At 39.8% G+C, this 70,231-nt stretch overlaps 7 protein-coding genes and 1 long non-coding RNA gene across 14 annotated transcripts; 2 read left to right on the top strand and 6 right to left on the bottom strand.

Annotated features, from left to right (window-relative positions):
* Positions 1-890: 890 nt before the first annotated feature.
* Positions 891-1,484, bottom strand: LOC110228745. The gene is made up of 2 exons (XR_002332285.1): positions 1,359-1,484; positions 891-1,272 (listed from the first exon to the last, which is right to left on the bottom strand). It is a non-coding gene; the product is annotated as an uncharacterized LOC110228745 (long non-coding RNA).
* Positions 1,485-8,237: 6,753 nt separating this feature from the next.
* LOC110228498 lies at positions 8,238-8,494 on the top strand. Its single transcript, XM_021026144.1, has 2 exons — positions 8,238-8,420; positions 8,486-8,494. Exons 1-2 carry the CDS (start codon positions 8,238-8,240, stop codon positions 8,492-8,494), a joined length of 192 nt encoding a protein of 63 aa, XP_020881803.1.
* Positions 8,495-13,940: 5,446 nt separating this feature from the next.
* Positions 13,941-15,855, bottom strand: LOC110228499. The gene is made up of 3 exons (XM_021026145.1): positions 15,035-15,855; positions 14,887-14,955; positions 13,941-13,969 (listed from the first exon to the last, which is right to left on the bottom strand). Exons 1-3 carry the CDS (start codon positions 15,690-15,692, stop codon positions 13,941-13,943), a joined length of 756 nt encoding a protein of 251 aa, XP_020881804.1. The 5' UTR covers positions 15,693-15,855.
* Positions 15,856-21,162: 5,307 nt separating this feature from the next.
* LOC9313345 lies at positions 21,163-23,867 on the bottom strand. 5 transcript variants are annotated; one of them, XM_021025676.1, is made up of 9 exons: positions 23,740-23,867; positions 23,218-23,276; positions 22,997-23,123; positions 22,785-22,898; positions 22,375-22,567; positions 22,233-22,278; positions 21,906-22,059; positions 21,486-21,791; positions 21,163-21,404 (listed from the first exon to the last, which is right to left on the bottom strand). In XM_021025676.1, exons 2-8 carry the CDS (start codon positions 23,272-23,274, stop codon positions 21,562-21,564), a joined length of 921 nt encoding a protein of 306 aa, XP_020881335.1. In that variant the 5' UTR covers positions 23,275-23,276; positions 23,740-23,867; the 3' UTR covers positions 21,163-21,404; positions 21,486-21,561. The 5 variants fall into 5 exon arrangements, with proteins under 5 accessions (XP_020881335.1, XP_020881332.1, XP_002877277.1 ...); XM_021025673.1 differs by having other exon boundaries at positions 21,163-21,414; XM_002877231.2 differs by having other exon boundaries at positions 21,163-21,414; positions 21,984-22,059; positions 23,740-23,859.
* A 78-nt stretch (positions 23,868-23,945) lies between these two features.
* Positions 23,946-25,937, top strand: LOC110228374 (cellular nucleic acid-binding protein-like). 2 transcript variants are annotated; one of them, XM_021025671.1, is made up of 7 exons: positions 23,947-24,177; positions 24,360-24,440; positions 24,526-24,687; positions 24,855-25,013; positions 25,091-25,207; positions 25,283-25,558; positions 25,655-25,937. In XM_021025671.1, the coding sequence occupies exons 1-7, from the start codon at positions 24,091-24,093 to the stop codon at positions 25,724-25,726; spliced, it is 954 nt and encodes a 317-aa protein (XP_020881330.1). In that variant the 5' UTR covers positions 23,947-24,090; the 3' UTR covers positions 25,727-25,937. The 2 variants fall into 2 exon arrangements, with proteins under 2 accessions (XP_020881331.1, XP_020881330.1); XM_021025672.1 differs by lacking the exon at positions 25,655-25,937 and having other exon boundaries at positions 23,946-24,177; positions 25,330-25,441.
* A 9,540-nt stretch (positions 25,938-35,477) lies between these two features.
* On the bottom strand, positions 35,478-36,043 carry LOC9313347 (defensin-like protein 122). The gene is made up of 2 exons (XM_002877233.2): positions 35,898-36,043; positions 35,478-35,724 (listed from the first exon to the last, which is right to left on the bottom strand). The coding sequence occupies exons 1-2, from the start codon at positions 35,944-35,946 to the stop codon at positions 35,543-35,545; spliced, it is 231 nt and encodes a 76-aa protein (XP_002877279.1). The 5' UTR covers positions 35,947-36,043; the 3' UTR covers positions 35,478-35,542.
* A 1,203-nt stretch (positions 36,044-37,246) lies between these two features.
* LOC110228706 lies at positions 37,247-43,388 on the bottom strand. 2 transcript variants are annotated; one of them, XM_021026781.1, is made up of 4 exons: positions 43,227-43,388; positions 38,495-38,719; positions 38,323-38,413; positions 37,247-38,234 (listed from the first exon to the last, which is right to left on the bottom strand). In XM_021026781.1, the coding sequence occupies exons 2-4, from the start codon at positions 38,571-38,573 to the stop codon at positions 37,400-37,402; spliced, it is 1,005 nt and encodes a 334-aa protein (XP_020882440.1). In that variant the 5' UTR covers positions 38,574-38,719; positions 43,227-43,388; the 3' UTR covers positions 37,247-37,399. The 2 variants fall into 2 exon arrangements, with proteins under 2 accessions (XP_020882440.1, XP_020882441.1); XM_021026782.1 differs by lacking the exon at positions 43,227-43,388 and having other exon boundaries at positions 38,495-39,019.
* Positions 43,389-63,231: 19,843 nt separating this feature from the next.
* Positions 63,232-66,466, bottom strand: LOC110228500 (uncharacterized protein At3g60930, chloroplastic-like). Its single transcript, XM_021026147.1, has 3 exons — positions 66,337-66,466; positions 63,977-64,437; positions 63,232-63,903 (listed from the first exon to the last, which is right to left on the bottom strand). Exons 1-3 carry the CDS (start codon positions 66,464-66,466, stop codon positions 63,232-63,234), a joined length of 1,263 nt encoding a protein of 420 aa, XP_020881806.1.
* Between the last annotated feature and the right edge of the window lie 3,765 nt (positions 66,467-70,231).

Below are 70,231 nucleotides of genomic sequence, written 5' to 3' on the forward strand. Positions count from 1 at the left end.
TTTTTTAATTTAGAATTAAAATTATATGATTTAAATTTTTGGTGTTTTTTTTTATTTAATCAATGGTATATGTTTAATTTAGTAATTTAGTATTATAGAATTACATATTTATAGGTGTCAACTGTCAAAGAAATTAACAATTCTATATAACTCAATACTTTATCAGACTAAAATTGCTAATTCTAACTAGGGGTGGGCCGGATCCGGATATCCGGCTTTTTTAAGGTATCCGGATCCGTCTTTTCATTATCCGGATCCGGATCCCCTCCACCCGGATATCCGGATTTAGGATATCCGTAAAAATAACCGGATACCCGGCGGATATCCGGATCCGGTTTTTTTTATATAAATTTTTTTTTATTAATATAAAATTAAAGAAAAATATTTAAAAACAAATAATTTAACAGAAATAATTAAAAATATTATTAAAAGTATTATTATTATATAAAAGATAATAAAAATTATTAATAAAATTTAAATAATAGTAATAAAATATTAAAAAATATTAATAAAATTTAAATAATAGTAATAAAATATTAAAAGCAATGCCGGATCCGGCTTTAATCAGATCCGGCTTTAATCAGATCCGGCTTTAATTTTTCTATTATCCGGATCCGGATCCGGATCCGGCCGGATCCGCTTTTTCATTATCCGGATCTGGATCCGCCCCAGCCGGATATCCTGTTTTTCGGAGCGGATCGGAGCGGATCACGGATCGGATCCCGGATCCCGGATAATTGGTCTCACCCCTAATTCTAACTATTAATATGACATAAAAAAAATTAATTTTGTATCTGACATTTTTTTTTGTTGAGCAACTTAATTTTGTGTCTGACACATACATCAATTTCAAAGAATAGAAGAGAAAAAATAAAAAAAGGATTTGTAGAGATAGGAATCGTTATTTTAGAAGAGATAAAAATCTTACATTGTGCGTTTACATTTACAATATTTACTTGAAGAGAGACCAAATCAAAGGAACTTAGTTCCAAATCAAAGAATTTTCTCTTATCTTTAAACCATAAATGCAGAAGCTAAAAACCTTGGATTATTTGACAAATTGACAGAGTGAAAACTTCTTTATCGCTCTCATCTTCCTTCTCTTTGTTTGGTGAGAACTGACCCGCATAGCATTCTTAGAAATTGTTGTACGTGAGTATTAGCTCCTGCTCTAACTGATTCTTGTCGTCTGATCTCAAGATCCATTTCTTTATCTTGATTCTCACCAGAAGAAATTATATTTTCCCAAGGATAACATCTTTTAGGTGATACCTGCACCCAGAGCATACAGAATTAGCTGTTGTTTTACATTTTCCACATAGCTCTATCACAAAATTATGAAAATCAATTTATCTTACTTGCTTTTATTGTACTCAAACTCGATATGCAGTCAGTCCTCGATTCCAACTTCCATTTGTACAATGTGTAAGGGTCCAATGAAATTAATTAATTTATTAGTTTATTAACATTTAAAGCAATTCTCTTGTAAATATGCTCAAAAATGTACTTGGAAAATGTATTTGTAGATTCACTATTTAGTAGGTTCTGAAATGAACATATATATAGATGCACTTCTATTTTAATTATAAAAAGATACTCATAAAACATATATACTAAAATAATTCTCAAATAAATTGGAGTATGATACGTATTGTCTTTTCCCATCCAAATCTGATTTATTATAAACTGGAATAACCAATATATTAGTAATTGAAATATGATAACTATAAATTTTGTTAATTTTTATTAAATAACAATAGACAAAAAAGATTGTATTAAATAAAATATACATGGACATTATAGTGTGCTCGCAATTTTAATAATTAATATAAGAGAGTGAGTAGAATTGGGCATGGGCTTCTAATAAACAAATAAAAAGAAATTTGCGACCATACCAAGTGTTAGAAAAAGAAAATTGAATTTTCATATATCTTATCTTATTATCAATAAAAGATGTCGTTTACGTCAAAAATATATTTATAAAAAAAAAGTACCCTAAATTCTGCCATGGATAAGGAGAGATCTTCCAGGAGCCACAGTGACGATCGTGATCGAGATTCGAGTCCCGACCATTCTCCACAAAGTGAAGGCGGTCGCCGCCGTGACCGCGATGGTGATTCCAAGCGTCGTGATTCAGATCACTACAGTTCATCAAGGCACAAGAGAAGGGAGTAGAGATAGGGAAAAGCATCACCATGAGAGGTCTCTGAGGCTTCTTCTGGGGCTATGAATCCAACCAACGGCTATACCTTACGATTTAGCTATCTTTAACATATATAAAGATTATCAAATTAAACTTGATAATTTAGCTAGAAGAAATAGGGTGAATAAAACTAACCATATGAAAGAATCCAACATGAATTTAAAGCAATGCTCTTGAACACGACAATCATCATTGGTTTGTTTATCTTGTTTAGGATTATCTGCATAAGACATCAAAATCAAATGTTTAATACATTCACAAATCATAAAACATAAAAGTTCCTATAACAAATAATAATTGGAATAGGTTAAAAGAATATATGTTTGATGAGTCTACTATTCGGATTAAAGTTTGGTATTTATAGAGTAAGTAGGCATCTAGGTTTATTTTTGAGGTGGTTTGAGAATATCTTGCAGAGGAAGTTGAAAATCAAAGATATTATAACGAAAAGTGATTTTTAGCTCATTCACAATGAATGATAGTAATATTTAAGGGAAGATTAGGAAATCGTTATATAACAAAAGAGATTTGAAAAAATTTATAAATGATTTGGTTTAGGTATATACCATATGTGGAGAATATGCCATAAATTAATTCCTTGTTATAGTTAACTGAGAATAAATATGATTATTTCCTTATCACATCAAACAATTAATTACGTTAAGATTTTTTTTAGGAAAGTATAAAATAATTAAAGATCCGAATTAATCATTTTTGGGTCAAAAAATTTCTAAATTAATGCTAATTTAGATTTGGTCACGATTTTATTGTTTTAATACTTTCCATTTGCTAGATATTCTCGATATTATTTTTAATAGTATTTAAAATTGAATATTTGACTTCACCAAAAATGTATATATAGATAATACCTTTTGCTTAACTCTATCCATGAATAATAACATTTTCTTTATAAATTCGAATTATATAACATTTTTTCAATGATATATCATTTTTAATTTTCAATAACATTTTCAATTTTCAATAACATTTTCGAATAATGGATTAGTATATAACATTTTTAATAGCATTTCCGAACTATATGATTACTATAATTCAAAATAACATTTTCTTTATAAATTCGATTTATATAAAAAAATTTCAATGATATATCATTTTCAATAACATTTTTAAATAATGGATTAGTATATAACATTTTCAATAACATTTTCGAATAATTTATTAATAACTTAGAACGTTAATATATGATTACTATAATTCAAAATAATATTTTTTTTTACAATTCGAATTATATAACATTTTTTTATAAATTCGGATTATATATAAACAAAATCTCTTTAATATTTTTAAACCTATTTGACCCGTTAATATATATTAGTGACATGGAATAAAATGATTATGATTAGAATTCTCTAATGGCATATATTGTAATTTCTTACAAAATCAATGTTGTGATCCTTAGGATGTACTTCCCAAATATTAGTATAGGATATCACCATAGTCGTGTGGGGATTGGATACGTAGTATTTTGGAAGTAGAGTAGGCTATTTGAGTAGGTTCAGATTTGTTTGGATAATGAGTAATCTCAGCAGACTTAGAGTCTACTAGAATGTACTCATAAAAAGTACGGTTTTTGGTTATGTTATCGGTTTTATATTGACAATCTTCATTTAAATAGTAGCTTAGTGCCTACTACTTTAGTTGTTACCCCTAATTCGGATACTTTAAAAGGATAAATTTGTGTAAAGAAGGGAGTTCCTAAAATTATTTCTTGGGATAAATTCTTTACTAATATAAATTGATTTGTAAAACAGTATCCTTCATTACAAACTTTTGCACAGGGTAATTTGTATTGTACTTTTAAGTTAGTGCCATTGGCTCCACTTAGTTTTTCAGTAGTTTTTTCATAGTATTTTGTTTAAACTAAATGATTCTTGAGTATCGAATCCGTTTTCTCTAGTTATTATGTCTTTTAATTTTATCAGATATTGCTTTTTAATTTCTGGGTCGTCTATTTTATCTATTATATCTAGTAAGAATTGTTTATCACTATCTTTTGTTATTACATTAATTAATTTACAATTGCATATTCCGTTATAAGTATGATTTGATGATTCTTGTGATTCTGAAGAAGAATCACTTAAATCTTCAATATCATTTATTGTATTATTGCTATCGGTTTCTTCTGTTTTTTCTGATTCGGAGGTTAATAATAATTTGGCTAGTTTATCCTGGATATCGGGCTGATCATGAAATATTTCATTTATTTTTTTCTTCATTTTACAATCCGGGGATCTATGTCCAGGTCTTTTCCAATTCCAGCATATTATTTCATTTTTAGTATTTTTAAAGTATTTTTTATTTTTTGAATAAATTTTGTTTTTTGAGTAATTTCTATTTTTAGAGTAAAATTTATTCATTGGTTTATTATAATTTCTATTTCTATAGAATTGCTTATTTCTTTGTCTATGCTTAATTCTTTTTTCTCTAGATGGTGGATTAAGTTGAGGGAAACCGTATTGTTCACAAAACGATCCCATTGAAATTTTAAATTTGAATTTATCATTGCGTTTTTTATCACGTTGTTCTTGACATATTGCTAACCCTTGTTTTTTAGTAAATGCAAATAATTGACCGTAAGTTATTGTATCCCAGGGGATTGGTTGTCCTCCTGAATATTCTCTTAATTTGTTAAATACTCTTTCAGAGAAGAAAGATGGTAGTCCAGAGACAAATCTTTCTTTCCAAAATGCTTGATTACAATCATTTCTTTGAAATATGTTTGTAATAAAAATGTCTTTATACCATTTAAAATCACTTAATGTTGGACATCTTAAATTGGTTAATATTAATTTTTTGCTTTCTAATTCTTCTTCTGGATTACCAATGAAATGCATAGTTATTGTATGGATTAAAACTTCTACGGCATTTCCTTTTTCTATTTCTTCCCAGGAATTATCGGGGTTATAAGTTATCCCACCAAAATTTTAATGCGTCAGTAAAACCAGCTAGTAGCATAATGCAAGTTTGTCTATCAGTTTTTCCCCTAGCTTTGTAGGCTAGAGCAGCCATACCCATTTTTTGTAATAGGCTCATTATTTCGTATTCTGATTTACCATCTATATTCCATTCATATAGACCATCTCCAGTATACATACTTGCATTGTATTTATAATGTTCTTCAAATAGAATATCTGGTGGTGAGTGCCTTGAGTAATATGGTTTATTACTTTTGATATTTCGGTTTTTTATTCTGTTTATTTCTTGTTCTTCAATTTCCGAAGATTGACTATCGTCAGCTTCGTCTATATTGTTAATAGCATTTCTCCCTTTATCTATATTGTCTAATCTGGTAGAGATTGATTTTAATATTTCATTGTCTGCAAATTTTATTTCTCTTTTAAATGGTTTAAACATAGGTGTTGATACCGAACAAAACGGTTTTGGTATTGAATTTTCTTCGTTAATTGTATCCAATTTATTATCTATATTATCAATTTGTTTAGCTATCGTATGTAGTATTTGACTTTGAAAATTATTTTGTTGATAAATATTTTTTATCTCTTTTTTGGTTACAGTATCATTATCATTTTCGTTAGCTCCTGTCTTGAATGGAACCGCTATAATTTGTCTATTACTTGTTTGTATTTTTAAATCGGTTAATGGTGGATGTATGGAATTAGTTTTTTTACCATCTAATTGTTCCCATGTTTGGCTTAGTGAAGAATTTACATTAATTTCTTTAAATGGATAATTTATTTTATTATTTGTTGAATAGTCTTCAAACCATATGAAAAATGGAATATCTATTTCTTTTTCTAGCATAAAATCATACCATTTTGTTCTATAATCTATTGTTTGTTGTTTATTAAAAGTTTTGAAATACCATTCTCTTTTTTCTTTATTTTTTAGTGAGTAAAAATCTTCTTTGATGTATTCTTTGTTTATTTCAAAATCTTTTATAATAACATTTATTGATTGAAAATCAGATTGTGTAGGGGACGTTGGATATATATTAGGTTCAGGTTCTGCTATTGGTGCTTTAAATTTAATTGGTTCATTCTCATTTATATTTTCCGAATCTTTTTTTTTACTAGTTTGACCAGGATAATATTCGGAAAAGGAAGCTCTTGCAGGAGTTCTATATATTGAACTATTTGAATAATATGAACTAATTCTCGGTGGAATAGGTTCTCTAAAAGATCCAAATTTTAATAATATTTTTCCATCATTCTGTTCAAATATTTTTGAAATATCTCTTTGTTCAAAATTTTTTGGAGGTTGTGTAATATCTATTTTCCATTGATCTGGAATAGTAATTTTGTTCCATTTTAATTGTTTAGGTGCATATGTAGATGAAGGAGTATCTTTACTATGCATAGCTAGTATTGTTGTTTCTCCTTTATCATCTTGTAGTAAACATCTTGGATTAAATTCTGAATTGGATTGTTTAAAATAAATTCGGTATAAGAGTAGATAACTGTTGGTGTCGGATCCCGCACCAGAGGTTCGGGACCAACCAAAGATTGCCACGTAGTTAGGTTAACGGCCCATAAGGGATAAAGCCCGTTAGACCCGCAAGTCAAAAGAACAGTCGAAGTGGTTATCACCATAAGGAGAATCCGAAGTGACTGCACCTCGACACCAGTCCGGAGACGAAGTCATGGTCAAATCGGTCCATGGACACTTGGGCCAAAAGGCGAAGCCCATGAAGATCAGGATCAATTCAAATTCGAACGTTAAGCATTAAAATCAAAGATCAAAACGGACGCATTTAAGAGAGAATAATTGTACTTAATTAGCCATTTAAATGTCATTTTTCTATGTATAAATATAAAGGCCAATGGCCATGTAAAGGGGATCTTCCTCTCGAGTAAGAAATACTATAGCAATTTTTGTAGCAATTCATAAGTTTTTTGCATATTTATTTTTGTCCCTCAAGAGTAATCTTTCCTACTTAAATAAAAATACTTGAGTGTGTGAATCCGACATCCACATTTTGGCGCCGTCTGTGGGGAAAAAGAGTTCTTGAGTGGTCATATTTTTCTTTACTACATTTCCGAGATAAGCAACAATGTCCGACGGAGACACCGCTGATTTATCATTGGCCGAAACCCTCAAAGCCATGCAACAGACCATGTCGGAAATGTCGCAGAAGTTCTCGAATGTGGAAAAGGCCGTCGACACGTTACAAACATCCCAGGTATCCCTTAGTCAAAACGTCAGTACTATACAAACTCGTGTTCGCTCTTTAAGTGCAGGAAACCCTGTGGGAATCCGAAGAAGGATACTCAACTCGCCGAGTTCCGTTGCGCGAAATGAAACCAGCGGACAAACAACTCCTGGTGCTACTAATAATGTAGTTCAGCCATTGGAGGGAGAAACACAGCTCGAAGATGAAGTTCAACTTGCAGATCAATACGAGCAGGAAAACCTCGACCAGTTCGAGACTATGAGGAAGGTTAGCCAGGAACTAAAAAAAATGAAGTCAAAGTTCCATCAGGCTACGAGTTCGGAGCCAGACATCAATCTAGTCATTGAAGAAGCTAGGCGAACACCTTTCATCTCGCGAATTGCAAGTTTGAGAATCAAAGATTCCCGGAAGCTCAAGTTGGACCCTTACAGCGGATTGGAGGATCCAAAGAGCTATCTCGCAGCTTTCCTGATCGCTGCCGGAAGAGTCGAATTGGATGAAGCTGATGAGGACGCGGGTTACTGCAAGCTCTTTTCGGAAAATCTATGCGGCCAAGCTCTAATGTGGTTCACCCAATTAGAGCCGGGTTCGATCAGCAATTTCGACAAGCTATCAGCTGTTTTCTTAAAGCAATATTCCATCCTTATGGATAAAAGCGTTTCGGACGCCGATCTTTGGAACCTATCACAAGGATCAAATGAATCACTTCGAGTTTTCATCACCAAGTTCAAAGGAGTGCTGTCAAAGCTCCCAAGAATCTCACAACAATCAGCTTTATCTGCCCTACGGAAAGGATTGCGACATAATTCAAGGTTTAAAGAAGATTTAATACTTCATAAACCGGACACAATTCAGGATGCACTCTTCCGCGCAAACAACTGGATGGAAGTAGAGGACGAAAAAGAAAATTTCGCCAAAAGAAATAAACAAGAGAAGCCGGCAACCACCGTCCCTATCAAGAAGTTCGAGTCTAGGGAAAGTAAAGGACCAAGAAAATTTGGGTCTCAACCCTTCAACGGTATCGTCGGAAAGCAATTCCAAGGAAAAGGAAGGTCAAACACTTGGGTCCGTGATGAAAGTTTATATTGCGATATTCATAGCGTAACCGGACATTTAACCAAGGATTGTAGTGTCCTTAAGAGGCATCTCGCGGAGCTTTGGGCCAGTGGAGATCTTTCCAAATTCGATATAAAAGATTTCGTAAAGGAAAACCACAAATCAAAGGATAACTCCAAAGATCAAAATTCTAAAAGACCAAAGTTATCCAATGAGGAAGAGCCAAGGAGTTTGAAGGGTAAGATCAATGTGATTCTAGGAGGTTCTAAATTTTGCCAAGATTCGATAGTTCCATCAAAAAACATAGGCGAAATGTCTTACTCAAAGCAAGTTTGAGTGAAGAAGTCGATTTTCAAGGTGCATCAATATCATTTGACGAAGAAGAAATGCGGCACCTCGAGAAACCTCATGATGATGCATTAGTCATTACCCTGGACGTTGCCAACTTCGAAGTATCAAAGATTCTTATCGATACGGGCAGTTCGGTCGATCTAATCTTTTTAAGTACTTTAGAAAGAATGAGAATTAGTCGGGCAGACATAATAGGGCCTCCATCTCCGTTAGTGGCATTCACAAGTGAATCAGCCATGTCCCTCGGAACAATCAAGCTACCAATCCTTGCCAAACGGGTGTCAAAGATCGTGGATTTTGTTGTCTTCGATAAGCCCGCGGCTTACAACATCATCCTCGGGACTCCCTGGATTTATCAAATGAAAGCAGTCCCCTCTACATATCATCAGTGTATCAAATTTCCAACATTAAGTGGAGTGGAAACAATTCGGGGAGATCAAGAAGCTTCACGGACGTGTTATCTAGCTAGCCACCGTATGAAGATTCAATAGCAATTAACGAAGCCCGCAAAAGAGGGACTAAGACCAAAATTTCCTAGCGGGCAGAAAAAAGATGATGTAGTAATCGAAGTGGTGTTGGAAGAAGACAAACCGGACCGGAAAATTCGAATTGGGGCAACTTTGACTAGCCAAATAAAAGAAGCTTTGATCGAACTCTTGAGAAAAAACATAACATCATTTGCATGGTCAGCGGCGGATATGCCCGGCATAGATCCAAGCATAATTTGTCATGAACTAAACGTGGATCCAAGCTTCAAGCCGGTAAAACAAAAAAGAAGAAAGCTCGGAGTAGAACGAGCAAGAATAGTAAATGACGAAGTGGACAAACTCTTAAAGATAGGATCCATATGGGAAGTGCAATATCCGGAATGGGTAGCAAACACTGTCGTTGTCAAAAAGAAGAATGGAAAAGATAGGGTTTGCAACGACTTCACAGACCTCAATAAAGCATGTCCCAAAGACAGTTTCCCACTCCCGCATATAGATCGACTTGTAGAATCCACCGCTGGCAATGAGCTGTTAACTTTCATGGATGCTTTTTCGGGTTATAACCAAATACTGATGAACCCCGAAGACCAAGAGAAAACGTCATTTGTCACGGATAGAGGTATTTATTGTTACAAAGTAATGCCTTTTGGTTTGAAAAATGCAGGAGCAACTTATCAACGGTTGGTTAACAAAATGTTCCACAATCATCTCGGAAAGACAATGGAAGTCTACATTGATGATATGTTGGTTAAATCGTTAAAGAAAGAGGATCACGTTAAGCATTTAGAGGAATGTTTCGATATTCTCAATAAATATCAAATGAAGCTGAACCCGGCAAAGTGCACATTCGGAGTCCCGTCCAGAGAATTTCTTGGCTATATAGTGACAGAAAGATGGATTGAGGCCAATCCAAATCAAATTAACGCCTTTTTAAACATGCCATCTCCAAGAAACTTCAAGGAAGTACAACGGTTGACTGGACGGATTGCGGCTTTGAATCGTTTTATCTCGAGATCAACAGATAAGTCATTACCTTTCTACCAAATTCTAAAAGGAAACAAAGGATTCCTTTGGGATGAGAAGTGTGAAGAAGCTTTTGGGCAGCTTAAGGCATACTTAACTACCCCGCCTATATTATCCAAACCAGAAGTGGACGAAAAGCTTTATCTATACGTGTCAGTTTCAAACCATGCGGTTAGTGGAGTCCTGGTCCGGGAAAACCGCGGGGAGCAGAAGCCGATTTACTATATAAGTAAATCAATGACGGACCCGGAAACCAGATATACAATGATGGAAAAACTTGCACTCGCGGTGGTGACTTCGGCTCGGAAGCTGCGCCCGTATTTTCAATCCCATCTGGTCAAAGTATTAACCAACCAGCCACTCCGAACAATACTTCATAGTCCAAGTCAGTCCGGACGTCTGGCGAAATGGGCGGTGGAATTGAGTACGACATAGAATTCAAAAGCCGGATCACTATGAAAGCTCAGGTTTTAGCAGATTTCCTGACCGAGCTACCAATATCTGGAACGATAGAACAACCGGAGAACCAAACTTGGAAATTACATGTAGATGGATCTTCATCAAAACAAGGATCCGGAGTGGGAATCAAGTTGGAATCTCCAACGTCAGAAATACTAGAACAATCATTCCGGTTGTTATTTAATGCTTCCAATAATGAGGCAGAATACGAAGCCCTAATTGCCGGACTTCGATTGGCACAAGGAGTTGGAGCTAAGGAAATAGTCGCTTATTGTGATTCGCAATTAGTAGTTAACCAGTTTAATGGAGACTACGAGGCCAAGGACTCAAGAATGGAAGCATACCTCGAAGTGGTGAAGGATCTATCTAAAAATTTCTCGAAATTCGAATTAATTCGCATACCCCAGGGAGAGAATACAACCGCGGACGCACTTGCCGCGTTAGCATCAACATCAGATCCTGACTTGAAAAGAGTTATCCCAGTAGAATGCATTTCGGAACGAAGAATTCAAGATAATAAAGAAACACTCGTCGTTACAAGATCTCGAGCAGCGGCACGTGACCGTGACGAACCGGAGGTCGAATTGCCACCCGTCAAACGGAGGAAATCAAAGGGATCAAACACATCTAATAAGGAACCCGTTGTCTTAGCAGAAGATGTGATTCCAGAAACAGTATTAGAAACCGAGCCATTAATCGAGGAGGATGTTCTTGAACCAAACGAACATCCCGAACCAGAACCACGAGTATTTCACAAGGTTGACCAAATTCCGGCTAAAGACTGGGGGGCTGACTGGAGGGAGCCAATAAAGCACTACATCATGACAGGCGAGCTCCCAAAGAATAAGTGGCATGCCAGGAAAATGAAAATCGTTAGCGCGAAATTTTGTCTATCAAATGATGCATTATATAGACAAGGTGTCAGTGACCCTTACCTATTATGCATTTTTGGGCCCGAAGTCAAAATCGTCATGAGCGAAGTGCATGAAGGATTATGTGGGAGTCATTCATCAGGAAGAGCTATGGCTTTTAAAGTTAAAAGAATGGGATACTATTAGCCCACTATGATCACGGATTGTGTTAAATTCGCCCAAAGATGTAAGCGCTGCCAACTCCATGCACCATTGATCCATCAACCTTCGGAGTTATTCTCTTCCATCTCCGCCCCATACCCGTTTATGAGGTGGTCAATGGACATCATTGGACCATTGCACAGATCAACTCGAGGTGTACAATACCTTTTGGTCTTGACGGAATACTTTTCAAAGTGGATTAAAGCTGAGGCATATGTTGGCATCAAGGATTCGGCGGTGAAGACTTTCATTTGGAAGAATATTATATGTCGACATGGAGTTTCGTACGAAATAGTCACTGATAACGGGCCACAATTCATTTCACAAGAGTTTGATGCCTTTTGTGCGGAATGGGGAATCAAAGTCAGTTACTCTACTCCACGATATCCGCAAGGAAACGGTCAAGCTGAAGCCGCGAACAAGACGATACTGAGCAATCTCAAGAAACGTTTGAATCATCTAAAGGGAGGATGGTATGAAGAACTCCAACCCGTCCTATGGGCATATCGCACAACCCCTAGGCGACCTACCGGAGAAACTCCATTCTCTTTGGTTTATGGCATGGAGGCAGTAGTACCAGCTGAACTCAACGTGCCCGGACTTCGCCGAACAGAAGCACCATTAAATGAGGAAGAAAATTCAGCAATGCTTAATGATTCACTAGATACCATAAATGGAAGGCGTGATCAAGCTTTGATTCGGATTCAGAATTACCAGCAGGCAGCAGCCCGATATTACAACTCTAAAGTCAAAAGTAGGCCGTTCTTCGTGGGAGATTATGTGTTAAGGCGCGGCTTTGACAATAAAAAAGAAGAAGGCGCCGGTAAACTCGGTATTAATTAGGAAGGACCTTACATTGTTACCGAAGTGGTTCGAAACGGTGTCTATAGGCTGAAAGACTTAGAAGACAGGCCAGTCAAGCGACCTTGGAATGTGATTAACCTAAAGAAGTTTTATGTTTAAGCTACATGCGTTTTTTATGTACATGAACTACGGTGTGGCTTGATCCCGAAATGGGTACGTAGGCAGCTCGGAAACGAGTTCAGCTATTAATAAAAATTTGTTTTATTTCTTTATTAAAGGAAAAGGTTCGACTGTGCGAACAAGTGAAACAAATAAAGGTTCGGCTATGCGAACATACAAGAGATTGGAAATAAAACGTTTATTTAAACAACAAGGTCGAGGATTGGCATCATGCAGTCCGGAATTCGAGCAAAGTCAGAGATTCCAAGCTCGATCCACTCTCCGGGGTGAGAGCCAAGGATGTGAAGATCTCTTGATACCGTACGCAAGTGCCTCAATGAATGCCATCGCTGTTCCTTGGTCCCTGATTGGGAGATCCCTGATCAAAGCGCATGGAGCTCGGATCTGAGATTTGAAGAAGCCGCGAGGTGGAAGAGGCTGCCTATTTGGCTCATTTGGAACATCTTCATTTATCATTCCGATCCTGAAGAAGTCGGGCATAGATTCTGAACATCGAAGGTTGAACTCCATACCTGCTAAAATGTAAAAGAGCAATGAGGAGTAAAGGGAATTGAGACTATAATTTATAGGAATGTCATGTCCCTAGTAAACCGCGGATTTTATCCTAGGAATGGAGTGATTCGCGGAGAGATTTACGCTCTTAAACCGATCCTGCATTAAAAGATAAATCTCCGAGAATATTTTGAAGAATAAGGAAAATTGCCAATGTTTCCATAAATAAAAAAAGGGAAGTCGCAAGCCCATTACGAGTTCAAAAAAAAAAAAAAAAAAAGAGGGGAGTAGAGTTAGGGAACATTTAAGGAAGAGGCTCAGGAACAGGCTCCTTCATCGCCGGTTTAACTTTCGAAGTGGACGCCTTGTTCTTGGCATCCACTTCGGGACGATCCCGAACGCGTTTCCGACCGGTGCTGGCCTCCTCCTCGTCTTCTTCCTCGCTATCAAATGGAACAGTATAGACCGGGGCATTCACAGGACCCGGAACTCCTTTAGCACGGAGATACATCCGAAGCATCTTCGGGATCTCAGCAACAGAATCGAAGTTCCGCCATTCCCATTGAAAGGGATCACTTTCCAGAGCCCTTATCTTCCTCTCCACCCGAGTGATGCGAGCCTCGAGTGTCTGCCTTTTGAGACCCAGCCGCTGCCTCTCCTCACACAGGCGACGGTGTTTGTCGGCGACCTAGCATAAAGATGAATGAATAAAATGAAACAGAAAGTTTTTAATCAAGGACGACGGATATTAACCTTGTCGATAAAGTCGCAAGCCTCTTTCTTCTCCTTTGAAGGAAAGTGAAAGACGGCGTGAGGGAAAAGAACGCCGGCCGGATCAAAGCCATCACCGGACAAGAAGAGTGGGCTGCCGGGATCAACGGGGGCTACGTTTTCGTTTTCCATTAATGTGGTGTTTATCGAATGAACTATGAAGTTTTCTTGAGGAAAGATCAAAGGCGAACAAACTCCTATTTATAATAAGGTTAGGGTTTGTCTTGGGAATGAAAATTCAATAATGGTGGCGTGCCCTAATGGTTTAAACCATTTTTGGAAATCGAGAAAAGACAGTTATTGCATTAAAGACGAGCCGCTTTTCCTACTTTCAAGAGATAAGAAGGGAAAAAGCAACCGTCGCATTAACTACAAAAGTTTTTAAGGCCCAAGCCAAATAAATTTACCGAGTTGGCTAAACCCGAAGTGGGGAACTCGCTTTAAGCCGAACTCAGTTCTCGCATTCTAAAGAGAAAGGTCTGATCAGCCTAAAAATCTCGAAAGCATAACCACAAGGCCACAAAAGGTTAAAAGCGGACTTTGCAAACCCGCACATAATTTTAACCAAACCCTCTTGGGATCATAACCTAGAAAGGTTTAAAAGCCTCCTCAGGCGAATATTTTGTTTAAAAAGGTAATTATAAAGCCTCCTTAGGCAAAAACAAGTTCGAAATTAAGTTTTAAATTAAATGGGACAATCCCCAGTTTAAAGTGGGCACAGCCACTACGGATTGGCAGCCACCTCGGACTCCGGCTCGGCTGTCAAAGTTTCATTCGCCTCCTTGACTGGTGCTTGATCAGATGAAGCTCCCTGTCCGCCCTCCACGGTACAACCATCCTCCGGGGTGACCTCCGGTGCCGCAGGAACTTCGGGTGGGACGACATCATCCGTCCCACTTGAGCCTAGGAAAGACAATTCCAGTCGATTAAAAAAAAATATAAGGCAAGAAAAAGGTGGTAAGTGTCAGGAGCCAAAGATCACCTGCCCAATCTAGACCCGATTCACTTAAAGGAGGTGATTCTGTGAAGAATTCCTCGAAATGATGGGGGTTGAAGGTCGAAGTAGGAATAGCTGCCAAGCGACTCCGCTTTTCAGATAGATTAGCCGATAGTTCGGCCCTTTCTTTCACTTCGGAGAAATCTTCATCATGGATTTGATCCAACAGAATCAGGTTGCTCTCGTGCTCCTTGATGTCTGATTCCAGATCTGACCTAGCCTTCTCGGTTTGAATGAAGCGGATAGCCCCTTGAATCAACTCCATTCCGCATCCCTTGACCTCTTTTATGGCCTTCGAAGCCGACCTTGCCAACTCGGAGTCTCGCAGCTTGGTTATCGCCTTGTACTTCGCATCAAGTTCGGCAAGTTGTTTATGCAAGGTGTAAGCAGTTGATTCGGATTCACAGAGCCTACCTTGAACGTCGGTAAATTCATCCTGAAGTTGATTATTCCGGTCATATTGGTCTTGCAACTCGCCTTTCACTTTTGCGAGTTCGGATGTGAGATTGTCAACTCGGTCTTCCAGTTCTTGCCTAGAGCTGGAAGAGGAGTGAAGGTCGGTCTCAAGAGCAGAAAGTTTTTTCTTCCACGTAACAATCTCCTTTTCCCGGTCAATGACCAGCCCCTCGTAGTGTTCGATCATGTCGTTAAGCTCGCCGTTAGCCTGGCATGATGCATAAAACCAGGATGGCCAATTAGTTCGAAGAATGGCAGCACAGTCAGAAAAATAAAGCGGGACTAACCCGAGATGAATGATGAGCGTGAAGCAAGTAGCATTCACGAATCGCAGGGCGCCACTTGTCAAAATCTGGCAAGATCGCACCCGATCGGGTCTTGAAGCATCGGAAAACACTGCCTTCTTTCTCCATAGCTGCGAAGAAAGAAGAGTGGTAGAAATTGGAATCTGAACAAAGACTAAAACTTTTAAGTAAATATAAAACACCAAACCTGAAAGCGATTTGACTTGGGGGACAAGAACAGGCTTTAACTTCGAGGAAGCATCTCGAGACTCAGAATCTCCCTTTTTAGGAGATGCACTCTGGGCAGTCTTCTCGCTGTCAGGCTGGGAAGAGGAAGACATATCAACAGGTCGAGGAGGACCCATTGGTTCAGTGGGAGGGGATGATCGAGGTGAACGGTCAGTCCGGGCCCTTGACTTCTCCCTTCGCGGAGAAGAATCATTACGAGATGACTTGTCTCTCTTCCTGCGAACCAAGTTCTTAAGTGGTTCATTGCTAAAATCATCTCGGGGAGGACGAGGAGAATCATGACGAGGAGATCGGTCCCTCCGAGGAGAACGTTCGTCACGACGTTCGCGACGAGGAGTTAATCTGAAAGCAGCGACGGATCTGGCTCCCTCGGTGCTGTTGTCATCAACCAGCAGGGTCCTGCTGTAGTCTTTTTTGTCAATGGCGGCCGCAAGGAACGCCTTGTTTTCGTCACAAGCCTCTGCTATCGGCTTGGAGAGTTTCTTACGCTGGGCAGTGAGGGCCCGAGCTGACATTCCCTGAGTTGAGGGAGGAGGCGGAAGACGATAAAGTTGATTGGGGGCACTCATCCTGAGTTTTCGATTGGCTTCAACGAACCGATCGAGGGTGAAAGAATTCCAAAGGGTTTCCCCTTTAAGGATTGTTTTGAAGAACTTGACGAATTCTTCGGTCGGAAGAGCCGAAGCGATGACAACTGCGAAGTGAAACAACGAGTTTGGTCAGTAAAAAATAAAACAACCAGGAAAGGAATATACGACCTAGTTTCTACCAGGCTTCGCAGTCCACTTCGATGGGAGTACATCGGAAAGATTTCCAATCGAAGTAGGAGTTTTTTTAATCAGGAACCAAGGATGGTGCCAGTTTTCATCCTTGTTTGGGAGGTGCGAGATGACGTTCCTGTTGGCATTCGGATACGCCGAGAAGTACCCTGTTTTCTTTGACGAACTTCTCACGCTTAGAAGTTCGTTCAGCTCGGGGACCCCAATAATGTAGTCTGCTTCCGCCGCAACGGTTATGATCCCGAGGATGGTTCGGAGAAGATTGGGGGTTAGCTGAGGTAAAGCGATCTCAAGAGCCGCCAAGTATCGATGATTTTCCGGGGACTCCGTAGGGTCGGCTATCTGCGCTTCCGCTATGATTCCAGGGGGAATCTGGCAAAGCCCTTTTAATCGCTCTAGGGATTGAAGGGTACAGGTGGATCTGTAGTGCGGACCAGCTATGTCGTTAGGACGAGTGCATTCGTCATTACTAGAGCCACCTTCAAAGGATGGAGACTCGGGTCTTTCGGAATCAGAAGTCATCGGAGAATATGAGAAATTTAAAATCCGGCAAAGAGAAAATCGGCGAAGAAAGAGAAGAGAGAAGTTTCGATTAAAGCGTAAGAGTAAAAAAGTGATGATGAAAGAAGTTACCTCATGAAAGCTAAGTGATAATGGTGAAACCGCCTTGGGAATCGTGGGGGAAGTGGAAAGGTTTCCCGCTTTAATAGTAAATAATTAAGATACGGTCATAATGGTGACAGATGTCACGCGACTAAACATGGATAGCGCCGAAATTAAAGGACTGACGGGATCTTGGCGGGAAAATCATAAGATTCCTCAGAACGCAATCTTTGGTCATTAAAGCATTTAAAGTCCTCCGAATTGGAATGGCACTTCGAAGAACTTGGGGGGCTAATTGTTGGTGTCGGATCCCGCACCAGAGGTTCGGGACCAACCAAAGATTGCCACGTAGTTGGGTTAACGGCCCATAAGGGATAAAGCCCGTTAGACCCGCAAGTCAAAAGAACAGTCGAAGTGGTTATCACCATAAGGAGAATCCGAAGTGACTGCACCTCGACACCAGTCCGGAGACGAAGTCATGGTCAAATCGGTCCATGGACACTTGGGCCAAAAGGCGAAGCCCATGAAGATCATGATCAATTCAAATTCGAACGTTAAGCATTAAAATCAAAGATCAAAACGGACGCATTTAAGAGAGAATAATTGTACTTAATTAGCCATTTAAATGTCATTTTTCTATGTATAAATATAAAGGCCAATGGCCATGTAAAGGGGATCTTCCTCTCGAGTAAGAAATACTATAGCAATTTTTGTAGCAATTCATAAGCTTTTTGCATATTTATTTTTGTCCCTCAAGAGTAATATTTCCTACTTAAATAAAAATACTTGAGTGTGTGAATCCGACATCCACAATAACCATGCCGTTCATTTTGGAATTTGACTTCTGGTAAATGAACGTTTAGCACTAATGTGTTGAGTATGGTCGGATCATGAAGACTAACTTGAAAATTAGGTGCGCAATTAAAGTAGACTGCCCCATTACATAAATTTGATTGTACTACACCAAGAAGTGAGTCTTCAAATTTTAGAAGGGTTTTATCTCTTAATAACATTAAAATGGGTGAATCAATTCATGTTCTTGATAATGGTTTTATTGCTATTTGAACTAATCCGAAATGAAGATAGTTGAATCCTTTTTGCTTATATTTATCTAGAGCTATTGATGATAATAATTTAATTTCTTCGAATTCATGTTGTAGAGATATTGTTTGTTCATGTTCTTTTATTGAATAAGCTGTTTTAAAATCAAATGTTCCGATTTGATATATATATTCAGCATTAATATGAGGTAAGGAATCCCTTGATATTTCTTTATTAAATGCTGATATTTTTTATATTATTTCTCTTGAATTTATTGTTGATTTAGAAGTTGATGATTGGCCGGATTTTAACAGTTTTCTAAATGAGGATGCCATTTTAAATTTTTTAAATCAAATACATCTTAGCAAGAGACTAACCTGTTTTACTTTGACACGGCTGCGGTTTACCAACGGTCTTACTGCCTTCCTTCTGAGGACTTGCTGCCTAGAACACCTTTGGCTTCAATGTCTCGGTAGAAGAGGTCCGTTTCTTTCTAAAAGTTGATTTTAAAATTTAAAATGAAATCTTTATTTTTGAAAACTGAAAATCGATCGTTTTAGTGACTGATACCATTAATCTTTCTTATTGCTTATACATGCTATTTTTCGTTAAATATTGCGTTAAATATTGCTTGAATTGTAATAATTTTAATTTTTTAGTAATCCTTACAAATATTGATAAAGACTTTAAAACTTAAAACTCGAAAAATAAAGATTTCTAGAGAGAGATTGTAGAGAGAAGGGAGAGCGATTTTGTGAATTCGTGCCCTCTTCGGTTTGGGGTGCTTCTGTATTTATAAGTGGAGTTGAGTAGTTGTTGCGTGGACGCGTGTCATCCATCGGGCGGTGTTGCTACGTGTCGTTGATCCAACGTTGCCGACATCTTTGGATGACTTCATTGCTTACGCCTTGAGTGTTGTCATTGCTTACGTCTTGTGGGGTCCTTTTGTTTCTTTTTCTCTTGAATATTTTATACAGAGTATATACTCCGTATATTATTTAAAACTACTAATAAGTAATAATACTTAGTTTAAGTATAATAACATTTTAATAATATACTGAGTCTACTAGAATGTACATACTTAAAACTTTGCCTTTTCTACCAAAACAATCTTCGTTGACACAATAGTGGCTTGCCATCGGTCTTACTGCCTTCATCAAAGGGGTTGCTGCCTGGAACACCATTTTGTATCGTCGATGAAAGTTAAGATAAAATAAGCAATAAAATTTACATACAATACTTAATGTATACAATATTATTAGGTTTTTTTGTTTTTTTTTTTGTGAACAGTAACTCTTGAATTGTAATAATTTTAATTTTTTTGGTAATCCTTACAAATATTGATAAAGATTTTAAAACTTAAAACTCGAAAACTAAAGATTTCTAGAGAGAGATTGTAGAGAGAAGGGAGAGCGATTTTGTAAATTCGTGCCCTCTTCGGTTTGGGGTGCTTCTGTATTTATAAGTAGAGTTGAGTAGTTGTTGCGTGGACGCGTGTCATCCATCGGGCGGTGTTGCTACGTGTCGTTGATCCAACGTTGCCGACATCTTTGGATGACTTCATTGCTTACGCCTTGAGTGTTGTCATTGCTTACGTCTTGTGGGGTCCTTTTGTTTCTTTTTCTCTTGAATATCTTATACAGAGTATATACTCCGTATATTATTTAAAACTACTAATAAGTAATAATACTTAGTTTAAGTATAATAACATTTTAATAATATACTGAGTCTACTAGAATGTACATACTTAAAACTTTGCCTTTTCTACCAAAACAATCTTCGTTGACACAATAGTGGCTTGCCATCGGTCTTATTGCCTTCATCAAAGGGCTTGCTGCCTGGAACACCATTTTGTATCGTCGATGAAAGTTAAGATAAAATAAGCAATAAAATTTACATACAATACTTAATGTATACAATATTATTAGGTTTTTTTTTTTTTTTTTTTTTTTTTTTTTTTGCTATATAGGATCTTCATATTGATCTTGGGCTAGAGGACCGCCGTAGGGGTCGTCATCTTGTATAGTAGCATCGGTGTTGGATTCTTCGATTTGTTGGAGGAATGCGTCGAACATTTTTTGAAGCTCCTCCTTCTTGGATGATTTTGATGATGTTGTGGAGTGTGCTGGACTAGAGTGTGCTGGACGAGCATATATGCCCTAAGAAAGGGTTTATGGCATGAATTGAGGTTCCGAGAAGAGTTAATAGTTCATAAACCAATGACCATGCAAGATGCTATGTTCCGTTCTAATAATTGGATGGAAGTGGAAGATGAAAATCTTAGTTTCGCAAAGACGTTCCGGCCAACCAAGGTAAATGCTCCGATATTGTTGTTCACTGTTCTCCTTAATCGTCAGAGCAATCGACGATCTAACAGCCACAACGGCGTTTTCGGCCATCACGGACAAAGTCACGAATCCAAACTGCGAGTTTCAAGGTGTGTTTGGGTGCGGCGTTTTCAGTCGTTAATCCTCCATATCCTTAAATGCCAAGAGTGAGATGTCGTCAAACGTCGCTGGATATGTTGGGAGGCTTGAATTCTTCTTCTTATTCATCTTCAATTTGGATAAAATTTTTAATTGTGTGTCATGCTAAGAAGTTGTTTTATTGTATTGAGTATTGATTTGAAAATTAAACAAGATCAAGTCCTTGATAATTTAGCTCAACATCATTTGCTAATCCATATCTTTTGTGTCAACAATTATAATCAATGATTTCTTTGGGTTATATTATAACTCTTGATGGATCGTCTTCCAAATTTCTGAACACCTATACTTGAGAATATGACAAATTACATATTTTCCATTAGTAAGAAAAACGGAATTAAGATTTTTTAATACCCTTGTTAGACACATAATTTACTAACCAATTCTCCTAATCAAACATGTTGATCTCTTGATTTTATGAGACTGTGTGTAGTGCTCTCTCTCCAACAACCTGACTCTGATATTGCCTAATCAAAAATTCATCATCAGAACCAAAAATAAACATTTTCATACAGAGTCCGATTGACGCAAAACCTACCTGTAAATGCCATATCTACATAGAGTTTTCATTTGTGGTCATCCATCAACCTTGAACGGCGATTGCAATGGCAACACTAGCTTTGAGAAAGTAAGCGATCAAGCTCATCAAACCCATCATCTTCATCATGTTCCACATCTTTCAACAGTTTCGGTGTCGTAGTAAGACCATCAAGCTTGGTTTGTTCATAAAATGAAAGTCTTTGTGAATCCCATTCTTCTTTCATTTTCTCCATTCTCTCTCCCATCAACTCTTTCTCTTCTGATATGTGCTTTATATCCTCAATCTCCATTATTTCTCCTGCACCTTAAAGAATATGAAAACAAGTATATAAACATACTGAATCATGATGGTACCACAAAAAACTTTACTAAACACATGCTTAAAATCTCACAGAGCTCAAAATCAAATAAACTTTACAATTTTGCTCTTTCAGAGATGGGATGGGAGGAGAAATAACAATTATGCGCCCAAACAGTTCATATGAAAGTAGCAAACCTTCGATTGCACGCTTCTTGGCCTCTGCATATTCTATAGACATTTCATCTAGGGAATTCAGATTAACTTCCTTACCCTGATAAGCACAAAAGCAGCAAGGATGGTGCAATATAAGACACTTTAGCAAAGAATACAATTAAAACTGTTGGACATATATATCCTTTGGTCTTCTATCTTGGGGAAAGAGCACTAGAGATATACAATTATGCAAATTCCGGGAATGTAAATGCTTTAATATCTCGTACTCACCATATCCAAATGAATATATTGCTCAATAGTAGTGTCAGAGATTAACCTGGCAAGTCAAGATGAAAATCATATCACTAAAAAGGTTATTTCAAATTACGATTGTTAGTCCTCCGAGAAAAAACCAACGATCAAAATCACTTACCTATCATAGGCAAACCGCACACGTGCGTTCTGTAGCTCTGTTAATTGATTAAGTTTCATGGTTGCAGAAGTTTCCTCCACAGATCCAAAGATAAACATGTTCTTATCAAGCATTTGTTTTGCCACAGCAGCAACTATCTCTACACCTTTATCTTCTGCCTCAACTACAAGGTCCCTAAATTTCCCGAGCTCTTCTACAAGATGCGATAAAGAGAGCATCGAAAGAATTGCAAGAAAAAAAAAAACAAGTTAAAATCAGCAAAAACCCAATGAATGAATCACATTCACATCACAGCAGCTTTCACGTTTTGGGCTTGAAGAAAGAAACTAGTAAAAAATGATAGTTAGATCAAACTGTTATCTACAGATTATAAAAGCTCACAGCCAAAACGACAAAAGGTAGACACTTACCAAGTGAGATATAAATTCTGAACTTGGGTTTAAAGGGTTGGATCTCATGAAGGCAATAGAGACAGTAAAGACCTCCAAGTCTTCGTGAAAAAGAATCAATACTAACCATGTGACCTATAGATATAAGGTTGGCTTGTAAGCTTAGCTAAGAAACTAGCACAAGGTGAATGCAAACTATTCCAAAAAAATCCAGAAATTAGACCTCATCATACCGATTGTATGTGCATATAGTGACTGCATGAAAAAGGCCAAGTTGCTTGTAGGACTAGCATCATATAAATAAGAAAACTTTCGGGATAGCCAAACGCTCTTCATATCAGTAAACGTTGTCAAATCACCCTGAAATGAAAACCAGAAGAGATTCAACAAATTGAAAGATGGAAAAGAGGGGAAATTCAAATTTCTCCTTGAGCTATAACAATAAAAAAAATACCTCTGCAAACTCGTCTATGAGCTCATCGATATCTTTCTTGAACAGAGAAAGATTCATCCCTGACATAAACAAAAAAAAGTAAGAGAATTGGAGAGAACACAAGGAATATTACCAAGAACAGAACAAATTGGCCTATACAAGGTTTCAAGCAAGTTTATCAGCTGCAAATTTTATACTATTTCATCACAACCCTTGGATTCAAAACATGAAGTAAGCTACTCATAATAAGTCATAACACATATAAATCCATACATAATCTTAGTCTGACCTATCAAAGATTGAGATTCTCTCTAACACAGTAAGTCTCGGATCAAAAGATACAAATAGTTCTTTGGTTCTGATCAAATGGAATTCAATTCTATTATAAACCCAACATTAGAGCACTAAAAATATATCAGTCGTAGGATCAAAATATACTTGTATATATTCCAAATAAGAGATCCCACACTCCTGTGAGTGAGATTAGAAAGACACCAAAACAAGACTAATTGCTGCAAAACCTAAATCAAAAGGGTTTATTACCAGAGACGAAGAGATTGGTGTCAGATTTAGCCTGAGGACACCGTCGAACCACGAACCATAACCCAATCAGTCCCAATTCGATCGGTTCAAGTTCCACTCACAATCGGTGCCGATAACGAAATAGTCGGTTCTTGGTTATAGCTTGATTAATCCGGTTATGGTAAACCGGTTATTTAATTGTTTCATTTATAAACCGAACAAAAACAAACCCTACCTAAATCTTCTTCTTCCTCAGCCAAATCATTCGAAATTTAGAAATTTGGATTTAGGATTTTGATCCCTGAGTCATGCCGTGATGTTGGGAACAAGCTTGATTCTGATCTCTCTGATTCTGGTGTAGTTAGTACTGTGATGGTTAATGGAGGAAAGTCTAAAGGTAAAAATTCTGAGAGTAATAAGAAGATGAAGAGACATAAGCTTGAAGCTGCCCACGAAATTGTAAGTATGAACGATTCTCTTCTCTATTTTCTCATTACAGTTACCAATTAATGCTCCATTGTTGCCTCATTAATGTTCTTCTTGCTCTATCATAGCCTTGAATTTGCAATTTGATACTATTTGCTTCGGAAACTTTGTTGCATGTATTTAATGCTTTTTGATTTTTCCTACATTTGTATCAGCCCGAGGATGATGAGGTTGAGAAATCGACTGAACCAAAAACTGGAGAAACATCTAGCAATTTGGTTCTGGATAAGCTTCTTGTGAGTTGATTGAATAGTTACTCTTATCTCAAAACTGTGTAACTTTTCTGTGATGATGACCATTGTTGGGGTCTTGTGTTATCAGCGTGGAGCAAGATACTTTGACCCTCTTAATGCTGGTTGGGTGACTTGTTATAGCTGTGGTGAGCAAGGTCATATAACTGTCAATTGTCCAACTCCTACCAAGCGTAGAAAGCCTTGCTTTATATGTGGGAGTTTGGAACATGGTGCAAAGCAGTGTTCTAAGGTGCGGTCTTAAGTTTGATGGTACAACTTAAATTTGTCTGCCGCACTCTTTAAAGCTCATATATAACCTTGTAGAAGTGTTTTATGTGGTGGCCGTGGAAGATTTAGGATGAGTAGTCTCCTTTTTTGGCATAAGGTTTCTGAGTAAATTTTTCTTTATTTCTACAGGGACATGATTGTTATATATGCAATAAAGGTGGACATCGAGCTAAAGATTGTCCGGATAAGCACAATAGTGGGTCTAAAGGAGCTGTGTGTTTAAGATGTGGAGACTTTGGTCATGACATGATTTTGTGCAAGTATGAGTACTCTAAGGAAGATTTAAAGGTGACTTTTGTTTTCCTGAAATTTAATACTTTGGTTATGATTCCTTTCTTATAACTTCTATTATTTACTTTGACTAGGATATACAATGCTATGTCTGTAAAAGCTTTGGCCATCTATGCTGTGTCGAACCCGATAATTCACCGTCCTGGGCTGTATCTTGCTACAGATGTGGTCAACTGGGTCATACTGGACTGGTAAGTTGTTGAGATTTTAGTTAGAAAAAATATACATAATTTAGTATCTAGTTATTAATATAACTTTCTCTCTAGGCATGTGGTAGACACCATGATGAAAGCAACGAAAATGATTTTTTCAGTCCATCATGCTCTAAGTTTGGGGGAGGACGGCATTTTAAGCGTGACTGCCCCAATTCTTCTAGCGTACGCTTTTCAGAAAACTGTAGCGAAGAAGGGAATTTCTCAGGTGAATGCCTGAATTCATCGAGCATAAACACTTCACAGGGCAGAGACTCACCGAGTGTATGCTACAAAAGTAAAGGAGCTGGACATTTTGCTCGTGAATGTCCCAAATCCAATTCCTCCCAGGTAGGCTCTATCTCTCTATACATTTGGTGCTTTGAGCTCTTCATATCTTTCCTTTCTTTCATAAAGAACCAATTTTTCTTTGATTTTTTTTTTCAGGATAAATTGGATATATATCTAACAAGAAACTTCCACTTAATGCAGTGCATCGACCAATTACTAAGTGAATGATTTAACTGACAATATTAAGTCTTTCTTCAATTTTACGATGAGTCTTCTTATTACTTTCTCTTTTGCAGATTTGATTTACAACTAAATATATGTTCTAAGATTAAATATCAAATAAATTGTTTGTAAACACGGGTCCGATACTGGTATCATATGAGCCTTGTTGGAATTCAATTTGTTTAAAGTTGAGTTAATAATAGTTGAATTGAGTATAGTTTAATCTATATGTATGTATCTTCTTCACAAAGCCAACATGGAGGAGTAGAAAGAAAACAGCTTAATTCCTACTACGAATTTCGTCGGTAAAACCTTTTTGTATCCGACGGCATTGATCGTCAAAAATTTCTGATTCAATACCGACAGTATATTAACGACAAATTTAAAACAAAAGATAGTCGTTGGGAAAATGTCATCGGAAAAATGTCTGAAATAGTAGCTGAAGCTTTTCCGACAAGGCTACCAGTCAGAAACCAGATTTGGATCTCACACATCCCATTTTGCATTACAACTTAATTATCTATTCCATCATATATAATCAGATTTTAATTATATGCACTACAAATAAATGGATAAGAGTTCAGAAATATATATATCAATAAAAATTTGCTCTGTTTTCTTTCTCGGGTTCTCCCTAGCTAATATCTTTTCTTCTTGTAATTCTAAAACGGATTGTCTAGCTCGATCTTCTAAATTATTATTTTCTGAATTTCTATTTGTAAACTTTTTTTTTTTTTTTTTTTTTGTCAACAACTTTATTAGATTAGCTTATACAAGCCAATTTTGGGGGATATTGTTTACATAGGTAATTAGATGCGGTTGGGTACGAACATTTCGTGCCAGATTATCCGCTTTTGAATTTGCACGTCGAGAAATCAAAGATAAAGAGAAAAAGCTGGCCACTCCGTCGGGGAAGACACCATCTTCACCAGGTCTGAGCAGTCTGTATAGAAACTTACTTCGCGTTTGTCTTGGCCAATCATACATCTCATGGCCCAAACTAATGCTTCCACTTCTGTGTGTAGACATGTGAGACTTCGTCGGAGGTTGGCAGCGCCCATGGTTGGTTCATCCTCACCTTGTAGTGTACAGAACCATCCTAAACCCGAGTAGTTGTCACTGTCTTTCCAAGAGCCGTCAATGAAACATCGATACCCTGTAGTGTTTATAACCTCTGACTCAGCTGACTCACGGGGCGGTACGTCCTTTACCATCTCCAGTTGAGCTAAAGTCCAAGCATTTGCTTCATTATCCGCTAATTTCAGAGTATCTCTGGGATCTCTGTCAATGTTTTCATGTATCTTGTCATTCCGTGCTTTCCAGATGTACCACATAATCCAAGGAAAATTGTAACTATGGGAATCCGTTGGTGTCCTCCAAAATAAATGATCCATATTCACATATAGTGATGATGATGGGAAAATTCCAGGGGCCGTTGGTATTTGCGATAGTGCCCAAGTTTGTAGGGCTGGGGGGCATTCAAAAATTGTATGGTTAATTGTTTCTTCGGGTGCCCCACATCTACCACAACCCGTTTCGCAATTGATACCCCTTTTCCTTAAATTTGAATTTACCGGCACACATCCAGTAAGCACTTGCCAAATGAAGTGTCTCAACTTCGGTGGACATTGAAGTTTCCATGAATTAGCCTGTAACGGCCGTATATCCGGTCCAAAATAACGAGTTTGATTTTCACCTTGTTTCATCATTTGTTCTGTGTAATATCCAGACTTAACCGTATATTTTTCGGTTTTTGTAAAGTGCCACCCCATGACATCCGGACTGTTTTGCAAGCCCAAAGGTAGGGCACATACCATAGGAATGTCCTTAGGATCAATAAGAGTCCTAATTAATTCCATATCCCATGAATTTGTTTGACTATTAATCAAACACTTCACAAGAAGAGATGGGTCATGATTTTGACCGTTGCTTAAAGCTGGCCTCGGGAATTGAGCAGGTATCCAGGGATCATTCCATACTGAAATTGACTCTCCTGAACCTACTCTTTTAATAAGCCCTTTGTTAACCAGAGGTCGATCAGATACTATACTTCGCCATCCATAAGACGGTGAGTATGATCTAATTGGGTCCATGGGATTTGAGTTCCGATAATATCTTCCTTTGAATACCTTTGCGAATAAGGAATCAGGGACTGTAATCAACCGCCATAGTTGCTTTGCTAACAAAGCTGTGTTAAAGTCATCTACATTCCGGAAACCAATTCCACCATCCGATTTGCTACGACAAAGCTTATCCCAGGCCTTCCAATGTAGACCCCTCGTTTGTCCATTTGAACTCCACCAAAATTTTGCTACTGCACTAGTGAGTTTTGATGTCACCGACTTAGGTAATCTAAAACAAGACATTACATAAGTCGGCAGTGCATTAGCAACCGATTTAATCATCACCTCTTTACCTCCCTTTGATAAAAATTTTGCAGACCAACCGTTTATTCTATCATTCAAGCGTTCTCTAACAAATGAGAATATTTTTGTCTTTGATCCTCCTAAGCTTTCTGGTAAGCCCAAATATTTTCCCATGCCCCCTATACTAGTAATACCGTAAATTGCCATTAGTTCATCTCTGATAGAATTGTCTACCTTATGACCGAATTGAATTGATGATTTCGAGAAATTTATTCGTTGGCCAGAAGCCTCCTCATACCTCTTTAATATATCTAAAACAACGTGACATTGTTCTTTGGTTGCTTTACAAAAAAATAAACTATCATCCGCGAACAGTAAATGAGATATCGAGGGGCTTGGTTGCGCAACTTTCATCCCCGTTAGAATCTTATCATTTTCTGCTTTCCGAATATTTGCAATTAACACCTCTGTACATAAAATAAATAAATATGGTGATAGCGGATCCCCCTGCCTTAAACCTCTTTCAGGAACTATCAATCCCCGAGGCTGACCATTAATTAAAACTCTGTACCGAACTGATGTAATACTCCACATTATCCAAGATACCCATTTATCACAGAAGCCCATCTTCTGAAGTAAACTTTCTATGAAAGACCATTCTACTCGGTCATAAGCTTTAATCATGTCTGTTTTAATAGCCATGTATTTTCCTTTGCAAGAAGGATTAGTCCTTAGTGCATGAAACATTTCTTGTGCAATAAGAATATTATCCGAAATTAATCTTCCTTGGACGAAAGCCGATTGTGTTTCCGAGATAAGAGTCGGTAGTACTTTTTTAAGTCTTTGACATAAAACCTTAGATATGATTTTGTACCCAACATTACAGAGACTTATTGGTCTCAGTTCCATCATTTTTGTTGGTCTCCCTATTTTTGGTATCAAACAAATATGAGTCAAATTTAACCGTTTATCGAAAGAACCACTTTGTAAAAAAGAATTGACCAAGTGAAGAAGGTCCGCTTTGATAGTATGCCAAGCCTTTTGAAAAAATAAAGCCGTCATACCATCTGGGCCAGGGGCCTTCTCTGGGTGCATCATAAATAATGCCGATCGAACCTCTTGCTCCGTAACCGGTGCCGTTAAGTCCTGATTGACTTGATCAGAGATACACGTTTCCACTTCCTTTAATGTATCATCCACGTTATTTGGGTTAGAGGTGGTGAATAATTCTCCAAAATAATTGACCGCTACTTGTTGAATATCTTTCTCCTCCGATACCCAAATACCATTGTCATCATAAAGACCAGAAATACGGTTTCTAGCGCGCCGCTGCTTAGTTAGGGCGTGAAAATATTTTGAATTATGATCTCCCACATTCATCCATAAGTTCCGGCTCTTCTGATACCAATAAAGTTCTTCATCCCGATATGCTTCCTTTAATTTAAGAGTTAATTCTGTAATCTCCTCCGAAGATTTCGAATCATCATTTTGTGCTAATACAAGATCTTTTTTCAGATCATCTATTAGCTCTCGACCATACGGTGTCAAATTTTTCCGCCATTTAGAAATAGCTTGCCGACAATTTGTTATTTTTTTCACAAAAAAACCGTCTTCCCTTGTGTTATTATATTGTAAACTTTTTTTTACCGATTTAGCTATCAATCATGGAGTGATCTTTTAATTAATGTTTGTTTGACAAAAAAAAAAAGTTCATTAGTCTTTTTTTATTGTGTGTTTCGGTCCCAAATAAAAGATACTATTACACAACAATGATAAATTCAATTTCTATCATAGTAACTTAATGTTAAATAACTATATTATTATTTTAAACGTCAATACTCATTGTTTCTTACCTTCTTGTTTAATATACACGCTAAATGAATTTTCAGAATTTTAAGAAAATTTACATGTCAAAATCTAATTAACCAATAAAACGTAAACTAACATATGTAAATATGTTGTTAGTTTTCTTTTTTGGTAAAAAAAAAATACTCTTTTTTATCTTTTATGAAATGTTAAATTGATTAAGCCATAAAAAAGAATATTTACAGGGGAGAGTTTTCAAAACTTAAAATTTAGAAACATAGGTCTTAAAACTGAGATGAAAAAAATACTAGGACAGAAAAGATTGAAAGACAAACGAGCAGTAGGCTTCATTGTCTTCTCGAATAAATCCATTTGCGGCAAAAAGTCAGTATACTGTACTTTGTACATAGTTTTTAAAGAAAAAAAATAATATGATTGAACTATATATTAGATTCGATTGGTAACACAAAACTGTACAAATTTTTTAGTTGTTAGCTGGAGCTGTAAGCTTTTTCAAAATAGTGCAAAAAAACTGAGAGTAAACTTTTAGTAACGTTTTTGATAAAAAAAAATAATAACGCTTTCTATTGTCATTTTCAATTTTCAATTAGATTTATAGCATATCGAAATCATAATTCACAAACAAATCAAAATTGAAAAATATTATTTTATTATTAGAATTGAGAATAGTTTAGAGAAATTTGCGAAAGTGACAACAAAAAAATCATTAATTAAATAACTAACACCCAACAAAAAAAAAAGGTTAATATGTTTTGTATTTTTTGGAGGGATTTAGTGGTGTTAAGGGATTGCAACGGCGGTGCGATAGCAATGGTGGTATCTCCGACGACGAGTGCTCCGGTGGCCGTACAAGATCGTTGCTGACTTTGCTGTAATAACACCGCCGCTGATTGCAAAAGCTGTAGCTCCGATGGAAAGAAGCTTCTGCGTTTCATCGTTATGGCAAATTAGAAAATAGATAAATAATGTAAGGGTGGGCTTGTAATTAGCTTGTAAGTATTTAGGGCTTTTGGTTACTTGCTTAATTTCTCAAATTAGATGGCTATATTCTTTATTTTTGGTCCAAATATGGCTACTGGGCAAATTCACCCAATAGTTTATAGAGAGAACAAGAAAAATCAAACAGTGCAACTAAAACGACAGAGGCATTGCTTGCTTGGCAATGGCATACACGCGCCTTTTCCACCTTTGTGCTTCCAACTACATATAACGACACACTTGTTTTCTTCACATGGTTCTGCTCCTAACATATAGTCATGGCAGAATTCTTGTCCTTGCGTCTCCTTGGTCACCAGCCCTAATATAAATATTTTTAAACATAATCTCAATTCTTTTGCTATTAAAATAAAAGGCAAAGAATAAAAAAGCCATCAAATAATAAATGAGAAAACACGTGAAAATATGGATTCATATTTTAAATTATTAAGTGTATAATATGTTAAAGCATGAGTCAAACCTAGAACGAGGACGACCATGAAAATAGCGATAATAGTGGTTTTAGACATCTTTGATGATATAATCGAAATGAAAACTTCAAAAATGAAAAGCGATGGCTGTAATAGTTATGTACACGTGAATATACCCTATATATAAGAAATTAGATGCATGCACAAACTATAAATGTAAAAAAGAAAATTAAATTCTGGAAATGGCGCCTAAAGATCATAATAATATAGGAAAATATCTTTAAAAATTGACTAAAAATGAAAATTAACTACAAAGTGATTAAATATTCAACTTTATTTACTCCTTTTTATATATATTTTATTCATAAAAGAACTTAATATATTGATGAATGTATATTTTTATGTTTTGAAATACTATTCATGTTTCTATTTATTTATTTTATGAAGAAAAAATAAAATAAAAATTGAAAAACAGAGTATTAGAAGATTATGTTCCATAAAGAAATATGTACTTATAGTTTGAAACAAAATACAAAGATATTGTAATTGATTCTAATAGGGTGTTTGATTACATGGATAATAGAGAACGATTTGTTAGATTTGTTTGGATATAAAAATTAAAAAAACTTAGATATTTACCCTTAATGATTTTTTTTTCTTTATTCCAATGGCATATGCAATATTCGTCAAATTTTTTGGATGTACTTCCTTTTCAATATTAGTAGGATTTTTAACTAATAGTTTAATCTCCAAAATATTAATAATTTGTTTTTATATAGGTAGTAACAGATGCAAAACAATTGAAATAGAATTTGGTTCTACAAGATACCAGACAAACAAATTGCACTTTAATACGTCTTGATAAAAATACTTGTCATGACGAGAACAATGTTATCACTTCTCAACTCATGGTTTATAAAAGAATTCTCCAATAATATTTTAATTTGAACTTATAATTTTTTAATTCTCAAACATTATTTGTTCATTACAGAAAAAAACAATGATGTATCTATGTATATAATGAAATTCAACACATTTATAATTCAGTTCAGTTACTGTATATATACATTGATGTCTCATGCTTGTTAACAGTTTCTAAACTAGATTTTAACCCGCTGTACACCGCGGAATGATTTATTTTTTAAAGTTAGTATATATAAAATTTTGCAAATTGTATCTCTTTATAAAATATTTATATTTTAGAGTTTACAATTGTTATTAAGTAACAGTATACCACGAGTCCATAGAACAATTGTTAATAACTGAGCATTTAACCCATATTAAAGCGGCATGTTAATGATATTTTTAAATTTTATAAATATTGATTCAAATCCGTCCGCTATATAAATCTGTTCCGAAATATAACCTGTCCCGTAATTTCATAACCCGTCCCGTGATTTGTTTTCTAAAAGTAGTGATTTGAAAATTTAGTGATTATTTTTACAAATTATATCATTCTCTAAGATATGTATATTTTAATAATCTGAGGATTTCATCCGTATTAAAGCGGCATGTTAATGATATTTTAAAATTTTGCAAATATTGATTCAAACTCGTCCACCATATAACTCCGTTCCGAAAGATAACCCATCCTGTAATTTCTTACATGTCCCGTGATTTGTTATCTAAAAGTAGAAATTTTAAAAATTTAACGATTATTTATTATATATAAAAGTTTGCAAATTGTATCATTCTCTAAGATATTTATATTTTATAGTTTACAATTGTTATTAAGTAACATTATACACGGGACAATTTTTGGTTTTATACAATATTTTCTAAATGAGACTGATTCGATATGTCTAATATTGGTGGTATTAAAAAACAATTAAGGATTTAATCCTTATTCCAACGGCGGATTAATGATATATTTATATTTTTTATTATTGATACAAAACATGTCTCGCCAAACCCATCCCGCAAAAAAAAACACTTAATTTAATAATGTTGATGTTATTTATGATATTATTCTGAATAATTGTCTAAATATTTTAGTATGTGAAACGTTGAACACATATTTTTCGTCAATTGGATAATATATATCCGTTTTTAAAATTTTGAATCACAGTATATGCAGCAAAAAAAAAATTGATTTTTTAATATTTTATGTATTATATGATGATTCAAAATAGTTAAAAACAAATCAAATAAAGATGATAGGAGAATCATAATTTTAAATCTTAATCAAATCTTATAAATATCTAAATTAGTAAATATTGAATATTCGGTGTACGAGTTGGGTTAAATATAACCCGACACAACAAACTTTTTATGACCAAAATTTGTAAACAGGTCGAAAACTCATTGTATCCAAATGCATTTTATCCCACCCGTTAAAAATGTACTTCAAAAATACTAGTACAGATAATAACTCCTCATTGGAGTTCTACTACACCCTCTGCATATTTTACTTTAGTAGTTAAACTACGGTTTTGAGAAGATTGTAGAGCCCGGGAATAGTGTTTGTGCTACCGTTGCAAGCTCGTCTCTACCCATAGACAACATAAGTTTTTTCCATGGGTCCAAACCCAATTTCAAATTTTTCTTTAAGTAAAAAGAGCCCAGTTTTTTTGAAAAATAAATTTTAGTAAGAATTTTTTTTATTTTTTTTGGTTTTGCTAAAGGCCCTCTAATTAATTAAGACGGGATTGCGTTACATTCAAAGAAAGAACACAAGAAAAATAAAACACTTATGCATGAGATAAGGGGTGTAACAGTCCGAATATCTTGAGTTTATCAGGATATTCGGATCCGACTTTTAACTATCCAGACTTTGGATATCCGTCCAAACATCAAAATATCCTCGTTACTATAAGTTTATTTCAAAATGTGTAACAATGATTTTGATGAATTTAGTTGATGACCAAAAGTTTTTGGTTGTGTTGTAAGGGATTTGTTAAAGCATGTGATCTTAATTGGTGTCTGTTTATTGAGTAATTAAGATGCATCTGTATCGATAAACATGTTTTGAACAGTTCTTTAAACTCTTTGTTTAAGAAAATTATCGGCTACTACTCATTTACATATGTTCCTTTTTGTTCCTCATTTTGGTCATTTTTCTTTGCTTTTTGTTTCTGTTTTTCATTCATTCTTTTTTTTTTAATTTCTATTGTTTTTTTTTTATGGTTACCAATAGGAGTCAATGTCTACAACTGGTTATGAGTAGACTTGTGACAAGAAACCGAGCCGAAAATGCCTGATCCGAAGCGAATCGAGATTTTCGGTTTTAAGTTCGGCTTGAGAGTTTTACTGATCAACATGTTTATAAATTGAGTTCGGGTATCACTTCAATTCGATTCGTTCGATTTATCCGTCCCGAACGGTTTAACATAAAGAAACAAACCACTTCACCTTCTTCATTAATCTTGTGCACAAAAAACCGGAATCGAATATCCGCACAGAACCAAACCGATCCAAAAATATATGAACCGATTTATTAGAAATACATGAATGGATCTTAAATCTCCCAACACGAACAATCTGGAACCGAACCTACTACCTATAAATACCTGAATGTATCCGAAATATAAGTATATATTTAAAATTATTAGTTATACATATAAAAACTCAAATATCCAAAGTTACATTTATGAACCCGAATATAAAGGAATTATTTTCAGATAATTCGGACACATTTTGATAGAAAGTAACCAACAGTCATTGTTCTTTTGTTTAATACATACATGCTAAATGAATTTTGAAAAATATTACATTTCAAAATCTAATTGACCAATAACAAACGTAAATTAACATACTCTGTTTTGATGAAATGTTAAACTGATTAAGCCTGCAAAACACTTTTGTTACAGGGGAGAGTTCTTAAAAATTAAAATTTAACAATGTAGGTATACCAATTTAAAAACAGAGATTAGAAAATGGAGGACAAAAGAGATGACAAGAAGACAAACGATCAGCAAGCTACGATCATTGTCTTCTCAAAGAAATCCATGCTTTGTACATAACTTTTTAAGAAGAATAATATGATTGAACGTTTATTGGGACATCATCGTACTGTATTGTCATTTTCAAATTTCTGTTATTTTCCGAGAAACTAATTTTCAAAACCTAGCGAATATATGAATTACGCACATATATATGGTAAAAGTATACCAATTTATAGTTTATGCCAAATAATTGAAATCATAATTCACAAACACATTAAAATTAAGATATATTATTTTATTATAAGAATTGAGAATAGTTTATAGAGAGAACAATAAAAATCAAACACTGCAACTATAAGTACAGAGGCATTGCTTGCTTGGCTTTGGCATACACGAGCCTTTTCCACCTGTGCCATGCCTCCAAATACACTTAGCGACACACTTGTCTTCTTCACATGGTTCTGCTCCTAACATATAGTCATGACACAATTCTTGTCCTTGCGTCTCCTTTGTCACCAGCCCTAATATAAATATTTAGACATATATAATCTCAAAAAAAAATTGTTTTTAAAAATAAAAGGCGACGAATTAAAGAAACTATCAAACAAATGAGAAGACACATGCATGAAAATATGTAATATGAATTCATATTTTAAATGATTAATTGTATAATATGTGAAAGTTTGAATCAAACCTAGAACGAGGACGATCATGAAAATAGCAATAACGGTGGTTTTAGACATCTTTGATAATAGAATCGAAATGAAAACTTCAAAAAGTGATGGATGTAATGGTTATGTACACGTGAATACTGTATAATGTATATATAAGAAATTAGATGCATGCACGAACTATAAAAAGTAGAAAAGAAAATTAGATTCCGGAAATGCATGGCTAAAGTCTAAAGATCATAATAACACATATAGGAAAAAAATCTCTAAAAATTGACTAAAAGTGAAAGTTAACTACAAAGTGATAAAACATATCAAAAACGCAGTCAACAAATAATTAAATACATGATGAATACTATATTAAAATAAATGAAATATTAAAATATCCCGTTAAAAATAAATAAATGAGAAAAATAAACTTTATCGGTTATCTATAAATGTTTTTCATATTTTAGTATTATTTGTTCATAATATTCAACTTATTTACTCTTTTTGATAGAAATTTTATTTATAAAAGAAATTACTATATTGATGAACATTGTTATTAATTTTTTTTGAAATACTATTCATGTTTTTATTTATTTAATTTTATTAAGAAAAATAAAATATTGAGCAATTAGAAGATTATATTCCATAAAGAGATATGTACTTTTATTTTGAAACAAAATACAAAGATGTTGTAATTAATTATTAGGGTGTTTGATTACATGGATAATAGAGAACAGTTTGTGAGATTTGTTTGGATATAAAGATAAAAAAATTTAAAAAACTTAGATCATATTTATACCCTTAATGATTTTTTTCTTCTTTATGCCAATGGCATATAATGCAATATTCTACATTTTTTTAAGATGTACTTCCTTTTTTAAATATTAGTAGGATAATTAATTTTATTAAATAGATTTTTAACTAATAGATTAATCTCCAAACTATTAATTTTTTTTTTTTTTCTAAAGGTAGTAACAGATGCAAAATCACAATTGAAATAGAATCTGGTTCTAGAAGATACCGGACAAACAAATTGCACCTTAATACGTCTTGATAAAAACACTTGTCATGATGAGAACAATGTTATCACTTCCCAAATTCCAATAATATTTTATTTTGAACTTATAATTGTTTAATTCTCAAAAATTATTAGTTCATTATAGAAAAAAAACAATGATGTATGTATGAATACATTGAAATTGTAACACTTTTATAATTCAGTTAATGTATACTTTGATCTCTCATGCTTGTTAACAGTTAACTCCTCATTGGAGTTCTACTACACCCTCTGCAGATTCTACCTTAGTAGTTAAACTGCTGTTTTATTCGTTACTTTTAAGTTTATTTCAAAATGTGTAACAATGATTTTGATAAGTTCAGTTGATGACCAAAAGTTTTTGGTTCTGTTGTAAGAGATTTGTTAAAGCATGCGATCTTAATTGGTGTCTGTTTATTGAGTAATCAAGAGCTGCATTTGAAACGAAAAACAGATTTTGAACAGTTCTTTATACTCTTTGTTTAAGCAAATTATCAGCTACTACTCCTCATTGTTGGTTCTTACTTGAGTCTCTGAATCCACAAATGCGGTGACTGAAGAAGTCATCTGATTTGGTTTCTTGGGAGCTTTCTCATCAGATATGATGACTCTCTCGGGTTCTTTCCTCTTCACACCTATACTCTGAGATCCTGTAAGCGTTGTTCCTAGACTCGGTCTCATTTCCATCTGAGAAGACCCTGTGGCTGGACAAACTGTAACCCTTTTTTTTCCACTTCTGAGAAACTCTTCCTCAGCTTTTACTCGTTCTATCAACATCGAGACTGGTAGAAACTCCTCTTCCATCAATCTAGTGACGAAGCCTCTCCACGACGAAGGAAACTTGGAAATGATGGTACTGACATGAAACGTCTCATCAAGAAGCATACCAGCACCCACTATGGAATCTGCAATCTTGATAAAGTCTTGAACTTGCTCGAGAACAGGTCTCTCTTCAACCATTTTGAATTCAATGTACTTTCTGACTAGTGTCCTCTTAGAACTGTATTCCTCACGGTGGTAAACCCATTTTAACTCGTCCCATAGTTCCTTAGCATGCTTGAATTTCTTCAAGTATTGACGGTATAGATCATCAGACAAGGATTTCATCAAGTGATTGTGGCAAAGATAATCATCTCTCAACCAATCTTGAGAGCTACCACTACCAGTACCAGGATAAGGTTCAGAGAGTACATAAGCCAGCTTCATTTGCTTCAAAAAAAGTTCCATCTGTGATGCCCATGAAAGATAACTCCTCCCATCAAATCGCGAAGTCTCGATAAGAGAAAAACCTTGACTGCTCTTATCCAAAGCCTCACAAGTATTTGCATTTGGTGTTCTGCATAACGTTGTATAACAAGATAAGCGGTCCACAACAGCAAAAGGATTGGCTAGGGAGAACATGATAAATAAGGTAACATTCTTACGCATTTTTTAACTGGAAGTGCTTAATAGCTTCCTCTATCGCTGAGAAGTTGTTCTTGAGCACAGACCATTGGTGGGTTGGGAAATTTATTCCTAACAGAGAACAAAACATGAAAGCTTTTTAAGCCTTGAGAATAAAGACGAGAAGACAACAAGTGTGTTCAAATATTGTACCTCTAAATTTTGCATTTTCCTTATGAACATGCTTCTTCCCAATCAATAGAAAAGCTTTGCCTTGGTATTTATTAACCATCACATTTTTCGTCTCCGAAAACTATTAAACAGAAAAACAGTTTCCAGAATTCATATAACAAAGCATCTCACAGAACAAATCGAAAATCAAAACCATTCACTAGAATAGAACATAGTAGACAGTAGGGAAAGCAAAAGTCTAAATCCCTTCCGGGCATGAAATCCCTAAAGTCTAAATCAACATGATCAAGGCTAATCTAGCATTATAAACAACCAATAAGTAAGGATCTTAAGTAATCTAGCCCTAAACTCCATAACCCAACAACTAAACCATCCTAATCTACCTTAACCCAAGAACTCTAAATGACTACTCACTCATGATCATGATTACAGAAAGCAATAGGTTTGATCTTTGTGAAATCATAATTAGAGAAGGTAGATAAAAGATTAAAAGAGAAATTTGGATTCAAAACTCAACAAAACCAAAGATTCATACAAAAACTTAGAAAGAAACCTTAAGAGAAGTTTTTTTTTTCTCTAAACAAAGCATAAGCCATTCTAAAACTAGGTTAAGAGTATTTATAGGAAAACATGAATGAAGCGGGTCAACCCGGAACAAACCGGGTTTTGATTGCTTAAATGAATCGTAGCAAGGAGCAGCCGTCCATATGGTTGCCTGATATAAACTCTGGAAACGTGTCCATCTTCAGGGGAATCCGTAGCAAGGAAGATACCCTGCTACAATTGGTCGCTATGGCTCTTTTCTTCATCTTCTCTCTTGATCAATTCTTGGGTTCTTATGGTCCAAAACTCCTCTTTTAGCTTCATTCTTCATGTCTCTACTCCAAACACCTAAAGACAAAGAACTTGATGCAAATGCAATCTAAACAACCTAAATGACATGAAAATGCAAGGATTTGAAGGTAAAACAAGGCTCAAAAACCGTTAAAATCATAAGATATCAACTCCCCCAAACTTGTCTCTTGCTAGTCCTCAAGCAAGAACTAAGAGATAAGGTGAGAAAGAAGTTTGAAGGTGGGGATTCATAGCCACAAAATATCAAACAAAGGATTCAACTCAAAGTCCTTAAAGATAGTTCAAATTTGCTTGAGTCAATCATCATACTCTTTCGTACTTTTCCATACTCATTTCAATGCATGATTCTATTTCAATCTCCAACTATTAGTAAAGACTCACAATCAAGTTGAAACATCTCTTTAACATTCATTCAAGTGTTTGGCGCGGTCTCGCAAATAGAAGATAAATCATTCTCAATCGGTTTTGGTAAAGGATTTTGGAGGTGGCTTCAAAAGATTCACACTTTGGTGGCTTTATCTCAAGAAAAGGAATGCTAGACAATCATGAAATCCATCTAAGACCAAGAACAATTTATGCATACAAAGTTTAGCTCTTGTTCTTCTACCCGCCTTAGATGTAAACTCCTATTTCTACCCTTTTTACATATTCTTTTCTTCTTCTTTTCAACCCCAAACACTAGACACTTTGGTCTTTTTGAATCACCAACCTCAAGATCATTTTCTTTTTGTAGTCACCTAGGAAAAATTTCTCTTAAATACTTAGCTCTTTTTCTATCTCTTTCCTTTGTTTATCTTTGCTCCCAATACTTATAACCTTGTAAATTTCTTTTTCTTTTGGGGAACTAACTTCACACTTTTCTTTTTCTTTTAACTTAGAGACTTAGAGCTTTTATCTTAACTTTATTCCCTAGGAACTCTTTATTTGCATGGTCAAACCTTTCTTTTCATTTTTCTTTCTTCCTTTTTCCCAAACCCAATCCCAAATATTCAATCTAACCACCCAACTCTTTCATTCCCAACCTATTAGCTAGTCAAAGATGTTCCAAAAGCTAGCTAAAACAAGAGCAAAAACTTTGTCGTTCTCAATACTCTCAAGATTTCATAATCTATAGCATTTTCAAACAAGAGGCCTCACTCACAATTAATCATAGGCTTGAAAGAAAAGGTTAAGGTTTAGGGTAAGGGAAACCATTCTAAAGGTGAGAATGACCATTCGGGTTTACAAAAGAGTGGCAAAGTGGATAAGAAAACCCGAATGAGTCTTTTAGACAACCATGAGAATGCATTTAAAATCCATAAGCGAGAAGATTAAAATCAAATTAAGTTCAAATTCATAGAGATGTTTCAAAATCATGTAAGTTTCACACAAGTAGAAATTGCATTTGAAAAACGCAAAGGTCTAAGCATGGATTTTCCATTTTTTCCAAGATGATCAAGCAACGATTAACTATGATTAAGGGCTTTAAATTCAATCCTAAGCTTGAATTTCTACAAGGTGATTAAATCATTATCCCCTATGCATATGCAAATGCAACTAAATGTTTCTAGACTCAATCTTAGAACAAAAAATGAATATGCAAAGCTACATGCATTTTTTTGGATTTTTCAAAATTTTCAATTTTTTTTTTTGATTTTTCTCAAAAATATAACTATTAACAATGCAAGACTCAAGGAAATAAAATTAAAACAAAACACAACATTAGATGGTTAGTCTCTCCCCCAAACTTATTTCACTCCGTCTCGGTGTGAGAATAAATCCGAGAAAAAGACTAACAAAAAAAACAAAGAGAAGATAGAACAAAATGCATGGTATATACAAAGGATAGATAGAACCATACCTTGGCCCTAGTCGCGAGCCTTAGGGAGAAGATTGAGAGGAGGAGTAGTGGAGCTCCATGGAGGGTCCTTGAATGCAAGTGTGAGGATCTCTTTCATTAACTCTTCAACACTTTGTGAACCTTTTTCTTTGAACTCCGGTGTGAGAATCGCTTTAACCGATGAAAAAGGGTTGGATCGACCCTTGAACTTGACTTTATACTCTACCATTCCATCACTATACCACAAAGGCGTTAAAGTCATTGAAGAGGTAGGACTTGGTGAATTGTCAAAGGTGGGAGGGTGGGTTGTTTTCATCGTCCTCTTGTTCTTCTCAAGAACCTTCTTAGCTTTACCCAACTCCTCCTCTTTAGCACTTCCATCGTGCTCATCAAACAAGATGTGTAGACATTCACCATCCAATATTTACTCATCAACCATTAGAGCATCTTTATTCTTCACATTCATAACTTTGATCTCTTTATGTTGATCCTTCAAATTTTTAGGCTTGTCCTTGGTTTTCACTCCTTCAATAAACTTTGTAGAGGAAGGCTTGATTGGATAGGAGACCTTAGCATTCACGTGGTGAAGAGTAACTCTCTTGTTTGGGAAGTCGATGCTTGCTCCCACGGTGTTGAGAAATGGAGTTCCTAGAATGAGAGGAAGCTTGTGGGTTTCTTTCATCTCCACTACCATGAAATCCGTTGGAACTATGCAATCACCAACTTTGAGTGGGTAGTCTTCAATCAAACCAAGGGGAGATTTCGAAGAAGCATCTCCAAACATGATGGAAGAGGAGTGGTGCTTCATATCTTGAACTCATAGAGTCTTTACCATCTCAAGTGACATCACATTCACGCTTGCTCCCGAATCACATAAGGCATCATCAAGTTGTAAATCACCAAGTGAGCAAGGTATGGTGAATTTACCCGGATCTCCAAGCTTGAGAATAGATTTTGGTTCCGGTTGTGTCACGCTTGGTGAATCAAATACTCCCATGATCTCTTCCACTTTCTCTCGGTTTGCTAGAATGGCTTGGATGAACTTAAAATGAAGAGGAACTTGAGACAAGTTTTCCACACAAGGCAAAGGTGCTCCAACTCTACTCAAGTTGGCTTTGAAACTTGAGAGAACTTTCTTTCGAGCTTTGGTAAGAACTCGCTCGGGAAATGGAAGAGGAGGCTCATAAGGAGAAGACTCAACTCTAGATGCATCTTTCTTTTCAACCCTCTTGGTTACCACATCATTTCCATTAGTACTATTCTTGATCTTCGCATCACTATCAACCACTATGTTCTCAACATTAGGACCGTAAAGAAGTTTAGATATCTCTTCTATTGCCTTTTCATTCTCATCAAGTCTACCATCCTCTCTTGATTGTTTGTAGCTTTCAACCATATCCAAATCATTTATGAAAATAGCGTTGCAAAACTCCTTGGGATTTGGTTCCGATTTACCCGGTAAAGTTCCCATGGGACGCTTAGAAGTGGATGATGATTGGCTATAAACATGAGCATTCAAACGCTCTATTTTGGCATTGAGCTCACCAAAACAAATTGATGTAGTACTTTTACTCAATTAAATATCGAACCACAATTTGCAATTGATCAACTCACTAGGAATACACGCAAAAGCTTAATCTAGGCTAATAAGATGATTTGGTTTTGTAAACTTGACTAACAAAGTAAATAACAATCAAACAATGCAAAACAAAACAAATGAAAGCAAAATGCAAAAGACTAACAAGTTTCGAAAGTAAACAAAGCGGAAAATTAACGAGTTACTAAACAATAACTAAAGGCGAATTCTTGGGTTAAAGGAAATTGATTAGGAATGAGCTTCAAACAACCTCTAATAAGCAATGATCCTTAGGCCATAGAACACTAAGCAACACTAACACATTTCCATGACATTAGTCCATTTACTAGTCAATTAATCATCAACTTCTTCCAAAGGCAATCAATTGACTAACAAGCATTATAAACAAGTCTATCTAGCCACTTAACACCCTAGTCAACAATTTCCAAAGGTAAGGAATGTAAAGCACTTAAAAGTTTTGGTTCGGGAATTTCATCGAACACCTTCCGGGCATGAAATCCCTAAAGTCTAAATCAACATGATCAAGGCTAATCTAGCATTATAAACAACCAATAAGTAAGGATCTTAAGTAATCTAGCCCTAAACTCCATAACCCAACAACTAAACCATCCTAATCTACCTTAACCCAAGAACTCTAAATGATTACTCACTCATGATCATGATTACACAAAGCAATAGGTTTGATCTTTGTGAAATCATAATTAGAGAATGTAGATAAAAGATTAAAAGAGAAATTTGGATTCAAAACTCAACAAAACCAAAGATTCATACAAAAACTTAGAAAGAAACCTTAAGAGAAGTTTTTTTTTTCTCTAAACAAAGCATAAGCCATTCTAAAACTAGGTTAAGAGTATTTATAGGAAAACATGAATGAAGCGGGTCAACCCGGAACAAACCGGGTTTTGATTGCTTAAATGAATCGTAGCAAGGAGCAGACGTCCATATGGTTGCCTGATATAAACTCTGGAAACGTGTCCATCTTCAGGGGAATCCGTAGCAAGGAAGATACCCTGCTACAATTGGTCGCTATGGCTCTTTTCTTCATCTTCTCTCTAGATCAATTCTTGGGTTCTTATGGTCCAAAACTCCTCTTTTAGCTTCATTCTTCATGTCTCTACTCCAAACACCTAAAGACAAAGAACTTGATGCAAATGCAATCTAAACAACCTAAATGACATGAAAATGCAAGGATTTGAAGGTAAAACAAGGCTCAAAAACCGTTAAAATCATAAGATATCAATCACCCTAATATCTTACTATTTAAATCCACAAATCATCAATGAAATGTGTCATATCACTATAACATGCGCCGTCCATAAATCTAAAGTAAAAATAATAAAGCCATCCTCGATTCTTTGTAAAAGACATCTTTCGTCTTTTCCTTTTCTATCTCAAATCTCCTAAATACTTCAACATTATCTGTTTTTCTACAAATAGACTGACAATCTCGATTCAAATATATGTCCTTCATTCTAACTTTCTCAAACTCAACATATCTAAATGGTAAATCATTGTCTATAACGAGTTCACGATTCATCTCACGGTTAACCATTTGATCATAACTCATAAGCCGGCCTATCTATTTTTGTAGGCATCTTTGGATATTTCTCTAACTTTTTCTAGTGATGTGTTCCATAATTTTTTACTTGACTTATTCACCACTAACAGTTGAAGTTTTGTGTCTCTTACGTGGACATTGAGTTGGTTGAGTTTGAGTTGGCTATTGAATTTGAATTTTACCCACGCTGGTGCTTCTATTATTGTCTCTTTCTCATTCAATTCTATTTGAACATTTATTTGTTCATATCCATAAACTTACTCTTAACATTTATTACCAACGTCTCTAGAGATTCAAGATCCATTATGTAAATTAACCTGCAAAATTAAATCACATAAACCAAAAAAAAAATTCTAATGTGTTGTAAATCTTTGTCATCCGTCTACTTAATGAGTAGATATCATTCGTCTACTTAATAAGACACTAACAAACATGCAAATCCGATTAAACATGAGATTCTCATCAATCTTGTTGGGGTCGGATTCCATCCTTTGGCGCCGAGCCAGACATAGAACACCTCGGGAGTTTTACAGAGATCACCTCGGGATATCGCATCATCCACCTCGGGTTATCCACCTAATCAGCCTAGGGTACCCGAGCCCATCATCTTGTAGTATCCGAGCCCGGTCGCTTCGGGGTACCCGAACCCATCGCCTCGGGGGTACCCGAACAAGACATCGGGGGTATCCGAGCCCATCGCCTCGGGGGTACCCGGACACGACATTGGGGATACCCGAGCCCAATCGCCTCGGAGTGTCCGAGCCCATCGCCTCGGGGTACTCGAAAAAGACAGCTCGGGGTACCCGAGCTAGTCTCTCCTGTATACCCGAGCCGATTGCACAAGTTCTTCGAGGCGAAGTCTTCATCATCACCCGAGGCAAAGACTTGATAAATATTCATCTTCAAAGTATCATTTCCAAGCAAGGCGTCATTTCCGAAGGATCATTTCCGATAGACCCGGAAATGATAAAGGAGAATCTCGAAAGATCAACTCAAATCAGGAAAACTTCCGAAAAACCCCGAAGAATAAGGAAACTATCCTAATCCGCGATATTCTGAGCCGACTTCAAGATAAATGGAAATCTTCCGAGAATATCGCTGGAGAGGCGGTTTATCACCCCTATATAAAGAGATTCAAGGCTCTCGCAGAAAGCAAGGAATATCGCTCTAGAATTTACACTACGTAAAGCTCTCACAGCACAAACATCTTTTTCTTTTACGATCAAACTCTTGTACGATCAAAGTCATCTTTTTCTTAATAATATCAAGAACACCATCTTTGGTATCAATTGATTCTGTCGTTCTTTGAGAATTCCCGCAAATCGTATCCCTAAATTAAAACCCTAGACAAATCTCGATTTTGTTAGTTTCGACTTCCACAGTTTGGCGCCGTCTGTGGAGATACTTTAGAATTCTCTTACCCTAAGACGCAGAACTCGATTACCGAAAAGGACGATAAACGAAGACGGTCGTCAGACACCACCAGCTGGAGGAGGGAACCCGGACCCTCCGAACCCTCAGAATCCTCAAGCCGATCCGACGATCATAGCGACTCTAGCCGAACTGAAAGACCTGATGGTTAAATTCCAGAAGAAAGCTGACGACCAAGAGAAAGCTAACAAAACCTTGGCGCAGCGAGTCGACGAAATCGCAACACGTGGGCAACAAAAAACCACGCGTTTCCAGACTCGACCGCCACGAGCTCGGAGGGACTTGCCTGGCATCAACCCAACAAGACTCACGTTCGCGACACCAACCGACAACACCAGAGTCGCAACCCGATCCGACCCTGCCAGACGCGAGAACCAAGATGATCCCACCGAGCCAGACGCAGTGGACGTGACGGACGAGCCAGATGATTTGCAAGACAAGCGCACCCGAGCCGGAGCTAACTCCGCCGAGCGAACAGACCTTACTGATGACGAAGAAACTGAGGAAAACATAAGGTGGGCCGAAGAATCCGAAAGAGAAGACGAGCTAAGCAAGATCCGAGCCTCCCTAGCCAAGGCGGAAGGTGATATGAAGCTCGTCAAAACCCAGATACATAGCGTTTCATCCTCCGCACCGAACATCGACCGAATTTTGGAAGAATCTCGGAATACGCCTTTCACCAAAAGAATTTCCGAAACGACGATGTCCAATCTGGGAAAGTTCAAAATCGACTCTTACAACGGATCAACCGACCCGAAGTGCCACATTAAATCGTTCGTGATATCTGTGGCCCGAGCCAGGTTCAAGCCCGGGGAAAAGGATGCAGGTCTATGCTTACTGTTCGTGGAACACCTCAAAGGACCCGCATTAGAGTGGTTTTCAAGATTGGAACGAAACTCGATTGACAGTTTCGACGAGCTGTTGACACTGTTCCTCAAGCAATACTCCGTGCTCATCGACCCCGGAACCTCCGACGCGGATCTGTGGTCCATGTCTCAACAGCCCACCGAGCCGTTAAGAGATTTCCTCACAACCTTCAAATCGACGCTAGCCAAGGTCGAAGGAATTATAGATGTAGCCGCTCTTTCGGCTTTAAAGAAAGCTCTCTGGTACAAGTCAGAATTCAGGAAAGAGTTGAACCTGTCTAAACCGACAACAATTCGCGACGCGCTGCATCGAGCCTCGGATTTCATTGCCCACGAAGAAGAGATGGCGCTGCTAGCAAAGAGGCATGAGCCAACGAAACAGACGCCCCGAGCCGAGAAAACCGAGAAAGCCCAAGCGACACCTCCGGTCCAGAAGAAGACACGTGAGAGCGGTACGTATACGCATCACGAAGGGCGCAATTTCTCAGGATACCATAACTACCAGATTGACACGCCCCGAGGCCGTGGCCGTGGTAGAGGCCGAGGCCGTGGGCGAGGAAGAGAGTTCTTCACCTGGACAAGGGATCAGCCACCGAGCAATGATCAAGAATATTGCGAACACCACAAAATTTTCGGCCACCATACCTCGAGATGCCGAAGCCTCGGAGCTATGTTAGCAACCAAATTCCTAGCTAGAGAGCTCGGGACGAACGTCACTTTTAAGGATCTCGAGCCAGAGCCAGAGCCCGAGCAGACCAACCCGGGAAGAGACCCCGAACCAAGGAACCAGGAGTCTCAGAAAAGAACCCGGGGTCGGAAGACGAAGACCGAGATGGTACGCGGTAGAAGGTTCTTACCATAATGGGTGGATCGCCATACTGTCCTGACACCGTAGCGGCAATCAAATCTTATCAACGCCGAGCCGAGACGCCTAGCAACTGGACAAGACGCTTCGATCGACCTAACGACGTGATCACATTCGAAGAAAGCGAGACAAACGGGCTCGACATGCCTCATAACGATCCAATCATCGTCACATTAGCGATAGGAGACCATGATATTTACCGAGTATTAATTGACACCGGTAGCACCATCGACGTAATCTTTCGCGAAACGCTCCGACAAATGAACATCGACATGTCACAAGTGATTCCGACCCCGAGGCCTGTCCTCGGATTTTCAGGGGAAACTTTGATGACGCTTGGAACCATCCAGCTACCAGTCCGAGCCGGCGGGGTAACAAAGATAGTCAACTTCTCAGTCACCGATCAACCTACCATCTACAACGTCATAATGGGAACTCCGTGGTTAAATCTAATGCGAGCTGTCGCATCAACATATCATCTGTGTGTCAAATTCCCGACCCCCAATGGTGTGAAAACGATCTGGGGCAGTCCGAAACCCTGTCACTGAAGCGAAGGCTGAAACCGATCACAAGAAATCAAAACTTGGCCGGAGTGAAGAGAAGGCTATATCTAAACAGTTATAGCAATTACAGATCGAGGAGGCGCGCGAGGAGAAGAAGCCTACCTCGGATCCTATAATCTCCATTAGCCTCGACGACGAACGGCCCGAACGATGCGTGGAAATTGGCAGCGACTTAACCGAGGAAATCAAGACCGACCTCATCTCATTCCTCAAAGAGAACATCAACACCTTCGCCTGGTCAGCTAAAGATCTACCTGGGGTAAGCATCGACGTAATCTGCCACGAGCTGAATGTTGACCCATCTTTCAAGCCCATCAAGCAAAAGCGAAGAAAATTGGGTCGGGATCGCGCAGATGCCGTGAACGCCGAAGTAGAAAAGCTCCTGAAGATCGGCTCGATCTCCGAAGCAAGATATCTGGACTGATTAGCAAATCCTGTCGTGGTTAAAAAGAAGAACGGCAAGTGGAGAGTCTGCGTCGATTTCACCGATCTGAACAAAGCTTGCCCTAAAGACAGTTTTCCACTCCCACATATCGATCGCTTAGTGGAAGCAACCGCGGGAAATAAGTTGCTATCATTCATGGATGCTTTCACAGGATACAATCAGATTCTCATGCACCCCGACGATCGCGAGAAGACAGCATTCATCACAGACCGAGGTATCTACTGTTACAAAGTCATGCCCTTTGGACTCAAGAATGCTGGCGCAACGTATCAACGGCTCGTCAACAGGATGTTCTCCGAGCAGCTCGGGAAGACGATGGAAGTTTATATTGACGACATGTTAGTCAAATCCCTTGAAGAAAGCGATCACATAGCCCATCTACGCGACTGTTTTCGCCAGCTCAACAAGCACAACATGAAGCTCAACCCGGCAAAATGTCGTTTCGCGGTAAAGTCGGGAGAATTCTTGGGATATCTCGTAACTCACCGAGGCATCGAGGCAAACCCGAAGCAAATCGATGCTCTACTGAATATGCCCTCACCACAGAACAAGCGCGAAGTCCAACGTCTCACCGGGAGAGTCGCAGCCTTGAACCGATTCATCTCGCGGTCCACTGACAAATGCCTGGCTTTCTACGATACTCTGCGCGGGAACAAGAAATTCGAATGGACCGATCGCTGCGAAGAAGCTTTCCAGGAACTGAAGAAGTATTTGGCTAATCCACCGGTGTTGGCGAAACCAGTCCCGGGCGAGCCATTATTTCTGTACATCGCAGTCTCTGATACGGCGATAAGTGGAGTCATAGTCAGGGAAGACAGAGGAGAGCAGAAGCCGATATTTTATGTCTCGCAAACTTTCACCGACACGGAAACACGCTACCCGAAAACGGAAAAGCTCGCCCTCGCCGTAGTAATGTCAGCTCGGAAACTACGGCCATATTTCCAGTCTCACTCAATTGTCGTCATGGCGCCCGTATCACTCCAAACCATCCTGCACAGTCCGAGCCAATCGGGACGCCTGATATTTACCGAGTATTAATTGACACCGGTAGCACCATCGACGTAATCTTTCGCGAAATGCTCTGACAAATGAACATCGACATGTCACAAGTAATTCCGACCCCGAGGCCTGTCCTCGGATTTTCAGGGGAAACTTTGATGACGCTTGGAACCATCCAGCTACCAGTCCGAGCCGGCGGGGTAACAAAGATAGTCAACTTCTCAGTCACCGATCAACCTACCATCTACAACGTCATAATGGGAACTCCGTGGTTAAATCTAATGCGAGCTGTCGCATAAACATATCATCTGTGTGTCAAATTCCCGACCCCCAATGGTGTGAAAACGATCTGGGGCAGTCCGAAACCCTGTCACTGAAGCGAAGGCTGAAACCGATCACAAGAAATCAAAACTTGGCCGGAGTGAAGAGAAGGCTATATCTAAACAGTTATAGCAATTACAGATCGAGGAGGCGCGCGAGGAGAAGAAGCCTACCTCGGATCCTATAATCTCCATTAGCCTCGACGACGAACGGCCCGAACGATGCGTGGAAATTGGCAGCGACTTAACCGAGGAAATCAAGACCGACCTCATCTCATTCCTCAAAGAGAACATCAACACCTTCGCCTGGTCAGCTAAAGATCTACCTGGGGTAAGCATCGACGTAATCTGCCACGAGCTGAATGTTGACCCATCTTTCAAGCCCATCAAGCAGAAGCGAAGAAAATTGGGTCGGGATCGCGCAGATGCCGTGAACGCCGAAGTAGAAAAGCTCCTGAAGATCGGCTCGATCTCCGAAGCAAGATATCTAGACTGGTTAGCAAATCCTGTCGTGGTTAAAAAGAAGAACGGCAAGTGGAGAGTCTGCGTCGATTTCACCGATCTGAACAAAGCTTGCCCTAAAGACAGTTTTCCACTCCCACATATCGATCGCTTAGTGGAAGCAACCGCGGGAAATAAGTTGCTATCATTCATGGATGCTTTCGCAGGATACAATCAGATTCTCATGCACCCCGACGATCGCGAGAAGACAGCATTCATCACAGACCGAGGTATCTACTGTTACAAAGTCATGCCCTTTGGACTCAAGAATGCTGGCGCAACGTATCAACGGCTCGTCAACAGGATGTTCTCCGAGCAGCTCGGGAAGACGATGGAAGTTTATATTGACGACATGTTAGTCAAATCCCTTGAAGAAAGCGATCACATAGCCCATCTACGCGACTGTTTTCGCCAGCTCAACAAGCACAACATGAAGCTCAACCCGGCAAAATGTCGTTTCGCGGTAAAGTCGGGAGAATTCTTGGGATATCTCGTAACTCACCGAGGCATCGAGGCAAACCCGAAGCAAATCGATGCTCTACTGAATATGCCCTCACCACAGAACAAGCGCGAAGTCCAACGTCTCACCGGGAGAGTCGCAGCCTTGAACCGATTCATCTCGCGGTCCACTGACAAATGCCTGGCTTTCTACGATACTCTGCGCGGGAACAAGAAATTCGAATGGACCGATCGCTGCGAAGAAGCTTTCCAGGAACTGAAGAAGTATTTGGCTAATCCACCGGTGTTGGCGAAACCAGTCCCGGGCGAGCCATTATTTTTGTACATCGCAGTCTCTGATACGGCGATAAGTGGAGTCATAGTCAGGGAAGACAGAGGAGAGCAGAAGCCGATATTTTATGTCTCGCAAACTTTCACCGACACGGAAACACGCTACCCGAAAACGGAAAAGCTCGCCCTCGCCGTAGTAATGTCAGCTCGGAAACTACGGCCATATTTCCAGTCTCACTCAATTGTCGTCATGGCGCCCGTATCACTCCAAACCATCCTGCACAGTCCGAGCCAATCGGGACGCCTGATATTTACCGAGTATTAATTGACACCGGTAGCACCATCGACGTAATCTTTCGCGAAATGCTCCGACAAATGAACATCGACATGTCACAAGTGATTCCGACCCCGAGGCCTGTCCTCGGATTTTCAGGGGAAACTTTGATGACGCTTGGAACCATCCAGCTACCAGTCCGAGCCGGCGGGGTAACAAAGATAGTCAACTTCTCAGTCACCGATCAACCTACCATCTACAACGTCATAATGGGAACTCCGTGGTTAAATCTAATGCGAGCTGTCGCATCAACATATCATCTGTGTGTCAAATTCCCGATCCCCAATGGTGTGAAAACGATCTGGGGCAGTCCGAAACCCTGTCACTGAAGCGAAGGCTGAAACCGATCACAAGAAATCAAAACTTGGCCGGAGTGAAGAGAAGGCTATATCTAAACAGTTATAGCAATTACAGATCGAGGAGGCGCGCGAGGGGAAGAAGCCTACCTCGGATCCTATAATCTCCATTAGCCTCGACGACGAACGGCCCGAACGATGCGTGGAAATTGGCAGCGACTTAACCGAGGAAATCAAGACCGACCTCATCTCATTCCTCAAAGAGAACATCAACACCTTCGCCTGGTCAGCTAAAGATCTACCTGGGGTAAGCATCGACGTAATCTGCCACGAGCTGAATGTTGACCCATCTTTCAAGCCCATCAAGCAGAAGCGAAGAAAATTGGGTCGGGATCGCGCAGATGCCGTGAACGCCGAAGTAGAAAAGCTCCTGAAGATCGGCTCGATCTCCGAAGCAAGATATCTGGACTGGTTAGCAAATCCTGTCGTGGTTAAAAAGAAGAACGGCAAGTGGAGAGTCTGCGTCGATTTCACCGATCTGAACAAAGCTTGCCCTAAAGACAGTTTTCCACTCCCACATATCGATCGCTTAGTGGAAGCAACCGCGGGAAAGAAGTTGCTATCATTCATGGATGCTTTCGCAGGATACAATCAGATTCTCATGCACCCCGACGATCGCGAGAAGACAGCATTCATCACAGACCGAGGTATCTACTGTTACAAAGTCATGCCCTTTGGACTCAAGAATGCTGGCGCAACGTATCAACGGCTCGTCAACAGGATGTTCTCCGAGCAGCTCGGGAAGACGATGGAAGTTTATATTGACGACATGTTAGTCAAATCCCTTGAAGAAAGCGATCACATAGCCCATCTACGCGACTGTTTTCGCCAGCTCAACAAGCACAACATGAAGCTCAACCCGGCAAAATGTCGTTTCGCGGTAAAGTCGGGAGAATTCTTGGGATATCTCGTAACTCACCGAGGCATCGAGGCAAACCCGAAGCAAATCGATGCTCTACTGAATATGCCCTCACCACAGAACAAGCGCGAAGTCCAACGTCTCACCGGGAGAGTCGCAGCCTTGAACCGATTCATCTCGCGGTCCACTGACAAATGCCTGGCTTTCTACGATACTCTGCGCGGGAACAAGAAATTCGAATGGACCGATCGCTGCGAAGAAGCTTTCCAGGAACTGAAGAAGTATTTGGCTAATCCACCGGTGTTGGCGAAACCAGTCCCGGGCGAGCCATTATTTCTGTACATCGCAGTCTCTGATACGGCGATAAGTGGAGTCATAGTCAGGGAAGACAGAGGAGAGCAGAAGCCGATATTTTATGTCTCGCAAACTTTCACCGACACGGAAACACGCTACCCGAAAACGGAAAAGCTCGCCCTCGCCGTAGTAATGTCAGCTCGGAAACTACGGCCATATTTCCAGTCTCACTCAATTGTCGTCATGGCGCCCGTATCACTCCAAACCATCCTGCACAGTCCGAGCCAATCGGGACGCCTGATATTTACCGAGTATTAATTGACACCGGTAGCACCATCGACGTAATCTTTCGCGAAATGCTCCGACAAATGAACATCGACATGTCACAAGTGATTCCGACCCCGAGGCCTGTCCTCGGATTTTCAGGGGAAACTTTGATGACGCTTGGAACCATCCAGCTACCAGTCCGAGCCGGCGGGGTAACAAAGATAGTCAACTTCTCAGTCACCGATCAACCTACCATCTACAACGTCATAATGGGAACTCCGTGGTTAAATCTAATGCGAGCTGTCGCATCAACATATCATCTGTGTGTCAAATTCCCGACCCCCAATGGTGTGAAAACGATCTGGGGCAGTCCGAAACCCTGTCACTGAAGCGAAGGCTGAAACCGATCACAAGAAATCAAAACTTGGCCGGAGTGAAGAGAAGGCTATATCTAAACAGTTATAGCAATTACAGATCGAGGAGGCGCGCGAGGAGAAGAAGCCTACCTCGGATCCTATAATCTCCATTAGCCTCGACGACGAACGGCCCGAACGATGCGTGGAAATTGGCAGCGACTTAACCGAGGAAATCAAGACCGACCTCATCTCATTCCTCAAAGAGAACATCAACACCTTCGCCTGGTCAGCTAAAGATCTACCTGGGGTAAGCATCGACGTAATCTGCCACGAGCTGAATGTTGACCCATCTTTCAAGCCCATCAAGCAGAAGCGAAGAAAATTGGGTCGGGATCGCGCAGATGCCGTGAACGCCGAAGTAGAAAAGCTCCTGAAGATCGGCTCGATCTCCGAAGCAAGATATCTGGACTGGTTAGCAAATCCTGTCGTGGTTAAAAAGAAGAACGGCAAGTGGAGAGTCTGCGTCGATTTCACCGATCTGAACAAAGCTTGCCCTAAAGACAGTTTTCCACTCCCACATATCGATCGCTTAGTGGAAGCAACCGTGGGAAATAAGTTGCTATCATTCATGGATGCTTTCGCAGGATACAATCAGATTCTCATGCACCCCGACGATCGCGAGAAGACAGCATTCATCACAGACCGAGGTATCTACTGTTACAAAGTCATGCCCTTTGGACTCAAGAATGCTGGCGCAACGTATCAACGGCTCGTCAACAGGATGTTCTCCGAGCAGCTCGGGAAGACGATGGAAGTTTATATTGACGACATGTTAGTCAAATCCCTTGAAGAAAGCGATCACATAGCCCATCTACGCGACTGTTTTCGCCAGCTCAACAAGCACAACATGAAGCTCAACCCGGCAAAATGTCGTTTCGCGGTAAAGTCGGGAGAATTCTTGGGATATCTCGTAACTCACCGAGGCATCGAGGCAAACCCGAAGCAAATCGATGCTCTACTGAATATGCCCTCACCACAGAACAAGCGCGAAGTCCAACGTCTCACCGGGAGAGTCGCAGCCTTGAACCGATTCATCTCGCGGTCCACTGACAAATGCCTGGCTTTCTACGATACTCTGCGCGGGAACAAGAAATTCGAATGGACCGATCGCTGCGAAGAAGCTTTCCAGGAACTGAAGAAGTATTTGGCTAATCCACCGGTGTTGGCGAAACCAGTCCCGGGCGAGCCATTATTTCTGTACATCGCAGTCTCTGATACGGCGATAAGTGGAGTCATAGTCAGGGAAGACAGAGGAGAGCAGAAGCCGATATTTTATGTCTCGCAAACTTTCACCGACACGGAAACACGCTACCCGAAAACGGAAAAGCTCGCCCTCGCCGTAGTAATGTCAGCTCGGAAACTACGGCCATATTTCCAGTCTCACTCAATTGTCGTCATGGCGCCCGTATCACTCCAAACCATCCTGCACAGTCCGAGCCAATCGGGACGCCTGATATTTACCGAGTATTAATTGACACCGGTAGCACCATCGACGTAATCTTTCGCGAAATGCTCCGACAAATGAACATCGACATGTCACAAGTGATTCCGACCCCGAGGCCTGTCCTCGGATTTTCAGGGGAAACTTTGATGACGCTTGGAACCATCCAGCTACCAGTCCGAGCCGGCGGGGTAACAAAGATAGTCAACTTCTCAGTCACCGATCAACCTACCATCTACAACGTCATAATGGGAACTCCGTGGTTAAATCTAATGCGAGCTGTCGCATCAACATATCATCTGTGTGTCAAATTCCCGACCCTCAATGGTGTGAAAACGATCTGGGGCAGTCCGAAACCCTGTCACTGAAGCGAAGGCTGAAACCGATCACAAGAAATCAAAACTTGGCCGGAGTGAAGAGAAGGCTATATCTAAACAGTTATAGCAATTACAGATCGAGGAGGCGCGCGAGGGGAAGAAGCCTACCTCGGATCCTATAATCTCCATTAGCCTCGACGACGAACGGCCCGAACGATGCGTGGAAATTGGCAGCGACTTAACCGAGGAAATCAAGACCGACCTCATCTCATTCCTCAAAGAGAACATCAACACCTTCGCCTGGTCAGCTAAAGATCTACCTGGGGTAAGCATCGACGTAATCTGCCACGAGCTGAATGTTGACCCATCTTTCAAGCCCATCAAGCAGAAGCGAAGAAAATTGGGTCGGGATCGCGCAGATGCCGTGAACGCCGAAGTAGAAAAGCTCCTGAAGATCGGCTCGATCTCCGAAGCAAGATATCTGGACTGATTAGCAAATCCTGTCGTGGTTAAAAAGAAGAACGGCAAGTGGAGAGTCTGCGTCGATTTCACCGATCTGAACAAAGCTTGCCCTAAAGACAGTTTTCCACTCCCACATATCGATCGCTTAGTGGAAGCAACCGCGGGAAAGAAGTTGCTATCATTCATGGATGCTTTCGCAGGATACAATCAGATTCTCATGCACCCCGACGATCGCGAGAAGACAGCATTCATCACAGACCGAGGTATCTACTGTTACAAAGTCATGCCCTTTGGACTCAAGAATGCTGGCGCAACGTATCAACGGCTCATCAACAGGATGTTCTCCGAGCAGCTCGGGAAGACAATGGAAGTTTATATTGACGACATGTTAGTCAAATCCCTTGAAGAAAGCGATCACATAGCCCATCTACGCGACTGTTTTCGCCAGCTCAACAAGCACAACATGAAGCTCAACCCGGCAAAATGTCGTTTCGCGGTAAAGTCGGGAGAATTCTTAGGATATCTCGTAACTCACCGAGGCATCGAGGCAAACCCGAAGCAAATCGATGCTCTACTGAATATGCCCTCACCACAGAACAAGCGCGAAGTCCAACGTCTCACCGGGAGAGTAGCAGCCTTGAACCGATTCATCTCGCGGTCCACTGACAAATGCCTGGCTTTCTACGATACTCTGCGCGGGAACAAGAAATTCGAATGGACCGATCGCTGCGAAGAAGCTTTCCAGGAACTGAAGAAGTATTTGGCTAATCCACCGGTGTTGGCGAAACCAGTCCCGGGCGAGCCATTATTTCTGTACATCGCAGTCTCTGATACGGCGATAAGTGGAGTCATAGTCAGGGAAGACAGAGGAGAGCAGAAGCCGATATTTTATGTCTCGCAAACTTTCACCGACACGGAAACACGCTACCCGAAAACGGAAAAGCTCGCCCTCGCCGTAGTAATGTCAGCTCGGAAACTACGGCCATATTTCCAGTCTCACTCAATTGTCGTCATGGCGCCCGTATCACTCCAAACCATCCTGCACAGTCCGAGCCAATCGGGACGCCTGATATTTACCGAGTATTAATTGACACCGGTAGCACCATCGACGTAATCTTTCGCGAAATGCTCCGACAAATGAACATCGACATGTCACAAGTGATTCCGACCCCGAGGCCTGTCCTCGGATTTTCAGGGGAAACTTTGATGATGCTTGGAACCATCCAGCTACCAGTCCGAGCCGGCGGGGTAACAAAGATAGTCAACTTCTCAGTCACCGATCAACCTACCATCTACAACGTCATAATGGGAACTCCGTGGTTAAATCTAATGCGAGCTGTCGCATCAACATATCATCTGTGTGTCAAATTCCCGACCCCCAATGGTGTGAAAACGATCTGGGGCAGTCCGAAACCCTGTCACTGAAGCGAAGGCTGAAACCGATCACAAGAAATCAAAACTTGGCCGGAGTGAAGAGAAGGCTATATCTAAACAGTTATAGCAATTACAGATCGAGGAGGCGCGCGAGGAGAAGAAGCCTACCTCGGATCCTATAATCTCCATTAGCCTCGACGACGAACGGCCCGAACGATGCGTGGAAATTGGCAGCGACTTAACCGAGGAAATCAAGACCGAGCTCATCTCATTCCTCAAAGAGAACATCAACACCTTCGCCTGGTCAGCTAAAGATCTACCTGGGGTAAGCATCGACGTAATCTGCCACGAGCTGAATGTTGACCCATCTTTCAAGCCCATCAAGCAGAAGCGAAGAAAATTGGGTCGGGATCGCGCAGATGCCGTGAACGCCGAAGTAGAAAAGCTCCTGAAGATCGGCTCGATCTCCGAAGCAAGATATCTGGACTGGTTAGCAAATCCTGTCGTGGTTAAAAAGAAGAACGGCAAGTGGAGAGTCTGCGTCGATTTCACCGATCTGAACAAAGGTTGCCCTAAAGACAGTTTTCCACTCCCACATATCGATCGCTTAGTGGAAGCAACCGCGGGAAAGAAGTTGCTATCATTCATGGATGCTTTCGCAGGATACAATCAGATTCTCATGCACCCCGACGATCGCGAGAAGACAGCATTCATCACAGACCGAGGTATCTACTGTTACAAAGTCATGCCCTTTGGACTCAAGAATGCTGGCGCAACGTATCAACGGCTCATCAACAGGATGTTCTCCGAGCAGCTCGGGAAGACGATGGAAGTTTATATTGACGACATGTTAGTCAAATCCCTTGAAGAAAGCGATCACATAGCCCATCTACGCGACTGTTTTCGCCAGCTCAACAAGCACAACATGAAGCTCAACCCGGCAAAATGTCGTTTCGCGGTAAAGTCGGGAGAATTCTTGGGATATCTCGTAACTCACCGAGGCATCGAGGCAAACCCGAAGCAAATCGATGCTCTACTGAATATGCCCTCACCACAGAACAAGCGCGAAGTCCAACGTCTCACCGGGAGAGTAGCAGCCTTGAACCGATTCATCTCGCGGTCCACTGACAAATGCCTGGCTTTCTATGATACTCTGCGCGGGAACAAGAAATTCGAATGGACCGATCGCTGCGAAGAAGCTTTCCAGGAACTGAAGAAGTATTTGGCTAATCCACCGGTGTTGGCGAAACCAGTCCCGGGCGAGCCATTATTTCTGTACATCGCAGTCTCTGATACGGCGATAAGTGGAGTCATAGTCAGGGAAGACAGAGGAGAGCAGAAGCCGATATTTTATGTCTCGCAAACTTTCACCGACACGGAAACACGCTACCCGAAAACGGAAAAGCTCGCCCTCGCCGTAGTAATGTCAGCTCGGAAACTACGGCCATATTTCCAGTCTCACTCAATTGTCGTCATGGCGCCCGTATCACTCCAAACCATCCTGCACAGTCCGAGCCAATCGGGACGCCTGATATTTACCGAGTATTAATTGACACCGGTAGCACCATCGACGTAATCTTTCGCGAAATGCTCCGACAAATGAACATCGACATGTCACAAGTGATTCCGACCCCGAGGCCTGTCCTCGGATTTCAGGGGAAACTTTGATGACGCTTGGAACCATCCAGCTACCAGTCCGAGCCGGCGGGGTAACAAAGATAGTCAACTTCTCAGTCACCGATCAACCTACCATCTACAACGTCATAATGGGAACTCCGTGGTTAAATCTAATGCGAGCTGTCGCATCAACATATCATCTGTGTGTCAAATTCCCGACCCCCAATGGTGTGAAAACGATCTGGGGCAGTCCGAAACCCTGTCACTGAAGCGAAGGCTGAAACCGATCACAAGAAATCAAAACTTGGCCGGAGTGAAGAGAAGGCTATATCTAAACAGTTATAGCAATTACAGATCGAGGAGGCGCGCGAGGAGAAGAAGCCTACCTCGGATCCTATAATCTCCATTAGCCTCGACGACGAACGGCCCGAACGATGCGTGGAAATTGGCAGCGACTTAACCGAGGAAATCAAGACCGAGCTCATCTCATTCCTCAAAGAGAACATCAACACCTTCGCCTGGTCAGCTAAAGATCTACCTGGGGTAAGCATCGACGTAATCTGCCACGAGCTGAATGTTGACCCATCTTTCAAGCCCATCAAGCAGAAGCGAAGAAAATTGGGTCGGGATCGCGCAGATGCCGTGAACGCCGAAGTAGAAAAGCTCCTGAAGATCGGCTCGATCTCCGAAGCAAGATATCTGGACTGGTTAGCAAATCCTGTCGTGGTTAAAAAGAAGAACGGCAAGTGGAGAGTCTGCGTCGATTTCACCGATCTGAACAAAGCTTGCCCTAAAGACAGTTTTCCACTCCCACATATCGATCGCTTAGTGGAAGCAACCGCGGGAAAGAAGTTGCTATCATTCATGGATGCTTTCGCAGGATACAATCAGATTCTCATGCACCCCGACGATCGCGAGAAGACAGCATTCATCACAGACCGAGGTATCTACTGTTACAAAGTCATGCCCTTTGGACTCAAGAATGCTGGCGCAATGTATCAACGGCTCATCAACAGGATGTTCTCCGAGCAGCTCGGGAAGACGATGGAAGTTTATATTGACGACATGTTAGTCAAATCCCTTGAAGAAAGCGATCACATAGCCCATCTACGCGACTGTTTTCGCCAGCTCAACAAGCACAACATGAAGCTCAACCCGGCAAAATGTCGTTTCGCGGTAAAGTCGGGAGAATTCTTGGGATATCTCGTAACTCACCGAGGCATCGAGGCAAACCCGAAGCAAATCGATGCTCTACTGAATATGCCCTCACCATAGAACAAGCGCGAAGTCCAACGTCTCACCGGGAGAGTCGCATCCTTGAACCGATTCATCTCGCGGTCCACTGACAAATGCCTGGCTTTCTACGATACTCTGCGCGGGAACAAGAAATTCGAATGGACCGATCGCTGCGAAGAAGCTTTCCAGGAACTGAAGAAGTATTTGGCTAATCCACCGGTGTTGGCGAAACCAGTCCCGGGCGAGCCATTATTTCTGTACATCGCAGTCTCTGATACGGCGATAAGTGGAGTCATAGTCAGGGAAGACAGAGGAGAGCAGAAGCCGATATTTTATGTCTCGCAAACTTTCACCGACACGGAAACACGCTACCCGAAAACGGAAAAGCTCGCCCTCGCCGTAGTAATGTCAGCTCGGAAACTACGGCTATATTTCCAGTCTCACTCAATTGTCGTCATGGCGCCCGTATCACTCCAAACCATCCTGCACAGTCCGAGCCAATCGGGACGCCTGGCCAAATGGGCAGTAGAACTCAGCGAGTATGACATCGAATACAGGAAGAAAACATGCGCGAAATCTCAAGTCCTAGCCGATTTTATCATCGAGCTACCAACAGAGAACGCCCGAGAAGAGTCACCAAACGCTGTTTGGATCCTCCATGTCGACGGCTCATCTTCAAAACAAGGCTCTGGCGTCGGAATCCGCCTAGCATCGCTAGAGGGTGAAATTCTTGAACAATCCTTTCGGCTAAATTTCGACGCGACTAACAACGTGGCTGAGTATGAAGCGTTGATAGCAGGACTTAAGCTGGCTCGGGGACTTAAGATCAACAAGCTGCGAGCCTTTTGCGACTCCCAGCTCGTGGCTAATCAATTCAATGGAGAATACGCGGCTCGCGACGAACAAATGGAAGCGTATCTTGCTCTCACGCAAGACTTGGCGAAACAGTTCGGAGAGTTCGAGCTAACCAGAATCCCACGAGGTGAGAACACATCGGCCGATGCCTTAGCAGCTCTAGCTTCAACCTCCGACCCAAATCTGAAGAGAATCATACCGGTTGAGTTCATCGAAAAACCGAGCATCGAAGATAATAGCAAGGACCAAGTTCTAACGGCTCGGGAGACAGTAGAACCGGAAAAAATGGACATCGAACTGCTAAACCAGCAAACTACGGACGCAACTGAGCCCGAGTACGGAAGCGACGCCAAATGGATCAGAGCCATCCGAAGCTACATAGCCGATGGAGAAGTTCCTACTGAAAAATGGGCAGCTCGGAAGCTTAAGGCAAAAGCGGCTCGGTATACTCTGATCGACGGAGAACTCTTTAAATGGCGATTTTCCGGTCCCCTCCTTATCTGTGTCGAAGGAAATGAAGCTCGTAGAGTCATGGAAGAAGTACACGGTGGATCTTGCGGAAACCATTCTGGCGGGAGAGCCCTAGCTATAAAGATCAAACGCCACGGATATTTTTGGCCGACAATGGTCAAAGACTGCGAGAAGTTTTCTCAACGGTGTGACAAATGCCAGAGGCACGCACCAACCATTCATCAACCCGCCGAGCTCCTCTCTTCCATCACTTCGCCTTATCCATTCATGCGATGGTCCATGGACATCATTGGACCTCTACACAACTCCAAGCAGAAAAAACTCGTCCTCGTACTGACAGACTACTTTTCCAAATGGATCGAGGCGGACTCCTACGCTAGCATCAAAGACGCGCAGGTCGAGAACTTCGTCTGGAAGAACATCATATGCCGCCACGGGATACCTTACGAGATCGTTACAGACAACGGATCGCAGTTTATTTTGGCTCGGTTTGAAGGATTCTGCGAGAAATGGGGAATTCACCTCAGCAAGTCTACGCCTCGGTACCCTCAGGGAAACGGTCAGGCCGAAGCGGCAAACAAGACGATTCTCGACAGAATAAAAAAGCGCCTCGACGCGAAGAAAAGCCGCTGGGCCGACGAATTGGAAGGAGTACTATGGTCGCACAGAACCACGCCGCGGCGGGCCACGGGAGAAACGCCTTTCGCCCTTGTCTACGACGCAGAGTGTGTGATTCCCACCGAAGCCGAGATCCCGGGACTAAGAAGACGTTTTCTCCCCGAGCAGGAAAATTCCAACACTCAGATGATGCTGGACGAGCTGGACTTAATTGACGAAAGAAGAGATTCGGCTTTGATCCGTATGCAGAACTATCAGAATGCAACGGCTCGGTACTACAATTCTCACGTTAAGCATCGCTGTTTCCACGAAGGAGATCTCGTACTGCGCAAAGTTTTCCAGAATACCGCCTAGCAGAATGCATGTAAGCTCGGCGCGAATTGGGAGGGACCTTACACGATCGCAAAGGTAATCCGTCCCGGCGTCTACGAACTCATCAACATGAACGACAAAGCAGTACCTAGATCCTGGAACGCAATGCATCTAAGGAAATACTACCGCTAAAAACCTAAGGTACGCATGTACTCGAACTACGGGGTGGCTTGATCCCTGAAAAGGGTACGTAGGCAGCTCGTCCTCGGACGAGTTCAGCTACCCCCCCTAATTAAAAAAGGGGGGGGAGTGGGTCCGTATACATATACTCCCACTAAATTTTTCAAATTTTCTAAGTTTTTACCCTTCGGATTTTCATTTTTATCCACCTCAACATCTATCCCAAAATTCATCTCGGGAACCTTTACGGTCTCCTTATCGACCCACAAAGCCAACAGTTCGTTCGGACGATGGCCACGTCCATGAACAGAGAGCTCATTTCACCGCCTCGGTTACAGCGCGCTATATAAGCATTCGAGACGATTCGGTCGGAGATATCTTGCCATAAAGAAATTGTCTTCAGAAAACCCAATTGACTTCGACACTGGTACCCCAGTTCGCTTCTAAGCACTGGCTTCGACTATATCAGCTCGGGTCGCAACCGATAAGGATTAGTCCCACGTAACCAAAAGCCAGTTATCCTAACACTGGTGCACGATTCATTTCACTTTCGGCTCGAAAGTTAAGACGTTTGGATTTAACTTCTCAACGAGCAAATCATAAACCCGGTTAACTTAACACTGGTGCACGATTCTTTTCGCCTTTGGCTCGGAAGTTAAATCCAGCTATTTGACATTAGTATTGGATTCAGTTCGGAAAAATTTTAAGATAAAAATACTTAACATAATATTCAGTGGATAAAGCCGTCCAGGCATGTCTTACAAAAAAGGGCAAAAGAGAGAATAAAAAGACATCTCGGGATCAGATCGAATCTTGGTTAACCGGCGAAACTTGAGCTACCTCGGTACCTCGGTTCGAACCCGACTGGTCGGCAACGCCTATCGCAGCCGTGGCACCCTCGATCGAACGGTTCCCGAAGCTATCGTCGACAGAGTCCGGGGAAACCGGAGGAAGCTTCAAGTCCTCTCGCAGCTCGGTCCTGAGACGGACGTACTCATCCTCGGCGTCCCCATACTCAGCCGTCCATTGAAGGACCTCGGCCTTCTCATCCTCCACCTTTTTCCCTTCCTCCAGCTCGGCTATCAGCTCGGCATTGGCCCACGCTTGCACCAAGTACATATAGCGCTTGGACACCTTCCCGTACTGGTCCATCTTCGCCTCGATAGCCTTGACCTTCTCGGCAAACTCCCTTTTGGATGCCCTCCGCTCTCTGATAATCTCCTTCTCCCGGAGAGCCTTCTCTTCGGTAAATAACCGATGGAGGCGTGAAATCTCGGCCTCGAGCTCAGAAGCTTTCAACCGCTCCACCTTCTCGGCCTTGGCCAACGCCTCGGCTTCTTGTTTAGCCGTGATCGCCTCGGAAAACCTAGCCTCGACCTCAGCTCGGGACATCTCCGATCTCTCACGGACCAGCTCGGACTTCCGAGCTCCAAAATCATAGGCCCGAACCATGGAGTTCATAGATTGGAAGGCCTGAAAAAGAACGAGAATCATTAGCAACCAAATATGAAAACGATAGTAAAACACATCAGGGACAGATCAATACCTTCAGAAATCCAGCAGCGGTTTTGCGATAGTTTTGAGCCTCCAACAAGGCCTCGAGAGCAGACAGTGGCGGACCCGAGCAAGAAGCGACAAGGTTCGCCGAAGCGATCTTGTCCTTATACACTGGAGTTACACTAGGACTCCTCTTCTCCTTCCTAGAAACTCCCGAGCCATCACCTCGGGGTCTTTTTCCCCTAGTTTTGGATTTCGCCTCGGCGGCTGGAGCAGCAATAACCAGAGCCCCTACCACCTCGGGGACATCGATCTTAGGGGAGATATGCTCGGCCACCTCGGGCACGATCGAAGCCACATCCCAAGCTTCATCGGTCGCCTCGGCACCAACGACGACCTCAAGGCTGGCCTCGGGAGGAGTAGGAGGTCTGAAGTTTGCCTCCAAAACAACTTTTTCCTTAGCCGCCTTCTTTTGGCAGCTTTCCTGGCTCTCAGAGACTGCGCAGCTCCCTGCATCTTGATAAGATGATCTAGGCGATGATCGGACGATTCGGAAGAGGATTGGCAAGGAGCTCCGTGCAGTAGACGCAGGGCTCTCTCAATTCTTTCTTGGGAGAAGTGTTTCGTCCAATCGCACTTCCGAGCTATTAGTTCGTCGTGTAGATCCAGAAAGCCTTCGGGAACGTCTTCGAGAAATGACGGGTTCCGATCTGCGTAAACAAGAAAACACTCAGTGAAAAGTTTAAAGCAAAACAAAACAGCAAATACGGCTTCGGGCGTAGTACCAATTTTTCTCCACTTTCCAACAACTTTCCCTAAGTAGTCCTCGTGGACACTATACTCATTCAAGGCTACGAAGAAGAAATGGTCGGTGTACTTCTCATCCTTGCTCGGGAAACCACCGATAACCCTCCTATTTGGCCTCGGAGATATGTAAAATCCCTCAACAGGGCCTGGTATGCGCCGGATCTCTAGGAGATTCCTTAAGTGGCTAAGGTCGACAAGGTTGACCGTCTCAATACTCCGGACTAGAATCCCTATAAGATGGCGCAAGCCTCGGGTTGTGATCTGAGACAAAGCGATCTTGTACGACCATAGAAACGCCAATATAGGCCTCGGAATCGGAAGCCAGAGGTAGCAGTGGTAGAAGAACCCCTCATAAAGGGTGAGAAACCCCTCCGGCGGATCGTCCGCTCGCTCGCTCGGAGTTGGAAGTCTTAGTTCAATCCCCTCGCTAAAACCGAATCGAGCCTTGAGATCCCGAAGGGAATCCTCCGTGCATAAAGTGGAACCCGGGGGATCAGGTTTCTTAGCTTTCTTGGCTCGTTTTCTCTTCTGTTGACCCTTGGCTGCTTGGACTTTAGCTTGGAGCAACCTAGCCGCCTCGTCAGAATCGTTGTGAACCTCCTCGGCCTTAATAGGAAGTAGAGGCGCCTCGGGGGCATTTCGCCAGCACGAGACTCCAGCTTCACCAGCTGCCGGTGGATGGATCCTCCTTCTACTCAAAATCGCCTCGGGGTCATCAGGCAAATCCTGATCCCGAGCCACATCCGCAATCGTGTCTTCCCGAGCAACGAAACGGCTCGGGTCTTCCTCCCGTGAGGTCGACTCTGCATCACTACCGCGGTACAACTCGATCTGACGGTCCGTGGTTCCCGCCTCGGGGTCACTCGAAGAACTCCAGACCATCTTTCTCTTGTAGACAGGGAGATGAGTGTCACCTCGGGGCGAATCACTGGAATCAGAGAGAGACATTTTCCGGCTCGGGCAATTGAAGGAGTTGATCGGAAGAACAAAGCTTGACAGATCGGAGAAATCGACCTAGATCTAATGACGGTGGCGCTACGACGGAAGTATAACGGAAAAAGTATAAAATGCAAGAACTCAAGATCAGAGAGAGAAGAGAACGAACCTTGAAAATTTTCCTTTGCAGTTGCGAAATGAAAAAATGAGTCGGAGACTTAACATTTATAGAGATTTAGGGCGCGTCGGGTATGAGCGAGCCAAATAAAACACATCGTATCCGCGTCTAAGGCGCGTCGGACACGCACGAATTGAGTAGGATACTTCGCATCCGCACGAATCTCGGGAATCAGCGAAAGGACCTTTCCACTTCTCGAGAAGGAATCCCAACCGTCACACGCCAAGAGAAGATGAAACGACAGAGGAATTCGAATCGCCAAAAACTTTAAAGGGACCGAACTGTCCAAAGTAAACGGCTCGGCCTAATTGTCATAAAGCTCGTCACGCTTGGTTCTCCAAACTAACGAGCTGGGGGGCTAACTGTTGGGGTCGGATTCCATCCTTTGGCGCCGAGCCAGACTTAGAACACCTCGGGAGTTTTACAGAGATCACCTCGGGATATCGCATCATCCACCTCGGGTTATCCACCTAATCAGCCTAGGGTACCCGAGCCCATCATCTTGTAGTATCCGAGCCCGGTCGCTTCGGGGTACCCGAACCCATCGCCTCGGGGGTACCCGAACAAGACATCGGGGGTATCCGAGCCCATCGCCTCGGGGGTACCCGGACACGACATTGGGGATACCCGAGCCCAATCGCCTCGGAGTGCCCGAGCCCATCGCCTCGGGGTACTCGAACAAGACAGCTCGGGGTACCCGAGCTAGTCTCTCCTGTATACCCGAGCCGATTGCACAAGTTCTCCGAGGCGAAGTCTTCATCATCACCCGAGGCAAAGACTTGATAAATATTCATCTTCAAAGTATCATTTCCAAGCAAGGCGTCATTTCCGAAGGATCATTTCCGATAGACCCGGAAATGATAAAGGAGAATCTCGAAAGATCAACTCAAATCAGGAAAACTTCCGAAAAACCCCGAAGAATAAGGAAACTATCCTAATCCGCGATATTCTGAGCCGACTTCAAGATAAATGGAAATCTTCCGAGAATATCGCTGGAGAGGCGGTTTATCACCCCTATATAAAGAGATTCAAGGCTCTCGCAGAAAGCAAGGAATATCGCTCTAGAATTTACACTACGCAAAGCTCTCACAGCACAAACATCTTTTTCTTTTACGATCAAACTCTTGTACGATCAAAGTCATCTTTTTCTTAATAATATCAAGAACACCATCTTTGGTATCAATTGATTCTGTCGTTCTTTGAGAATTCCCGCAAATCGTATCCCTAAATTAAAACCCTAGACAAATCTCGATTGTGTTAGTTTCGCCTTCCACAAATCTTATCTCAACTAATACATTTTATTATAACGGTCCATAATAATTGCAACATAACTGAACTAATTTGTTCATACCAAAAAAAAAAAAAATTGAACTAATTTGTGTTTTTCTAAGTATCTAGTTGTGTGCATATTTGTATTTAATATTGACAGAGTGGAACAAATGTTAATCAGCTAAAAGTATCTTATTTGTATAGGAATTCTAAAAAATATGTTATAGTGCAACACAACCTTATATTGAATAAAATATTATAATTTTGTAACCAATCTTGATTTCAATTTTTGATAGCTAGAACTAAATTTAGATTCATAAACAAGAAAGTGACCAAAACTATAAAACATTTATACTTATTATTGCTAAGATTGAGAACTTTAAACTACTAATTTTTGCCCATAATAAACTAACATAAAACCATATCTAATTTTTTATGTTCACAATTCACAACTTTTTCCATTGAAGTTACATCAAAATTAGTTATAATCTTCTCCTTCCTCTAAGATATACTCATTTTCTAAATTCCCAATTAAATCATCCTCATCTTGGTAATAAAATTATTTTAATGTATTTTTATTAGTATCAAATAACTTTAATAATATTATATAATAAACTCATCTATATAAGTAAATACATATTTTCTTGTTTAGTCCCTATAAAAAAGTTTATCTAAAAAAAGTTATTTTAAATTTAAAATTGTTGAAAATATCATATAAAATACGAAACATGTTATTTTCTACGGATGAGTTTATCACACTTCCAAAAACATTATTAAAATATTTTAATAGCTAGTATAAGAAAATAAATATATTATTTTATTATTAAATTCCTACAAAAAGTTTTTAAAATACCTTGAAATCAATCTCAAATATTAATCTAATATTAAGTGATAGACTTTAAATAATTTTTAGATATTATTTTGTTAAATCAAAATTAGTATAATAATTAAGATTTCGAATATATTTTATTTTAGTTTTTTCTTCTAAATTTCGAGTTTTGTTTTAATTTATTAAGAATGCAGCTTTTTTAAAAAAAATTTGGTCAAAACTGTCATTTTATATATTAAATTTTTTAATTTATATTAAAATTGAGAAAGATGTATTTTTCAAATGAAACCTCAAATATAGGGTATTTTTCAAAATCTCCCTATAAACAAAGTCTTTTTGTGTATTATGTACACCCACAGAGATATCTAAAGTCGCCAGAGATACATAAATATATCCATTATCATCCTAAATATCACCATGGCTATATACAACCATGAGTTCGCGTCATCCATTATGTCAAGGCCGGCTATGACCACATAATGATATCCTACGAAAATATGGTTAAGAGCTCCATAATTCGGCGGGGGCATAATAAATAACATTTATTATTCATACATTCATTTGTAATGATGTACGTCGGCTCCTATTGAAAAAAGTTAACACACATTTACATTAATAGCAGTAAGATCCACATTTACGCCACTCTAAAGAACATGATCGGTGAAAATTATGCTTACACTTGGTTGTAAAATCAAAAACTAAAAAACAAAAACACATGATAATGCTTACAAATTTCATCATATATTAAACAAATTTTAAGAAGATATGATAAATTTTAACATTCATAGCAATTGGAACATGAATCATTTTTAATAATATATATATATATATATATATATATATATATGTAAGTTCAATGATGATAAATTTGTATATCTTTCTAACTTTAAAGTATATGCTTTACAAACTTTTTTCCATACAATATAACGTTTGTCCATATAATATATATTATATAATATATACACTAATATTGTTTCTTGTATTCATCTGATATTGTGAACACACTTGATTCTGTTGGCATATAAACGATTTCATCACCTTCTGAAAATAATACAAGTATCTTGATTAATATATTAATTTTCAAAAAAAAATCAAAATACATATATTGTATTTACTATATTGGTCTTTGTTTGTTCAACAACTTTAAATTGTTTCAAACTAAATATATTTGTTTCACAAAATATGCACAACAAATTTGTAACAACTTATATTCTATTACCATACTTTAGTTTGTCCTTCTTCGTTTTTTTAATCAAAGGTGTCTTATACCCAAACCAAGCATCCAACATAGGGGCATAGAGAAAATACGACAAAGACTTACATAAGATTAGTTCCCACAAGCTAAAATGCACAATAAAAAGACTCAAAATGCATACTAAAAAGTAAAAAGACAAACCGCTCAGGATTCATAGGCTTTGAATATCATCTTTGCAGTTTCGTTCACGAGTCCAGACCTCTGCAAACATAGCTCAAACTCCTTACCATTGAGCTTCTTCCATTTTTCCTCCACTTCTCTCTTCTCTGCTCCATCCGCAACCTTTGCCCAAACCGCAGTTATTGTGATTTCATCCAAACCACAAAAACTCTTATTCTCTGCATTGAAGAACAACACTCATTGTTTTTTTTGTTTAATATATGTTGGTGTCGGATCCCACACCAGTAGTCCGAGACCAACCAAAGATTGCCATGTAGGCAGAGGGGAAGCCCACGAGGGATAAGGTCCATGAGATCCTTAGGTCATGCGAAAGGATATGGGCGAAGTGGTCACACCGTGAGGTGTGAACAAAGTCGAAGTCAAGGATAGTTCGGTTCGAGACTTTTTGGGCTAAAAGGCGAAGCCCATGAAGATCAGAATCAATTCAAATTCGAACGTTTAAGCAATAAATTCAAAGACCAAAACGGACACATTTAAGAGAGAATAATTATATGTAATTAGGAATTAAATGTCATTTGCAAGTATAAGTAAGAGGGCCAAGGGCCATGTAAAGGGACACGCAATTTTCTAGCAAATATACTATAGCCATTTTCATACCAATTCATAGCTTTTACACATCAATTTTTGTCCTCAAGAATAATCCTTCTCACTAAATAAATAAATAAATACTTGAGTGTGTGAATCCGACATCCACATTTTGGCGCCGTCTGTGGGGACGGAGGATTCTTGAGTTGTCAGATTTTCTTCACCACATTTTCGAGATAAGCAGTAATGGCCGGAGAAGACGCCCTTAGTTCATCATTGGCTGAAACTCTCAAAACCATACAGCAAACCATGTCGAAAATGTCAC

This window comes from Arabidopsis lyrata (genome assembly GCF_000004255.2).
Source record: "Arabidopsis lyrata subsp. lyrata unplaced genomic scaffold ARALYscaffold_5, whole genome shotgun sequence".
Lineage (NCBI taxonomy): Eukaryota > Viridiplantae > Streptophyta > Magnoliopsida > Brassicales > Brassicaceae > Arabidopsis > Arabidopsis lyrata.

Coding starts and splice junctions, on each gene's coding strand:
- LOC110228498 (XM_021026144.1), top strand. CDS start 8,238: ATGGAAGTAGAGGACGAAAAAGAAAATTTCGCCAAAAGAAATAAACAA.
- LOC110228499 (XM_021026145.1), bottom strand. CDS start 15,692: ATGATCGAACACTACGAGGGGCTGGTCATTGACCGGGAAAAGGAGATT. Junction 14,956..15,034: donor ATCGGGTCTAGATTGGGCAG/GTGATCTTTGGC, acceptor TGTCTTTCCTAG/GCTCAAGTGGGACGGATGAT. Junction 13,970..14,886: donor GGAGGTCACCCCGGAGGATG/GTTGTACCGTGG, acceptor TCTTTATGCTAG/GTCGCCGACAAACACCGTCG.
- LOC9313345 (XM_021025676.1), bottom strand. CDS start 23,274: ATGAATCTTTCTCTGTTCAAGAAAGATATCGATGAGCTCATAGACGAG. Junction 22,899..22,996: donor ACTATATGCACATACAATCG/GTATGATGAGGT, acceptor TTATATCTATAG/GTCACATGGTTAGTATTGAT. Junction 22,568..22,784: donor CAGAATTTATATCTCACTTG/GTAAGTGTCTAC, acceptor CGCATCTTGTAG/AAGAGCTCGGGAAATTTAGG.
- LOC110228374 (XM_021025671.1), top strand. CDS start 24,091: ATGGTTAATGGAGGAAAGTCTAAAGGTAAAAATTCTGAGAGTAATAAG. Junction 24,441..24,525: donor TGGTTCTGGATAAGCTTCTT/GTGAGTTGATTG, acceptor TTGTGTTATCAG/CGTGGAGCAAGATACTTTGA. Junction 24,688..24,854: donor GTGCAAAGCAGTGTTCTAAG/GTGCGGTCTTAA, acceptor TTATTTCTACAG/GGACATGATTGTTATATATG.
- LOC9313347 (XM_002877233.2), bottom strand. CDS start 35,946: ATGTCTAAAACCACCGTTATTGCTATTTTCATGATCGTCCTCGTTCTA. Junction 35,725..35,897: donor CATGATCGTCCTCGTTCTAG/GTTTGATTCAAA, acceptor TATTTATATTAG/GGCTGGTGACAAAGGAGACG.
- LOC110228706 (XM_021026781.1), bottom strand. CDS start 38,573: ATGGTTAATAAATACCAAGGCAAAGCTTTTCTATTGATTGGGAAGAAG. Junction 38,414..38,494: donor GGAAAATGCAAAATTTAGAG/GTACAATATTTG, acceptor GTTCTCTGTTAG/GAATAAATTTCCCAACCCAC. Junction 38,235..38,322: donor CACTTCCAGTTAAAAAATGC/GTAAGAATGTTA, acceptor AACGTTATGCAG/AACACCAAATGCAAATACTT.
- LOC110228500 (XM_021026147.1), bottom strand. CDS start 66,466: ATGTCGTGTCCGGGTACCCCCGAGGCGATGGGCTCGGATACCCCCGAT. Junction 64,438..66,336: donor CTACAAGATGATGGGCTCGG/GTACCCTAGGCT, acceptor ATCAAGATGCAG/GGAGCTGCGCAGTCTCTGAG. Junction 63,904..63,976: donor CCGCTGCTGGATTTCTGAAG/GTATTGATCTGT, acceptor GTTCTTTTTCAG/GCCTTCCAATCTATGAACTC.